Source organism: Nelumbo nucifera, chromosome 4 (assembly GCF_055504915.1).
Source record: "Nelumbo nucifera cultivar China Antique chromosome 4, China Antique-T2T, whole genome shotgun sequence".
Lineage (NCBI taxonomy): Eukaryota > Viridiplantae > Streptophyta > Magnoliopsida > Proteales > Nelumbonaceae > Nelumbo > Nelumbo nucifera.
In genome coordinates, this window is record NC_142652.1 from 19,818,334 (window position 1) to 19,890,422 (window position 72,089).

Below are 72,089 nucleotides of genomic sequence, written 5' to 3' on the forward strand. Positions count from 1 at the left end.
CTTGCCTAGGTGACAAAAATGACAAGGTGGGCACTTTTTATAATATTATTTATATTGTTGTGTCTTATTAATGTATGTGTTAATACATTTTGTTATATGCTATATATCAATTATATTTTGTTTTAATGTTTTACTATTGAAATTTAAAAGACCAAAGGGTTTTGCGAAGAGAAAAAGAAAGAAAGAAAGGGGAAAGAAACAATAAAATAATAAAGTTAATTTTTTCTTTTCTCTCTAATTAAATAAAGCAGAAACTCCATCCTTTTTTTTCTATTTTACTTTCCATCTCGAATATTTATCGTATAAAGTTAATAACATTCTTTAGCTGATAATTAATATGAATTTGCTCTATTAAATACTTATTATAGTAGTATTATTTTTAAAAATAATGAAATTAATACATGTAAAAGATTTTTATCTTTTAGATGTGATGATTTACCACATTTTTAGAAGAAATTTATTGTTCTTAATAAAGAGAATTGTTATTTTTCAATTAACATATATAAAACTAGGAAATTAGCCAAAAGTCAGCTTTTGGCAGCAACGAGCTGCAGCTCATGTCCCTGTTGGCAACAACGAGCTGCAGCTCCAGGAAATGTCAAATCCGACGTTGCTCCAAGCCATGCCTTCCCGAGTTCTAAAGCGTAGCTTTGAGCACTGTTTTTTTTTTTTTTTATGAAAAAATGATTCCAAACAAATAGACGTTTACACACACTCACTCTTACAGCTCGTCTGAAATGATATATTGCAATCAACACACACAGGACATAAACCATTTGTAATTTACATCTGCATGCGCATTAACCCACTACAAAAAGTTAATATTCAAAATTAAATAATTTTGCATTACGCCTCCCAGCCCAAAAAAGGTTACGAATTTGAATATTGCCTATGGGATATAGTCATATGCTAGGCTTAGATCTCACATCTACATAACTTTCTCCAGAAATTAGGGTTACTTGCTTTCCAGTATTAATTGCTTAGAAGTTGTAAACAAAATGCAAATCCGATAGAACTTTTTTTTTTTTGCTATTTTCACTTTTCAGTAAACGTCCATTAGTTCCCCAACCTGCACAAGCAGCACAGTCATACACCCAGCGACATGTCCCGCTTTCACCCTCTAGTCTCTGTTGCTTGGACAAATATAAACCAAAGGTCCACATACACTGACAAACACCAACGTTTGTTGGTATACTCATCGTAGATTGGGAAATGGATCACATGGCTACTACAGTGGCTCTGCTATCCACTGCTGGTCTACAATCTAGATTAGCCCCATTAGCATCATTTCTTGATATGACAAAAATAGGATAGGATAGCTACTTAGGCAATTAGGCTACAGAACGATCTGAAGTGACGCATTTGGAAAACCTAAGTAGCCAATGCTAGAGAAGCCTAACTGTCCGAAGTGACCAAAAAATCCTAACAGCAAAACTTTTCTTCCTTTTTTTTTTTTCTTATTTTCATTTTTCTTTACTTTGATTGCTAAGAGGATAATATATTAATATTATGATTCCCATGTATAATGCAGAGTTGCAAAAAATGAAGCAGTTATCACTTAAATTATTTGCTTTACAAAAAAATGTTATGTTTATAGATACAACCCAACAGCCTAAAATTGCATTTTTCTGAAGTGTGAAGGATGCACTCCGGGAGATTCATGCCATTTCTCATATACATACCTGTGAACAACAGGCAAATCAAATAACAACCATTTACATTGACAACTGTGTGAATAAAGTCGTTCTAATCAGACTAAAAATAAAAAAATAAAAACACATGGAATCTGAATAATGCAGCTAGTCCCCTGATAGGGAAGCCTGAGAAAAGCTGCCAAAGGACCAACATCATGCCTCACGTTCAAACAGCCTTATCCATCACCTTCCTGTCAAAAGAAAGGAAAGGACAAATTGAACAAACTTCAATGAGAATTTATTGAAGATGATTTAAACCATACCATGCATTTGCTACACATGCTAAAATGTCCAGTGCCACTTCAATGAGAATTTATTAGATCCATGTACTAACATGAAAAGAATGCAGCATCTCAGAAGATCACAAGTCCAATATGGTCAGCTTCACAGATTCAATATTGCACTTCCTAACCAGCAATATGGAGTTGAAGTTGACAAACAAGAAAGCACAAAAGCAAGTGCTACAGATTTATACTTTGAGAAAGAGGACTAATTTCTGTGATCTCTCAAATCAGGAGTGCTTGAACTAACAATATTTTGTACCATATCACGTTTTCACATATTGCATTTGTTTGAAGGACACTTTGTGCAAAGTCTACTTAAATATTCAATAAACTAGTAGTCTTAAATATAATTAGTATTTGATGAGGAAGAAGGGTTGATAAAGACCTGGACTTTCCCACATTATCATTGATGCACCTCCTCACTTACTATGTAATAGCATCAACTAATCAATCAATGGATGCACAGGCTGAGCCTTCTTTTAATCAGTAAAACAGTCAAAGAGACAATTGCAAAATTAAATGAAAAAGAGAGATATACCCTCTTCATCTTTGTTTAAAGATAGGTGAGGGAAACACAGTGACAACCACTGACAGCAAAAGCTGAATCTTGACATAACAGACTTTCAAGAGCAGATCAATTGGCCATATCTAAGCACTGGATATGTGGATATTTCTCCTGATTGTTAACTTTGATTTTATTTAGTCATGCTATCATTGCTCTGGAGGTATCCTATCAACCAAAAGGTCTGAATTGGTAAGAAGAGTCACCTTGATTTGTGGCATCAGTACTGAATGAAGTGTTCAGACTGATATATCCAGCATATCATGGCATGGGGACACTACCATAAATCATTATTAGATTACATAATTAAACTAGGAATATTTGTGAAAATATAAAATAAGAAAAACTCAGAATATGAGCATATCAGCATGGAACCCTGTCTAATAGTTCAAATTGTGTATGTTTTTGTATTGACTCCACTTAGAGCATATCAGCATGCTCAAGTATTGTACAAAGCACCAACATGAGGTTCAAGTGTCAAAAAAGCTAGGCCAACTAATTTTGAGGTATCCTAATTATACATCCCTCAAACAGCAGTGGCAACACAAGGCACATGTTCCAAGGAAAAATGAAAGACTAACTTGGTTTCAACTGGACAGACTCAAGATATTGGTGGGTTAAATTATCTCTGTCTGTATTTTAAGATGGAAGCCACTTTAAAGCAATATATATCTGATATAATATGGTCTGAATATAGGTCCTGCCATGTATGCATGTTTCTATAGGATCTGATCCATAATCTGGCCTAGATGTGCAAATGGGACTGAATCTGGATTCACCCTTGAAGAGTGAACCAAGATCACCAAAATCCATAAGCATATTCCCCATTTGGATGTGAGCCTAGATTTCTCTGGATCCACTCCAGATTTTTCATGCTCTCGTCTCTCGTCTACAACTTATGAAACACATGTGTTTATACATCTGTTAACCTTTTATGGCATAAGCACCAACTTGCCTTGTAGGCCAAGATGCATAAGCATCACCCAGCTACTTTAGCTTCACAATTTAGCCCTAGTGAACTATTTTAAAATGGAAGCTCACCCTAGAATTTCCACCTTGTGCTTTAGCTTCACATTTGCCCACATCAATACATATTTCCCATAATGTTCTTCACCTTATTAAGTCTTCTTGTAATACAACTGTTCATTTTGTCATCCATATTCTTCTATCAATAGACTTGGTTTATTCTTGTCTAGAATACCTTAACAAGTTAAGACTAATAATTCAGAGTTTTAGCAGGATAGTGACAAACACTTGGAAGAAAAAAAAAATCTTGGACGAAATCTCCAACTTCCAGTTCAGGGATATGCAGTAAGGTTTTTGAAATATAATAACTCCCTCAACCATCCGTTCCAATCTAAAGCACCAGTGACTCCTGATAGGATATCTGATTTGGATATTCAGGAAATGTCATAGGAAGATCAGTTTTCAGAGGTATGGGATAAGGTTTTTTAACAATTTTTTTATTATATATTGAAGCCTATAGTGGTTGTTATTAGATTCTCTCTATTTGTGTGTATTCTACATTTTCTTCCTTCTGCCTGTCTGCTATTATATGGTGGCTGCATGCGGACCATTATAAATTGAGCTTTTCTCTTTGTAGGAAAATGTTTTCCATACAGTTCCTCCTAGTGCAGTGGAAAACTACAGAAAATTTGTTGAATCTTATTAGGCTCAATATGAGGTATGCTTGCCAATATATTCTCTACATATATTTTCTATTTATTGGAAAAGTAACTTTTTTTCTACATGTTTTTTCTTCACAAAAATATATTGGCTATAGAAGCTGAAAAGAAAGAGAAGAAAATTCACACACATACACAAAGCATTCATTCAACTATAGGAATATTGAGATGGAAGGCAATCTCAGAATGATAGTAGACTGGTTTCAAATTGATAGCTAAAGCACATGTCATTACAGATTCATAATAAGGGAGGTGAAGCAATTGGCTATGCAAGTAAGAATGGCATATATCTGAGTGCAGATATCAACAAGTAGGCTTTGCTGATGCATTGAGTTGACAAGGAGTGCAGAGAAAGCAATTTTTTTTGGTAACTTCTCTTTCTGTGATTGTTTCTAAATATGTAAATGAAGAAACATATAATTCATCAAAAAAAAAATGAACATATAATGAGTTAGGTAGTGGGGCTGGTTCAAATGTTCTTTTTAGGGGTTCTGGGAACACATTTGACAAGTGTTCCTTTGAGGATAGTTTCAGTTGTTGAAAGCATTGTTCCACAAACAATTGGTTGGTTCACAAGATGAATAGCATGTGTTTTTGGGAATTATATGCTTAATGACTTTGTAAGATGGGTCTGTTCTCATACATTTAAAATTGGTATTTCTTTTATTTGTATGCTATATATATATATGTATATATATCTTTCATATATTAGTTGGTTCATTCCAGCAAAGATCAGGATTCGAATCCCGCTATCACAACTTTTATTATTCTTCTTCCTTATAGTTTGTAGAGAACACTGATGTGGGCCCCACAGCTATGGTCCCACTGTGTTCGTAGGGTAGAATGTGTTCTAGTCATCCTAGGGTTATCTGGTGGTCAGTCGGTTATTTCAGTTGTTATTTATTTCAGTTTTATTTTGTTCTATTTGTTCTGTAAATACTAAGGGCAGATCTGTCCTTTCCATGTAATGAGCATAACCTATAAATACTAAATAGAAGTGGCGGCGGCAGAACATTCAGAGCAAGGTTAGGGTTCAAGGCTGATAGCAGTCTTGAACTTCTACTTGGTATCAGAGCAAGGTTAGGGTTTCTCATGTGAGTCTAGTCCAACCGACCACATGAGAACCATCTAGGGCTGGAAGCTGAGAAAGTAGAGTTCGTTGACTGATTCTTGGAGATCGCCAGAGGGTTTAGCAGCTGTTGAAGACTTGCCACGGTTGCAAAGTGTTGGTGATTAGGAAGAATCAGAGAAGGCTAGGGTTCGGGTAACCTTGGAAGGCAGCAAACAGCATTCTCTTGTAAGTTATTTTATTTTCTAAGAGAAGTACCATCAGAGAAGTTAGGTTGGACCTATCTAGAAAGGGCGGCCGAACCATTCTAGGGTTTTCTTCTTTCTATTCTCTAGGGCTTGGTATTGATCTTGCGGCAAACCCTACTAATCTTGCTGCAAACCCTATTGCTGGGCCAAGCCTTGTGATCTACCTGTGAAGCTCTTCTTAAGTTTTTTTTCTCAGCATTGATCAGTTTTAGGGTTTCATATTAACCCTACTACAAGTCTTATATGTACGGTACTGCTTGGAATGTGCGGCTGAGAATTTTTTTTAAGGACTGATTAAAACCCTAATTCTGGTTCAGCATATCAGAGCTTTTAAGGGGTGAAAACTGTACGGACTGTTGCTGTTGTGTTTGCTAATTGGTTTCCGATCAGACTTATACTGGTTTCATGCACATATATCGTGAATACAGATTAGTTCTATACTGATTTTTTGATTGTGATTGATAGTCCAAGTGCTGTTCTTCGACTGTAGTAACCCTAATTTTTGATACTACTGGTTCTTGAACGAAATGGAGTTTAAAAATCAGGCAGAAGGCAATTTTGGGAACAGCAGTTCTGGTAGTGTTTCTGAGACAGGTTTTCAGATTGCAACCCTAAGATTTGATGGATCAAACTATTTGGAATGGGCCCAATCAGCCATGATGGCTATTGGGAGAAGGGGTAAATTAGGGTATCTCTTGGGAGATGTGAAAGAACCTTCCAAGGGAGACCCCATGTATACCAAGTGGGTCCAAGCAAACTACTTGGTTATGACATGGCTGTGTAATTCTATGCAGCCTCATATCAGCCGAAATTACCTGTGGGCAAAGACACCCAAGGAGATATGGGATGTTATGAAAGAAACTTATTCCCAACCCCTTAATGTTGCCAGAGCTTATGAATTGAAATGTAAAGTGAACACTCTTAAACAAGGAGAGAAATCGGTTTTGGTCTACTTCTCTACCTTGAAGTCCCTGTGGCATGAGATTGATCACTTAGAGACTCTTGAATGGGAGAGTCCCAAAGATGCACAGACCCATAGAAAGCAAGTCGAGAAAAACAGGGTGTTTTGAGTTTCTGGCAGGTCTGAATTCAGAGTATGATATTGTGCGGCAACAGATATTGACCAGAGATAGTGTGACTCTCTCCCAGGCATACTCCTTAGTGCATAGTGAAGAGACCAGGAGGAAAGTCATGACGCAACCTCAGCCTCTTACACCAGCCCTTGTAGCTGTTAAACCCAAATCAGGAGGTGATTCAGAAAGGGACAGGAAGAAGGAAGATAAAAGAGATGTGGTATGTGAGCATTGTAAGAAACCCAAACACACAAAAGAAACATGTTGGAAACTGCATCCTCATTTGGTCCCGACAAAGTTGAGAAGCAAGAAGGGTAATGCTTATGTGGCCGTGAACACTGATTCAGCATCCTCGTCTGGCACAAGAGGCACACCTTTAGAGACCTTAGCTGCAGTTCGGGCTGCTTTAATACAGTTGGAAAAGGAAGTTGGGAACTCAGCTCAGCCACCGCAGTCACCATCAGCCCCTGCCACATCTGCTTTCGCACATTCAAGTACTCAAGCCTCAGCCTACCATGCCTCAGCTCTAGGTACTACTGAACCCCGTTGGGTAATAGATTCAGGTGCATCCGACCATATGACTAGCTTGCCTTCATTGTTTACCACTTATCATTTGTCTTCTGGTAGGGATAAAGTATCTATTGTTGATGGTTCTCTTGTCCCCATTTCTGGCAAGGGTGACATCAAGCTATCGGATACTATCTCCTTGTCCTCTGTCTTGCATGTTCCTAAGCTTGATACTAACCTTCTTTCAGTCAGTAGTATTACCAAACATATGAACTACTCAGTAACTTTCTTCCCTGACCGATGTGTTTTTCAGGACTTGGAGACGAAGAAGGTGATTGGGACTGGCCGTGAGACGAATGGGATCTATCTGCTCGGGGAGAGTTCTCGTCGGGAAGAGTCAGTGGATAAGAAGTCACTTGTTTCTCAGATTGTGAGTCCGGTTATGCTTTGGCATAACCGATTGGGTCATTTGTCTTTCCGGTCCTTAAAGAGTTTGTTTCCTACTTTGTTTGAGTCTGTTGAGTTGTCCCAGTTGAAATGTGAAAGTTGTGAGTTTGCTAAGCATTGTAGAAAATCTTATTCATTGAGTAATAAAAGGAGTAATAGTTCTTTTGATATTGTGCATACTGATGTTTGGGGGCCATATCACATCCCTTCTATGGGTGGGTATAGGTATTTTTTGTTATTTGTTGATGACCATACTCGGTTTTCTTGGGTTTATCTTATGCATTCACGAGATGAGGTTCCCGCCCTGACCCAAAACTTCCACCAAATGATCCTAACCCAGTTTGATGCCAAGATCAAAGTTCTTAGATCTGATAATGCAAAGGAATACTTTGCTAAGCCATTGGCATCTTACCTTCTTAATCATGGGGTTATCCACCAGAGCACTTTCCCTCATACACCTCAGCAGAATGGGGTTGCAGAAAGGAAGAATAGGCACATCTTGGAGGTGGCTAGAAGTATTATGTTTACCTCCAATGTCCCTATCCGCTTCTGGGGTGATGCTATCCTCACGGCAGTATATCTTATTAATAGGGTTCCTTCTCGGGTTCTTGATATGAAATCTCCTTTTTCCCTTCTATACCCAAATGAGGAGTTGTTTACTGTTCCCCTTAAAACATTTGGTTATACTTGTTTTGTTCAGCTTCTCGGACCCCATCACTCCAAGTTCGAACCAAGGGCCTCCAAATGCATCTTTCTTGGTTATGCACAAACTCAAAAGGGTTATTGCTGCTATGATCCTGTCTCAGGGAAGAAGTTTGTCTCTATGGATGTCACTTTCTTTGAGGAGACACCCTATTATTCTCGGGTTTCTCCTCAGGGGGAGAGCAATGAGAGTGGGGATTTGGGTCCTTTTCTTCAGGGGGAGCGCAGTGAGGGTAGGGTTAATACTTTTGGGGCCGTTCCCTTACCTATTCCACTGGGTGATGAGGGCTGCAATAGTAAGGGTGGTTAGAGGGATTAGGAGTTGAGAGTCTATCACAGGCGATGCAGGCAGGTTGATCCCGGTCATTAGCAGTCTAGGCCAGCTCCAACCTCTTATGCGGCTCCAAGTCCAGGTATTACAGTCCCAAGGCCCACAGAGACTCCTTCCACTGTTGCCACTTCACCTCCTGCAGACGACCTTGACCTTCCCATTGTCGTCCGTAAAGGGAAACGACATTGCACCACATCTACAGCCCACTCCATTTCCCAGTTTTTATCCTATGATCGCCTATCTCCCTCCTACAGGTCCTATCTTACTTCCGTTGCCAATATCCCTATTCCAAGAACAGTGCAAGAAGCCCTATCAATCCCAGAGTGAAAAGGTGCAATGCAAGTTGAAATGAATGCCCTGTTGAAAAATAATACATGGAAACTAGTTGATCTGCCCAAAGGAAAGAAACCAGTTGGATGCAGATGGGTATTTACTGTGAAGCACAATGTGGGTGGCTCCATTGAGAGGTACAAAGCTCGGCTAGTTGCAAAAGGGTTCACCCAGACTTATGGTATAGATTACTTGGAGACCTTTGCCCCGGTAGCCAAGATGACCACCATTCGAGTTCTATTATCTCTTGCAGCAAGCCACACTTGGCCTTTGTACCAAATGGACGTTAAAAATGCTTTTCTGAATGGAGACCTGCAGGAAGAGGTTTACATGCGGTTGTCTCCTGGATTCTATGATACAAAGATAGGTAAGAAGGTCTGCCGGCTCAATAAGGCATTGTATGGTTTGAAGCAGTCACCTAGAGCTTGGTTTGATAGATTCAGACTAGCCCTTGGGAAGTTCGGTTATGTACAAGCCCAGTCAGATCATACATTGTTCATCAAGAGGGTGGAGTCCTCTCTGACACTACTTGCAGTATATGTTGATGATATTGTGGTGACAGAAAATGATAGCCATGAGATTGAGTCCCTCAAACAGCTCCTTCATCAAGAGTTTGAGGTGAAAGATCTTGGTGCACTATGGTATTTTTTGGGTATTGAGGTTGCTAGATATAAACAAGGGATCTTTGTCTCTTAGAGGAAATATGTTCTAGATCTGTTGGCGAAAACTGGAAAGTTAGGTGTCAAGCCTGCGGATACACCCATTGAACAGAACCACAGGATTAGTGCAGAGAGTGGGGAGCCTCTTGAAGAAAAAGTTATGTTCCAGCGATTAGTGGGAAAGCTCCTATATCTCTGCCTCACTCGGCCAGATATCAGTTATACAGTTAGTGTTGTCAGCCAGTACATGCATTCTCCTAGAACCACGCATCTTCTTGCAGCAGAAAGAATATTAGCATACTTGAAGAGATGCCCGGGTAGAGGTATACTGTTCAAGAACAATGACCACATGAAGGTGGAGGTCTATACGGATGCCGATTGGGCTGGGAGTGTTGATGACAGAAGGTCTACCTCTGGATATTGTGCCCTTGTGGGAAGTAACCTTGTCTCTTGGAGGAATAAAAAACAAAGTGTTGTCTCCCGATCTAGTGCTGAAGCTGAATACAGGTCAATGGTTAACAGAGTGGCTGAAATTCTATGGCTGAGATCACTACTTGAGGTGTTGGGTATTGAGTATGAGAAGCCCCTGATGATGTATTGTGATAATCAAGCGGCTATTAATATAGCACACAATCCGGTGCAGCATGACAGAACTAAACATATTGAAGTTGATCGGCATTTTGTACGAGAGAGCGTCTCATCACAAGAAGTGTGTCTCCCGTACATCACATCCAACATGCAGCTAGTAGATAGCCTCACCAAAGTTGTACCGAGGAAGAAGCTAGAGGCGGATCTATCCAAGTTGGGAATGATAAACATTTATTCCCAACTTGAGGGGGAGTGTAGAGAACACTGATGTGGGCCCCACAGCTATGGTCCCACTGTGTTTGTAGGGTAGAATGTGTTCTAGTCATCCTAGGGTTAGCTGGTGGTCAGTCGGTTATTTCAGTTGTTATTTATTTCAGTTTTATTTTGTTCTATTTGTTATGTAAATACTAAGGGCAGATCTGTCCTTTCCATGTAATGAGCATAACCTATAAATACTAAATAGAAGTGGCGGCGGCAGAACATTCAGATTCGGTCCCTCCTTTCAACCCTTTGTGTTCTACAGTTCTCTCTTCTCTTTCTCTTCTCTTCTCTACATTTTCCTTCTATTTTCGAACCTGAAATCTATTAGGGTTCAAGGCTGATAGCAGTCTTGAACTTCTACTTAGTTCACTGTCCCATTTACTCGGTATTACTTGCCCGTGCTGAACATGGGTGTCCCTCGCTAGTACATGTATTACATAACAAACAATTGAAATAAAAAAATGATGACAACTTATGTTTCCTCTAACTAATAAAACTTGTCACATGTGTCAAACAAGTGAAAATGGAGCACTCGCGATATATACTTGTATAAGTAAATAGGAACATGGAAAAATTGGCCATAGCAAATACTAAAACTTGAAAATCAACCCAGTATCAAGATATTCCTAGTCCTGGCCACCCCTGGCCTTCATTAAGACCAAGTCAGGCTTTCAATATCCAATAGAAGGACTACCATCACTTATAAAATACATTCCTGCTTTGAAAATTGAAACACCTCTGTAGGTGTAGAACTTACAGAGAATATTAGAGCATTTCTTTCACAAATCAACACCCTCATCAAGGCCCTTTGAACTGATCATCACATTTGAATCAATCTGCTTATCAAACTTCTTTTTTCTCCGTGCTTCAAACTCCCGGAAACCTTCCATCTTCACAAGAGTCAATACAAGATACTTATCATGAGAAATATGTAAGACCCTGATAATAGTGCTAAAGACTCAAGAGATGTTTCAAGCAATTCAACAGGGAAATGCCACTTGCCTGTTGGAACTGGTCCATTGAAATGGGATTATCATGTAGAGAGATATTCTGCAAAGCTTTGCAATCCTTCAATAAATTGTGAGGTATCTATCCAAAGAGACACTGAACTATTAAATTACAGCTTATGGTAGCAACATAATATGGTATATATGGAAAACATTGTTTTTACCAAAAAAATATGGAAGACATGTTCATCCACAAAAGCATAAGGTATGGAATAATACATTAAAAGTATAGATAACTTAACTATGAAACTTTGCAGCAATTTGTGTAACATGGAAACTCAAGACATAATCACTTATTTGACAAATCATAATTTTTAATGATTTGAACCATATTAATATCATCATCATTATCATCATCATCCATGCCTTATCCCAACTAATGGGGTCGGGTACATGAATCCTGTTTCACCAATCCATTCTATTTAAAGCCATATCCACTGTTAAAGTATTAGTGCTTAAATCATTTCTTACTACTTCTACCCATGTCCTTTTTGGTCTGCCCCAAGCTCTTCTAGCCCCTTCAATGTGCAACAAATCACTTCTTACTAGCACAGTTGGTGGTCTTCTATGCACATGCCCAAACAACCTTAGTCTATTCTCTCCCATTTTATCACCTATTGGAGCTACTCCTAGGTTCCTACAGATAACTCCGTTCCTAAGCTTATCCTTTGTAGTTTTTGCACTCATCCATCTTAGAATTCGCATTTCTGCCATATTCATTTTCTGGACATGTTTCTTGTCTGCCCAACACTTTGCTCCATACAACATAGCTGGCCTCACAATTGTTTTATAGAATTTTCCTTTTAGCCAAAGTGGTATTTGCCTATTACATAAAAATCTAGATGCACCCCTCCATTTTGCCCATCCTGCTCTAATTCTTTGGGTAACATCCTCCTCTCTCCCTTAATCCCTTGTTATGAATTACTGAACCAAGGTACTGGAAATGGTCAAATTGAGTTTTCTCTTGGTCTCCAATTCTAAGTGTACCTTTATTTAGACTCCTATTATTACTAAATTTACAAGTCATATACTCTGTTTTAGTCCTATTTATTTTAAAACCTCTTGTTTCTAAGGCATATTTGAAATATATTAATATATTGCTTGAAAAAATCAAAGGTCAAACAGAAAAAGATAATGAGTAAGGGTGCAAGGAATATAAGACTTAAAAGGGTAAAGAGAAACGTTTTTGACCAATCTGCAGATATGATGATTAGTTCAAGATATTCCTATCTGAGAACTTCCTTGGGTCATGTAGCATTTCCCTTAACTAGCCTTCCCACCAGAAGAGGGGACACTAGAGGATCATCATCACCAACATCCACATTTACCCCAACTATATTGAACCACCTATATGAAAACCATACAACCTCCCAGTCTACCCACATTTTTTCCCTTGTCCTTTTAGACCCTTCAATTTGCACCAACTTGATTGTTTTACAAGTAACATAAAAAATTTTACAAGTCTTCATCACATATAACTAAATTCTTTTAACTTGATTGTTGCTTCATTCTATTATTCTTTGAATGCATCCATTAATTTCACCCTTCATAACATCACTCATATATCTAAATTCCTCAACTCAGCAATCATCATATTGTCTATTAATTGTCTAATATCAGTCTTTGCGAAGCAAGATTAGTCTTACAGGTCAATAGTTCCTTATGAATTTCATATTTAGCTTATTTAGAATCAGTGTTTTAAAAGGTGTGGGAGGCATATGCCTAGAGGCATGCCTCCAGGCGAGGTGCCCCCAAGACAACTTAAGGCATATCCCAGAGGCATTGATATCTCTGAGGCGTACACCTCAGGTGCAAGAGGCATGCACCTCAAATTCCTTTTTCTTGAGGTATCTTAGAGGCATACACCTCATGTGCCTCACACACACCTCATACAAAAATATAGGAAAAAAAGAAAGGAAAAAGAAAAGAAAGGAAAGGAAAAAATGGAAGGGAAAGAAAAAGAAAGAGAAGAAAAAAACAGAAAAAGAAAAGAAAAGAAAAGAAAAGGGAACAGAAGGGAAGGAAAAAGAAGGGGAAAGAAAGTTTGAGCCCCGAGGCCCCCAACCCCTTTTCAATGCAGCCCAAGGAGGATCCCTTTTTTCTTTGACAGGACCCCATCCCCATCCCCCCTTTCAGCTAGTATTATGCATATTTGCTCTTCTTAATATAAAAGATTTCTATTAAAAAAAAAGAACAAAGAGATCCTCCTTCCCCTCTTCCTTTCTCCTCATCCCCCTCCTCTTAAGGAGGCTTACGCCTCTTACGGTCTGAACTACTCCTCACGCCTCCAAGTAGTGGAATGCCTCATGTCACGCCTCCGCATTTTAAAACATTGATTAGAATGTGAGGACTGCAGAGCAGTTCAGAAGCATCCTCCTCTATCCACCCTCTCCCCCCCCCCTCTTTATCATGGATAAGACAAATAACACAAATAGTTGTAAATTGGGTGTTCTAGCATCAGTCTTAGTCTTAACTGATGTTACATCCCCAGGCAATGTATTAATGTCTTTACAATGGTGTCTCATGTGGCAAGATTATCGGCGAGATGGCAATTTGCATTGTAGAGTCGGATACCCATCCTAGGGGCAGTGAAGCTGAATTTTGAATGGCTGCTCCTTGGGAAACTTGGGACCATCCGATGGAGGAGGAGATCCTTCAGATGGCTCAAAGGGAGATCTGAGAGACCCTGGTATTTCGGACATTTACGCAGAGAAAGAAGAAAGAGCTCTGACATCCAGGGTAAGAATCGAACTTAAATGGGTCTAGATGTCAGCAAATCCTTTTCTTTTTTTGGATAGTTTAGCTAGATAAGGAGCAGAGGGCTAAGTTGTACAGAGTACAGTAACCTCCATAGAGTTTCTTACTTTTTCTTATGTACCACTTTTTGGTCTGCCTTCAATTATGAGAATCTCTGATTTGACCTTGTCCCACCCTCTTGGGTAGGCTTGAAAAAAGTTTCTTTTGTCAATCCAAAAAACAAATGCAATGGGTATGCACTGTCTTTTGGAGCATGTATTGGAAATTAAATTTTTAGAATACCACTCTGTTCACAGCTCATGAAACTACTTTACTGACAAATTATATTACTTAATAAAGAAAGAAAAACAAAATATATATAAGGAGGGGAACTGAAGAGAGAGAGAGAGAGAGAGAGAGAGAGTTCTTTAACAGGACAATTCAACAGTTATCAACTTTTTCAGCAGTTCCTGGGGAAACGACAGTTCAAGTGCTTGCTGAATCATAGAGATGTGAGAACTTTCCAGTCCAAATGGTCTAACATCTAATCCAGTCTAGTCAATTTTTAAAAGTGTTAGCGACTCTTAAAACCAGCATGGCATGCCTAACATACAAGGATGGATAATAATCAAATCAAAGTGAGCAAGTAGAGAAGCACAATGAAATAAAGCAAATCCTTAATGTTTCTATTCATGGTTCAAACTTCAAAGTATCAAAATAAATTGCAAAAGCAGATAGTGGGAAGAAAAAAGTATTTACTTGGACCAAATTGCCCTTGGTTTAAAAGCCCGCCATTCTTCTCACTTTTCCTCATCCCTCTCTTCTCACTATTTCCTACACCTTTCTCCCCCAATCTCCAATCTATCTCTCCCATAAGCAAACTTACTTCATGCCTCTATTGGCATCTCAATCTAAAAGAACGAAAGCAAAAGGGGAGTCTGTGCCATTTTTCCATGCCTTTGTTGGTTCTTAGCTCGCCTCTGTATGCTCGAAGGACCATTTTCTTTGAAATAACATGTTCCGCTGTTGAGGGCATTCTCTCTTTCTATTTGTGCGCTTGTTGGTTCTAACCTCTTAATGGAATATAAATCCCATACCACCTTGTATTGACAGAGGTCCCATCTAACATGAATCCATTGGTAAAGACAAAGTATTCATTGCTGATGGATTCCTTGTTCCTAATTCTGGCAAAGGAGACATCAAGTTGTCTGATGCAATTTCCCTATCCTTCGTCCTGCATGTTCCTAAGCTTAATACTAACTTGCTCTCAGTTAGTAGTATTACAAAAAAGCAGAATTGTTCAATAACATTTTTTCCTGATCAATGTATTTTTCAGGATCTGGAACAAGGAAGGTGATTGGGACTGGCCGTGAGACAAATGGAATCTACCTACTTGGAGGAAGTGCTCATAAGGAGGATAGTGAAACTAAGAAATCCTTTGTTTCTCAGTCTGTTGATCAGGTGATGCTTTGGCATAATAGGATGGGCCATTTATCTTTTCAGGCTTTGAAAAGTTTGTTTCCTAGTATATTTGAATCTGTTCAGGTGACAAGTTTGAAATGTGAAAGTTGTGAACTTGCAAAACATTGTAGGACTACCTATCCATTAAGTAATAACAGAAGCAATATTCCTTTTGAAATTGTGCATATTGATGTTTGGGGACCCATCATACCACTGCCATGGGGGGATACAGATATTTCCTATTATTTGTTAATGATTATACTCGGTTCTCTTGGGTTTATCTTATGCGTTCTCGAGATGAGGTTCCAGCATTAATCCGGATCTTTCGTCAAATGATTTTAAACCAATTTGGGATCAAAATTAAAATTTTTAGATCCGACAATGCAAAAGAATATTTTTCAAACCCATTAGCCTCCTACATGCTTGATCATGGGATATCCATCAGAGTACCTGCCCACATACACCACAGCAGAATGGGGTTGCTGAAAGAAAGAATAGACACATATTGGAGGTAGCCAGAGGTATTATGTTTACCTCGAATGTGCCTGTACGTTTCTGAGGGGATGTCATTCTTACAGCAGTTTATCTTATCAATCGAATTCCCTCACGAGTTCTTGACATGAAAACCCCATTCAACCTTTTATACCGTGATAAAGAATTGTTTACCATTCCCCTCAAAACCTTTGGGTGCACTTGCTTCGTTCAAATCCTTGGCCCTCATCGTTCCAAATTTGATCCTAAGGCCTCCAAATGCATTTTCCTTGGTTATGCCCAAACTCAAAAGGGATATTGTTGTTATGAACCGACTTCTGGAAAAAGATTTGTCTCAATGGATGTCACCTTCTTTGAGGATAAACCATATTATCCAAGGGTTTCTCCTCAAGGGGAGAATAGTGAAGCCGGGAGTAGCTCATCGGAAGTTCCTTTTCCAATCCCATTAAGTGAAGAAGGATGTAATGGGGAAGGATGTCAAAGGTGCAAGGATGTGAGAGTCTATCACAGACGATGGAAACAGGTCGATTTTGGACATCAACAGTACAGGCCAGTTCCAGTCCCCTTTGCAGATCCAGATCCCGGTACCACAGTAGCCCTAGTTCCTTCTGCAGATTCAGATCCAGGTACCACAGTAGCCCCAGTTCCTTCTGCAGATCCAGATCCAGGTACCACAAATACTACAGATGAGAGACATCCAACCATGGAGCCTTCACCTTCATTCAGTGACCTTGATCTCCCCATAGCAGTTCATAAAGGCAAACGTTGTTGCACCACAACTCACTACATTTCTCAGTTCCTATCCTATGATCATTTGTCTCCCTCCTACAAGTCATTTCTTGCATCCATTGCTGAAATTCCCATTCCCAAAACAATACAGGAAGCATTGGAAGTACCAGAGTGGAAAGATGCGATAAAAGTAGAAATGGATGCCCTCATCAGAAACAATAACTGGGAGATAGTTGATCAACCTAAAGGAAAGAAACCGGTTGGATGTAGATGGGTATTCACTATGAAACATAATGTTGATGGTTCTATTGAAAGGTATAAGGCTCGATTAGTTGCAAAAGGATTTACTCAGACATATGGTATTGACTACTTAGAAACTTTTGCGCCAGTAGCAAAGATGACCACTATCAGAGTACTATTATCTCTTGCAGCTAGTTACCCTTGACCATTGAATCAGATGGATGTTAAAAATGCCTTTCTCAATGGACACTTGCAAGAAGAAGTTTACATGCAGTTGCCTCCAAGATTTTATGGTACGGAGACAGGAAAGGTTTGTTGGTTGAACAAAGCTCTATATGGACTAAAACAGTCCCCTAGAGCATGGTTTGACAGATTCAGACGAGCCCTTGATAGGTTCGGATATGTGCAGGCTCAGTCAAACCACACCTTGTTTATCAAGAGAGTGGGTTCCTCCATAACCTTGTTTGTCGTGTATGTGGACAACATTGTAGTAACCGGGAGTGATACTAGTGAGATTGAGTCTCTTAAGCAACTCCTTCATCAAGAGTTTGAGGTAAAAAATCCGGGGGAACTACGATACTTCTTGGGCATTGAGGTAGCTAAATCCAAGTATGGGATTTTTGTTTCTCAATGAAAGTATGTTCTTGATCTACTAGAAGAAACAAGAAAGTTGGGAGTTAAGCCTGCCGACAGACCTATTGAACAGAACCACAGGATTAGTGCAGAGGGTGGAGAGCCTATTGAAGATAAAGCTATGTTTCAACAGTTAGTTGGAAAACTTCTCTATCTTTGCCTCACATGACCTGACATCAATTATGTAGTCAATGTAGTTAGTCAGTATATGCACTCTCCTAGAACTACTCATCTCCTTGTGGTTGAAAGGATATTAGCATATTTGAAGAGGTCCCTAGGCAGAGGCATTTTGTTCAAGAAAAATGACCACATGAAGATAGAAGTCTACACAGATGCTGATTGGGCCGGTTGTGTTGATGACCGAAGATCTACCTCTGGATATTGTGCCTTTGTAGGAGGTAATCTGGTCTCTTGGAAGAGTAAGAAACAAAGTGTTGTTTCTCGTTCAAGTGCTGAAGTTGAATATAGGTCCATGGCAAATGGTGTGGCTGAGATTCTATAGTTGAGATCATTATTTGAGGAATTGGGTATTGTTTATGAGAAACCCCTAATGTTGTACTGTGATAATCAGGCTGCCATAATATAGCCCATAATTCAGTACAGCACGACAAAACTAAGCATATCGAAGTGGACCGGCATTTTATCAGAGAAAGGGTTACATCTCAAGAAGTATGCCTTCCCAACATCACCTCTGACATGCATCTTGCAGACCTACTCATCTAGGCTGTTTCAAGAAAGAAGTTAGAAGAAGATCTATGCAAGTTGGGAATGACAAATATCTACTACCCAACTTGAGGGGGAGTGTAGGAAATTGTGGACCCCACATTAAGTGTATTTGTGTGACGCCTAGAGATGTACTTAGATTTAAACTGACTAGGATCAGCTTTCTTAGTAGGATTAGTTTTATTCTTTCTTATCTAGGATTAGTTTTATTTTAATCTTATCTTTTATTGCCAATGAAACATTAAAGTTCTTTTATAATTAGGAAACTATGTATATAAATTAAGGAGTGAGGCAGTTGTTTTAAACACACCAACCACTCTCTTCTTTCTAATACCTCTCCACGAGTTCTCCCTCTTCATCTCTCTTCTTTTTCTTCTCATTTTCACTCTTCCTTTCTTTATTTTCTGTTCAAAACCTAAGAGATATTTGTAGTCTTGTTCGACTACTTTGTTCAACTGCATTATTTACATTTCAGTAGTTAATCTGTCATTGAGGTTCCGATAGCAGTTCTCCAACTTCTTGAATCTCAAGTTGATTATTCTTGTAGCGTCCTTTTCTAAGCTTCTTACTTGTAGCTGGTCCTTCTCTCAGCTACTTGCTTGTAGCTGGTCCTTAGTCTCTAGCTAAAATTTCGGCACACACATTTTGTACAACTGCCATTTTACATTTCAATTATTTACATTTTAGCTGCCTTTATTATGTAGTTACATTGAGTTTATTGTTCATTCTTTCATTTAACTGCAACTCCACAACTCCACTAACAATCCTCAGCAGTTACTTTACCTTATTGTTTCATTTATTTCAGCTGCCATTTACTTTTTTTTTATCAATAACATAATCATATTCATTAAATAAAGTAGAAAGGTATACAACAAAGAAGGGAGAGAGAAACTCTCTTAACTCTCCCGAGAGATGTACAAATTACAAACATGCCCAAGATAAGAGAGTTCTTCCCACCCCTTTTTTTGCCAAAGAATTAGCATCACTTTTCACCCATTGTAGAATAACCTCCATTCCTTGTAGCGGGCCTTCTCTTCTCATGAATATATTCCCACCATCCCCCATCCCCTTCCTTTTGCAACCATCTAATCACCAACTTTGAGTCTTCCTCAATTCAAAGCTTGTGAATATTCAAGTCCTTCACTTTCTAAATTCCTTCCATGACAGCCAGTACTTCAGCTGCCATTTACTTTCAACAGTTACATTTTATTATTGTTCTATCTTTATTTAACTGCTGGCCCCTGAGTCATTGTGATTATATTGTTTATTTGTTTGAAGCTGCAGCTCATACTTTAGCAATGAGTTGATCACCTTGATCATTCATTTGTCTCCACTACTGAATAATCTAAGCCTCTATTCTGCTGCAATTTTTATTAAAGGCTTAACTTCAGATTTTGGGGAAGGTTTCTAACTTGAACTATTCAAAGTTTTAAGCTATACCCAATTCACCCCCCCCCTCTTGGGTAAGGCCATTGATCCCAACATTTGCAATTCCCTGAACCGAAATGGAACCAATACCACTGGTTAACCAATTGACTTGTTTCGGTTTTTGACCTATATTAATAGCCGAACAGAGGAGAAGAGAGGTAGGAGAAGAGAAAAGAGAGATTTGGAGTCTACTACAGTGCTGGCAGCGCCAACTTATATTAATATATATAGGGCAACCATAATTAGAAGGGAAAGGACCCTTATGCCCCTATTTAAGTTATAGCATCAAAAACAAAAGAAAAAAACTGCTTTAATTTGTCCAAACGGACCCTAACTCAGCAGAATACAAACATAATAAATAAAGTTAACATTACAACACTCCCCCTCAAGTTGGGACATGGATGTCAATCATGCCCAACTTGTCACACAAATTATTATGTCGCACGTGTTGAAGGCCCTTGGTAAAGATGTCTGCAAGTTGTTCCTCTGAATTAACATAAGGAGTGCACACTTCTCCCCACTCACAAGTTTTTCTCTAATAAAATGCTTGTCCACTTCAATATGTTTTATTCTATCATGGAGGACTGGGTTAGCAGCAATGTTGATAGCACCCTTGTTGTCACAGTAGAGTGACATAGGTTTGTTAACTGCAAAACCCAACTCTCCTAACAAATTTTTTATCTACATCATTTCAGCAATTCCATGAGACATGGCTCTGTATTCTGCCTCAACACTGAATCTAGCCACCACACTTTGCTTCTTACTTCTCCAGGTGACTAGGTTTCCTCCCACAAAGGTACAATACCCACTGGTAGATTTTTTGTCATCGATTGCCCCTACCCAATCAGCATTTGTATACACCTCCACTTTCAAATGCCCATGTTTCTAGAAATGCAAACCAGCTCCTGGGAACTTCTTGAGGTATCTAAGGATTCTTTCTGTAGCTTCAAAGTGAGTTGTCTTAGGATTACGCATGAACTGACTAAGAACACCCATTGCATAGGCAATATCAGGTCTGGTCATAGACAAATATAAGAGTCTCCCTATAAGTCTCTGGAACTTCTTTACATCTTTCAAACACTCCCCCTAACTGTCTCCTAGCTGATGGTTAGGTTCAATGGGTGAATCAATTGGTTTCACTCCCAACTTGCCTGTATCCTCTAATAGGTCTAGTACATATTTTCTTTGGGAAATAAAGATGCCCCTTTTTGAGTGGGCAACTTCAATTCCAAGAAAATAACGTAAGGGGCCTAGATCTTTCACCTCAAATTGAGTGGCTAGGAATTTCTTCAGCTTCTGTATTTCAGTCTTCCAGTTTCCTGTGATTACTATGTCATCAACATAGACAATTAAAGCTGCAATTTTCCCTTCACCTTTTTTCACAAATAAATTATTGATCTGACTGGCATTGTTTGAATCCCTTTTGTTGCACTGCTAAATGAAACCTACTAAACCAGGCCCAAGGTGATTATTTCAATCCATATAAAGATTTTTTTTAACTTGCACACCTTCTGCTCACTACCTTTGGCACAAAAACCTGGAGGTTGAGTCATGTAAACCTCTTCCTCTAGGTCACCATTCAAGAATGCATTCTTGATATCCAACTGATGAAGTTCAATCAAGGTTAGCTGCCAGTGGGATGAGGATTCTGATTGAATTCATCTTGGCTATTGGAGCAAAGGTCTCTACAGAGTCTACTCCATACACTTGTGTAAACCCTTTGGCCACCAATCTAGCTTTGTATTTTTCTACTGAACCATCAGCTCTATGCTTTACTGTGAATACCCACTTGCAACCCACTGGTTCCTTCCGTTCAGGAAGATTCACTAACTCCCAGGTGCCATTTTTGTGTAAGGCATTAATTTATTCCTCCATTGCATCTGTCCATTCAAGTTTGGATAAAGCTTCTGCCACATTCTTAGGAACAGAGACACTATCAATAGAGGAAAGGAAGGCATGGTATGAAGGTGAAATATGATCATAGGACACAAAGTGAGAGATAGGATGATTAGTAGTACAAGACCTAACACCCTTTCTCTTAGCAATAGGAACATCAAGATCATTAACAACAAGAGGATCAATGTTAAGAGATTCAAGCATATCAATGGGAACAAGTGTACCTGGCTGATGAGGCGGATCTACCTCTGGAGAGTCCGATGATATTGGTTGCATAGTTTCAGGTTCCACGGCTCTTAAACTCTACTGGCTCTTATGGCGGCAAAGAAAGACCCGAAATGGAGAAGGGTCAAGAAGAGGAGGTAGTTGAACTTGAGTGTGTTTCTCCTCAACCCTACTCTCCCCCTGAGGAGAAATCGAGAAAAATGGTTGACTCTCAAAGAATGATACATCCATGGAGACATAGTACTTGCTTGAATTAGGATCATAGCAGCGGTAACCTTTTGAGATAATGGATAACTAAGAAAAACACAAGGAGTGGCACGGGAATCGAGTTTACTGCGAGTAAGATACAAGTCATGAACAAAGCAACGACACCCAAAGACATGCATTGGAATAGGGGACAACGGAGCTGTAGGAAACAAGAGTTGATGTGGGGCCTTATACTCTAGTAATCGAGATGGCATACGGTTGATATATGTAGCGCACGTAACAACATCCATCCAAAAACGTTTCGGAACATTCATATGAAGTAATAAACCACGAGCTACCTCAAGTAGATGACGGTTTTTCCTTTCAGCAACACCGTTTTGTTGAGGTGTCCTGGCACAAGAGCTTCAATGAAGAGATCCACACGAAGCAAAGAACTCTGTGAGATCACTATGGAAGTACTCTTTTGCATTGTCCGACTGAAAAATGTGAATTTCAATTTGAAATTGAGTGAAAACCATTCGTTGAAAGTTTTTCACAATCTTTGGCACTTCATCTCTAGATCGCATAGGATACACTCGCGTATATCTAGAGTAGTCATCGATCAAATTAATGAAATATTTATATCCAGTCTCAGTAGGTAGAGAAATAGGTCCCCAAACATCATAATAGACAATATGAAAAGGAAATTCAGATATTTTATTTCTTAAAGGAAAAGGAATTTCTTCAATGTTTGCTCAATTGGCATGTATGACACTGCAATTTACTAACAAAGACTTAAACAACTCAGGAAACATAAGTTTTAAAGACTCAAACGAAAGGTGACCAAGACGATTATGCCACAAGTAGGCATGACTCTCACTAGAAGAACTTAAAGACTCTGTAGCCACAAGACCAACTTTATTCTCCAACACGTAGAAGCCATCCACCATACTTCCTCTACCAATCGTCTTCCCCGAGGTCAAATCCTGAAATACACATGAAGAAAAAAAGGTCACTGAACAATTAAAGGAATGAGTAATACTACTAATGGAAAGTAAATTGATAGGTAATTTAAGAACATGCAACACATTAGGGAGGGTAAGACTAAGAGGAAGGGAAATGGTTCCTTGACCGGCTATGGTGGAATAAGACCCATCAACCAGTCTCACCTTATCTCTCCCAAATAGGAGGTTCTATGCCTGAATAAATTTGACTTACCAGTCATGTGGTTTGAGGCTCTAGAGTCAATTATCCAAGGGGAATCAGATGTATGAGATGACACATGGAATGCAGTGGCAGTGTCACCTAATGTAGACGCAAAGGAGGTAGAAGGAGTAGGGCCAGAATCCATCTGGCGAAGTGTCCTACCATATAATTCCAAGTGATCACGAAAGGAGTTGATGATCTTTTCCTTGGGGTCAGAACCAGAGTGTCGCTCTTGGGGTACCATGGGACTAGTCTCTTGAGATGCCACATTTGCTAAGTTATATTTCTTCTGACTCCGTTGGGTTGGCTTCTTACTCGGATTAGACTTCTTACTCAATTCCTGAGTCCATTTCAGCTTGTCATGAAGATCCCAACACGTCTCTAGTGTGCCTGGACTTTTGAAAGTGAGTGCACCAAAGTTTGTCTTTGTCATCCACTCTCTTCTGTGAATCTCCCTTTTAAAAGAACCTCCAACATTTGAACTTGTACCCCCTCGAATAGCTAGTGCAATCGGTTCCCCTTCTGTACAATTCATCACACTTCTTCTGCTCTCTTCAAACTAAACTAGGGCATAAACTTCTTGGACTGAAGGTAGGTTCTTACTTCCTAAGATTTGTACCCTCATGGATTCATATGTAGGATTCAGCCCCAAAAGAAAGGCAAATACCCGTTGCTGGGAAACAAGTGATTTGTAGGCCTTTGCATCCTCATCGCACTTCCAATTCACATTTTGATAATGATCCAGTTCCTTCCAAATTGATGTCAAGTCTGAATAGTACACCGAGAGACTCCTCTCCCCTTGCTTGCAAGTGGAGGATTATGCTTATAATTAATATATCTTTGCATAGTGTCTCTGTTTTGAATAGGTAGACTTTGCTTGTTCCCATATTTCACAAGCTGTTTCAATCCACATAAAGGTCTTCCTTACTTGTGGCAGCATGGAAACCAAGAGTCATGGCATCACCATGCTATTTTCTTGGTCCCATCTGTCATGTTCAGCACTACCAATCTTTGGTTCCTTGATTTTACCATTAATATACCTAGTTTTTCCTCTAGCAGTAATATAAAGTTTAATTCCCCTACACCATTCAAGATAGTTCAGTCCATCAAAGGGGATTACAACCATGGGGAAACTCATATCCATCCCCCCACTCATTCCATTTTGACCTCCTGAAATTCCTGAAGTTGCAGAATTCTCAGAGGACATAATTCAAACACCTTTCAGACCTTACACACATCTTATGATCCCTCCTATCGCTAATCTGGACAGAATCCGACCACAAACTAGCCTAGATTGTTCAAAAAAGGCAAGATTTTAGGGTGATCTCAGAGCTGATCTGACCTAGCAGTCACACTCCACCAACTTCCAGACACCCCAAACACATCAACTGCTAGGAGGGGTCATAAACCAGTATGGTTACACCACAAGGGTTAAAAGATCAGGTCATCCACGACCTACAGATCTGAATTCTCAGACATGGGATCACACAATCCATAAAAAAAAGAGGTTCGAACCTCACAGCTTCTCAGAAAACATTCAGCAGTCTGGAGTCATATAGTTTCTTCTTGGTACACAACCAAGGAAAAGGAAAAAAACACTAAAAAAAATCTGTATCAGTCGTAGGTCTGCACTTTTTTTATCTCAGTTGAAGAAGACAGCAGGTTGAAGCTTGTTCAATCTGCTCACAGGCCTAGCAGAACAGCTCTGATACCATATTAACAGCCGAACAGAGGAGAAGAGAGGTAGGAGAAGAGAAGAGAGAGATTTGGAGTCTACTACAGTGCTGGCGGCGCCAGCTTATATTAATATATATAGGGCGACCATAATTAGAAGGGAAAGGACCCTTATGCCCCTACTTAAGTTCCATCATAAAAAACAAAAAAAATGCTTTAATTTGTCCAAACAGACCCTAACTCAGCAGAATAAAACATAATAAATAAAGTTAACATTCCAACAACCTATTCGATTTTTTTATATTTATAATGTATATATTATAAATATATATACATAATGCATATAAATATATAATATAGAATTATAGATAATATATGATATATATTAAAATATATAATATACATAAAAATATATATACTAGTCAGTTCGGTTAACTGTCGATTTTTTCTAGGTTAACCGAAAACTGAACCGGTCCTTCGGTTTTCAAAAATACTGAACCGATCAGTTCGGTTTTCCAGTTTTTTAGTTTTTATGAGCACCCCTAGATTTAATCATAAAGTTGTGAAAACAAACACATACATATCCAAAGAATGGAAAGGAAAACTACTCAGTTTAACCGATGTCTAAATTTCAAATCCTAGATGTTCAATTCCCTTCAGTTCTTAAACACTTCTTGCTATTTAAGTCATGTGCTTTTGAAGGCACATATGCTCTAGGCCTGTCAATGATACACAAAAATCCAAGGCCCTCCGACATCCGATCCGATTATCTTGGATTCGGATGTTACAATCAACATTGGATTAATAATCGAATTCGGATTTGGATTTGACCCCATCCGATCCTATTAAAATCTGAATCCGATTACATTACAATATTTATTTATTTAATATATAATTTGTATATAATTATATTTAAAATTATAAAATATATTTTATATAATATATTAAATATGAATTTATATATATAATAAATTCAGTGTGTTATACTTATATTAATTTATTATATATAAAAGTTGAAAAGTAATTAAATCTTTTATTTTTGGTATTTTAAGAAATTAAAGCGGAGTTGAATTAAATCCGAATCTGGTCCAAGTCCGTTAGGATTTGAATTCAAATCCAATCAAATCAGATTTGAATCCGATTTTGCTGAATCCAATCCGAATCTGATCCAATTACAGCCCTAATATGCTCTCTAAATCTAGAAAAACTACTAGGTTTCATGATTGCCTAAACCTCATACTTTACAAGTTTAACTCCCTCGTAGTTCTTTTTTTTCTGTTTTTTGAACAGTAAAGGAAATTCTATTTAGTTAAATCATGAACATTACAACCAAATGTTGGAAGAACTTCCAACAACTATTATGTAATACAGAATGTGTCAATTACAACTTTTCCCAAAACAATTGCTGCTCATAAACCTAACTCCCTCATAGTTCTTAAAAATTTAAGGCTACTTAGTCATGTTTTTCTAGAATCATTCTCAAGTGTTTATTTGAAAAGAGTTTTAACATTTTATCAGTACTGTAGGTGCACTTCTAATAGTTACTTTTTGAAGGTAAATATATCCTTTAGAGGTTTTAGAAAGGTTAGGTATGATACACTCTCTTGATAGCAAAATTTGGAATGAGAATACAAGACGCTCTATTTTTTTTCTTACCTTTCCTTATTTTAACAAAACAATAAGCTCTCTATTATCATAGACTTGGCAAAGTTATAAAAGAATCAAGTTTTGTGATCACAATTACATTTTCACTTCTTTATTGAACCTCAGTTGAATTAAACATAAGTTCTGCTCAGTGAATAAGTTACATGTGCATACCAACAGGGCAATTAAAGGAAAATCTACGAACATGCAGTCTTACAAAACTCGAGTTTTCACCAATAGCCAATGTTCATTAAGGGCACTGCCTTACATGAAATAGTTCAGAGATTTTTTAGAAAAAAAAGTGCTCTCTATCTATTCAAAAGTTAGCAATCAAGAGATGAGAACAAGTAAATGCATTATATACATATACCTATAAATTTTTTGAAGAAAGGTAAAGTATAATGAATTAATAGCAAATGAAGTTTCACTAGGTTTTGAAGTTCATACCTGATACACATTATTGTTGTCTAAGCAGAGGGACTTTAAGTATACGAGATTGCAAATTGATGACGGAAGATCATCAATTAAATTGCCTGCAAGCACAATTCAGAATCTTGAAGTTGAGGATAAAAAAAGAGGGCAAAAATATTAAAAGTCACAAGCATAACACCTACAGAAAACATCTGAAACCACTTATACCAGCAAGAGTTAATAGAACATTAGTTAAGTTAAAATACAATGATTCCATTGAAGCATTTCTTTTTCAAATACGATATGGTTCAATGAGAAAATGTAGACCAGGATTGGTATTTTAGGGGCTGTTTAGTTCCATAGCCATTTATCAGAAAAACGTTTTGTACGATTTTTCCCTTGAAAATCGGGACAAAATGTTTTTTATTGCTTTATGACAGCTAGGCACCATTAGGAGCCACATAAGCTGAATAGGAAAAAACGCCTACCATTGAACATAAAAAATGATGTTTCCTCCAATGATGGCTCTCACACAACCCAAGAAAAACATTTTCTCAATAAATGAATTAACCAAACAAAATTTCAAACTTCATTGGGAGAAACACCTATGTGGCACTGAGTTGGTGCCAATTATCTGATAAACAGTAATGGAACCAAACACCATCTTAAAAATCTGATCAAACTGAATGATCAACCAGGTGAGGTTGTTAAGAGACATAATTATCAATCCAATCCATTAATTAAACTGTCCTTACATCAAAATCGGACAGAACCATTTGAACCATTTTCCATCTATGAAAATTTGGGAACAGCTCAGGTTTTTTTTCCACCAGTTCAGCACAACAGCTTAAAAGATGAGATGCAAGAAAAAATAAGAAGGTTTTTGTCACTTCTTTGTTTTCTCTCTTATGATCCATTAACTTCCTTTTTGAAGTGTGCATGCCATTTTCTATACAAAGAAGGGTATAGAAGACAAGAACAAGGGTATACAAAGGAAGGTGGAGGGTTTTTCCTTGATATCAAAGGGGAAGAGATGATGCATGAGAGACAAAGACAAGAACAAGTTGGAGGGTTTTTCCTTGAGAAAGATGATAACAAGGTGGTGATCATTTCAAGTGTAAGTGAGAATGCAAGCATGTGCACATGCACGTGTGTGTGTGTGTGTGTGTGTGAGAGAGAGAGAGAGAGAGAGAGAGAGAGAGAGAGAGAACTAGCTTCTAAGAGATCCAGCAGCCTGCAGTGGACATGGTAGGCATTTAGCCTTTGATTGGTTGTGCAGAATTAAAGAAAAGGAGGTAATTTGCAAGAAAGAATTTACAAGAAGATAACTAAGAAGAAATTATAAGGTGCTGCAATGGTGGTTTTGTTGGAGGGTTGTAAGGTGCTTCTTTGGTGGGTCTGCGGGAAGATCTTTTAAAAGGAACTATAAGGTGTTGCACAAGTGAACGAACACATGCTTATGATGTATTGACTATCATTTAGATAAGACTGAGCTGGATTGGTCAAACCATTTAGAAATAAAATGATCCAGTGCTCAGTTTGGTTTTTAAAACATTGGCTGGGACAACTTAAAAGTCAAAACCAAATTTAATTCTCCAAATGCTGTACCAGTCAGCTGTCACACCAACAAATGCAATTAAAAAAGGCAAAAGCAAAGAATCCAGCCACTATAAGTCTCTCTCTCAGACACACACAAGCATGCAATTCTACAGAAGAACCCAAGCTATTTTAGAAAAACATATGCATATATTGTAGATTAATTAGGTTAACTTAGTAAATATTTCAACAAATGAAATTCTAAATGAACAAGAACAATCAAAATAATCAATTGTTTTTCATTATGTCCACGTGCATCATGCATGCTATCTGAGAGCATAATGATATATGGAAGCTGAAAATACCATTGGCTTGTAATTCTTCTAAAGAGAAGCAACTCCCAATTGATTCTGGTAGGGACTTTAACTTGTTATTTGACACATTTAATAACAATAACTGCATTGTCAAAGAATCCACATTAGGTCCTGCAACATCATATTGAAAGCTAAAGTTCATAGAAACTCAAAGAACGTGAATGACAGTATAGTTTGTCTCCTCTGTACACATGGCATCAAAATTAAAAAAATGGAACTGAACCAGGATTGAGAAGGAAGAAATGTTACCCAAAGTATACAATTGGAAAAATAAATAATGTAAAATGACAGTTAAAAACTCCTTCAAGACACATTCACTATGACTATACAATTGTACCCCAATTTTCTACTAAAAAACAATATATCAAGCAATGCTATTGTGGTGATCATAAACGTAAGTTTATTCATGCTGCCACCTTAGTTTCATGTGTCTACCCAACGCAAACCTCTTCCACAGTTTTCAGTTCCTCCTCCAATTATGCAGTCAATCAAAATATTAAGGCTCGTTCAAATGGATGCCTAGAACAGCTAACACCTTAGTTGCTTCCCTTGCAAGTAATGGAGTAACCAGGGACCAACTTCGTTGGGTAACACCAGTTACCAGGACCAGGTATTGATGTAATTCTCATTTGTACAGTCTTCTCTTTATCCTATCTGGAGATTGATTAGTCTATTTTAACATCAAGGTCAACCTCCTCCCTTTAGGGACATTCCAGTTACATATTTATCAATAAATATTTTTTCTTTTATTAGAATAGTTATAGTTTGAATTTTCTTCTTATGACTTTATTGTTTCCATTAGAATTGTAACTTAAACCATAGCTAGATCCTAGCAATTTATTCATTATCTTATCCCATTGACAATATTTAGACTAGTACTAAAACTCAGTCTGGTTTGATGTGCACATACAAGTAAATAAATATCAAAGTTATCAAAGAGAAGCTAAATATTCCAATCCAAAACAGTACAAATCATGCATATTATCAACGCATATTTCACAAGACCCAATTCACAAAAACATCAAAGCTACAAATATCCTCCAACTTTTAGTCCATTTTATGTCTCACTATAGGAAAAGGTAATGTGAGAAAGGTCATCCAGTGCAATTCACCAAGTGATCAACCTGGTCATTTGCATCAACTAAGCAATCCTGCATTATCAATTTAAGTGCATTGCCACCTCAGATACTGCATAGGTATTATCATGCTAGGGATTGACCCAGAGCCTTCTGGTATAATATGTTCCATCTCATTGACCACACTAAAATACAAGTTTAACATAAATAAAAAGTTCTAGAAGTTTCATTCATATGCCTTATTATGTGTTAGAATGGTATCATGAAATCTTAAACTAATAAAAGAGACTCCACAACCAATAAACACATTTAGAAAAAGACCTAAACTAACAAAGGATCTTCTAGTTTTTGTTCAGTGGAGAAGTTAAATTGTTGAAAGTCAAACAGAACAAGGAAATATTATTGGAAATGTTTTTAAAGGTGCTTGAGGTATACACATGGAGGCACACCCTGAGACGTATTCTGGAGGCATGGGTGCCTCTGAGCCATATACCATTTGCCCATGCAGAGAGGAAGAAAGAAAAAAAAGAAAGGAAAAGAAAAGAAAAGGAGAACTCCTTCCTTCTCTTCCTCCTCCTCTTGAGGAGGCTTAGGCCTCCTTGTAACAGGAGGCTAACACTTCTTGCATTCTGTACTACACCTCATACCTCCAGATAGTGAAACACCTCACATCATGCCTCCATATTTTCAAACATTGATTATTAGTTAATGATTTATTCTAAACTAGAAACATAGACCAAAACAATTTAGGCAAATTCAAGTAAACAACCATCTGAGATGAATGTAGCCTCAATGACAAAGAGTGCAGAGCAATTGGACATAACTTGTGGCTGACTAAACAATATATACTCACATTGCGCAAGCTACCTATGGTTTCAGGCAAGCAAGTTAGCAAATTCCCAGAGACAGATAATTGCTCAAGCCTCACCAGCAACCCTACTGGACAAAGGAAATTCATATATGGTCAGAAATAACAGCAATATCATAAATCATAAGAAGTAAAGGCCCTATTGAATAAGACTAGTTGTCAACTAGGAGGGAAGAAATGACCATATAAAACTGTCTTCATGAAAATATGCATTGAATGCACCAAATTACATTATACATGACAGCATAGTACTTATTTAGGGCAGAAAATTACACTCATCAGGCAATGTGGTAATTCGATTCTCATCAATAATGAGAAATTTTAGGTACTGGAGTTTCCCCAGGTTCTCTGGAAGTCGTTCAATAAGATTATCTGCTAATATCTGAAAACAAAGAGTTTTCTGTCAGGTTTTCAGGCCCCTTGTTTCATAATCCTGTCAAAAAATTCTGTGACAGAAATCCAGATCTTTCTTAAAGGGTCCAATACAGGTGTATCATATGCAAATGAATGAGCACATACAACAGGAGGGTATAAGAGATAGAAGTCCTATTTGGCCCCTGAGCCCACAATATGGCACAATCATGGGATGGGACATTGGGCCAACAAGCTAATAGTTGAAAGCAATGAAATTTCGGATTCAAAAAAGTTGAGCTCCAGTGATGTTCCTAGTGGTATTTATTTATCCTTTGGACATTAAAAAAAAAAAGTGAAGCAAAGTGAAAGTCAACCATGGAGAACTCTATTAGTCAGACATCTAGTGAACTTAAGATAAACTTTGGACCTCAAACTCCCTTTGATAAATCCATCAAAAAGAAGAATCCAAGACTCCCACCCCTACACCACTTGACATGAATACTTTTTTATTGTATTTTACACATAAACATGAAATTGCTTGATTCTTACCAAGCGCTGCATGTTGGTTAATTTGAAGATCGCCACAGGAATGTCAACTGCAGAAGTAAAACATCAGTTGCACTAGAAATAAGTCTTAGAAAAGCAAGATCACTCAAAAAAAAGTATTTAATGTCAATCTCTATACTCTAATCATAGCATTGGGACCTATTTAATCTTGTAATGAGCCATCTATGTGAGTTACAAAACTATCATATATGGAACTTTGGGCAAAGAATAGCATTATCTATCTGCCTATATGGGTGTCTAAAAATGTATCTGCATAAACTCTCTTTGTAGAAATAACTTAATCAATTTATTTTTGAATTATTTCTTGAGAATGCTTCAGTGCTCCACTAAATTTGATATGATGGTTGCATGCAAAACAACCACAGACACTAGATAAAAGTATACTTGGGAATATATTAATGGACCATTTAAGTGTTTCTCAAAAGTGTTTCCACAAACTTTGCACCTTTTACCTGGAAGGATCAAAATTACAAAAATAGAAAATACAGAGAAACAGAAATTTCATGCATTTAAGGTTTGCATAAGTAAATGCTCCAGACCAATCATTGCATGTTATGTACTGTTCTGTGGAAGATAGCCTGGCCAGCTAAAGCAAGAAACAAATGAAAGCAAGGGAAAGGACAAGAAAGTAAAAGAGAGATAAATAGATAAGAATATAATTTTACCTATTTTATTGTGTGTTACATCAAGAGTACGTACAGATTTCTCCAAGTCAAAAATTTCATTTGGTACTATCTGTACAATCGGAGGTTTCATGGTCAGTTTACCAATAAATGGATGGGAAAAGGGGAAAAGAAGTAGAAATGATTATCATCTTCGTGGTTCCCTTAACTGACAACCAACCCAATTGTTCTAATATTTTTCATCACCATAACAAACAATTAAAAAAAAGTTTCTGTTAGTGTGTCCAGAACAATGAGGCAAAACCAACCATAAAATATATTCTAAATCCTAAGGAGATTAATTTCACCCACAACACTGAGATAGACCTAATTAATTAAAATCTGAATACAGTACTCATAATACAGATGGTGTCATTTCTCCTCAGGCTTAGTTTGGTAAGAGTACAAATACAAATATGTACGGTGCAAAACCTTGTAATATTATATTTCTAAACCTTGTATTTGCACTGTACATATTTGTATTTATACTCTTCCCAAACTGAACCTCAGATATTAACAATTTTTACTACTAGCAACCCAAAATTTATTATAACATTTTTTCAGTTTAGTAAAATATAACATTATGCAAATGCTTTCACCAGAAAACAGCAAAGTACAATTTCTCTGAGAATAGAAGCAAGGTGGTTCAACTGAGAAGCAAAGCCAGAGAATCTGATATTAGCATGCCAACTACCTTTAAATGTGGCACACCAAAACATTTCAACAATGAGGCAGCAAACATTAAAGTTCTTCACTTGATCTCCAATAACCAACAGAACCACTTCCCCATCAACTGGAGAAAGAAAACTAATATTGAGTTGTGACAGCTTTATGTGAAAAGGGCCTCAAAACCAATAAATTGCACATCATTTTGAATCAATAGATTTGAGCATGTAATCGATCAAACTATTTTTCTCCATCTTGTTGATCTCTCCCATTACCCATACTATAGCTAAATGCAACTGAACTCGACGAGCTATCCTCATTCGAGACACTGCCAAGGCAGCACCAAAACCAAGAGCTAAACGCAAGTAATCTAATCCATGTGGTTTCTCTTGAGACATAGTGCAACTAAACTTAACCCAAGATTTACACGCCAGTAACATAACTACAATTCCATATTTTGTCCTAAGTAACGGGAATTGCAACACTTTCTGTCAAAAACGAAAATAAGCAAAAACATTGAAACCAAGCGCTTCTGTTTGCAATACTGCGCTAGAAAGTTGGAGTATGGGTGTGACTGCTTCTTAGGGGAGGATAGAAAGGAGAGGGAGATGCAAGCTCAAAGACCATAAACACGATTAAATATAAAATGGACAATAAACACTAAGTTTTAAATTCAGCTCATAAATTAAACAGAAAACTGAAACCATAAGGGGATGACAATTATATTAGTGGATAAAAATAGTGAACCAAAATTTACAATGGAGAAACAAGACGGTCACTGCAATTGAAATTCAAGTATTACCAGATAGAAATTGTAGTCCAAAGTTCCAACAGTCTGGTCTTCACGATGAGGATGAGATAAGTAATAAAGTTCTCTAAAACACTAATTCATCAAATGCAACAAGCAAAACATAGAGAATGAAATAAACTAAACGAAAAAATTAACCGACAAACAGCTCGTATCAACCGATTTCTTTTCTTAATCCAAAACAAGTTCAAATCTAAATTAAAAAAAAAAAACAGTAAAAGTATGAGATACGAAACGAACAGAAATAAATCCGATAAAAAGGGTAGGTAAAGGCTACCTTCAATTTGGAATCTCTTAGAGCGACAATGCCCGTCGACCGCCATCTAGCGATCCTATTGGCAGTCGACTCCCCGCCTTTGCTGTTACAGCATCCCATCTTTCGAATTTTGATAGAAATAGAGGAATATTCAAATAAATAGTTTCGTTGATCGCTCAGAATCCTGAATCTCGCATAATCGAACCGGAGAGGAGGAATTCAAAATGGAATTGTTTGAAAGAGTCGTCGTCTTTGAAGACTCGCAGGCCGCAGGGGTAGCGCGTTGGATTCGATTTGCTGTGTGTTGTAGACTTTGAAATTCAGGCGAATAGCTCAGACAGAGAAACACCTTCGTGTTCGATTTAGGTGGTTTGGTACGTGTGAAGGAGCAGATCCCAATTCCGTGTAAAGTAGTAGTGTAGACCGTAGTACACGCCAGCAGACCAGCACCTAGACCTGCTAACGGGCCAGGGTCGGGCGAATCCGGATCCGGATTCGGAAACCGCACATCTCTATGGTCCCACTTTTATGGTGGTAGGGGTGGATTCAAGCCAAGCCAAGCCCGAGCTCAACTCGCCAAGGTTGTATAAGGCTCGAGCTCGAGCTTGAGCTCGGTTCGAGCTAGAATATTGAGTTCAAGCTCAACTCGAGTCAAAAATTCATAAGTTCGAGCTCGGCTCGGTTTGAGCTTGATTTGAGGAAAAATATTTTATAAAAATAAAAAATGATATATAAAAAATATTTTTTATTTGATATTAAAAAATTAAGAATTATAATAATTTTATTATATATATTATTTTTTATAATTTTATAATACAAATAAATAATATATATATATATATATATATATTCCAGCTCAGCTCGTTTATTAATCGAGCCTATAAATTGGGCTCGAGCACAATTGAAACTGAGCCGAGGTCGAACAGCTCATGAAAAGCTCGACTCGTTGCCACTCCTAATGGTGGGTTCTGGACTAATGATGAGACATGCAATGTTAGATGATGTTGGAAGGGTGTTGAAACAAACTATGTTGGTGGGAATCGAAAACATCTCCTTGCACCAACCTCACAGCCCCATCCCACTATATATAGGGAACATCTCAAAACACAAAATACGGAAGATGTTCCCAATGTGCGGCTGAAACCATTGTAACGTTAGTGTGAGAAACACTCTATGGGGAGCAGATCCAAACTCTCTTGGTGTTGGCAAGACTGTATATGCTCCTCACACATGACGCCTCACACCAACCTCACAAACACATCTGATGATGGCAGATTTGGCCCTCCAGTGAAATCACAACACGTGGCACCTCGTGACAACTAGGCAAGCCCCCAGGCAACAACTTACCAAGTTGGGCCCCCCCGGGCACCGGCGCGCGACCTGCGCGGCCTGGCGCGGCTTGCGCGAACCGCGCGCGGCCTGCGCGACCTGGCCGGATCAGCCTGCCACTTGCGCCGACCTGGCAACCTGGCCCGGACACAGGCGCCGACCTGGCAATCTGACCCGGACACAGGCGCCGACCTGATGACCTGACCCGGACACAGGCGTCGATCTAATGACTTGACCCGGACACAGGCGCCGACCTGACAACTTGGCCGGACACCGACCCGCCGACTGACACAGGCACCGACCTGGCAACCTGGCCCGGACACCGACCCGCCGACTGACACAGGCGCCGACCTGGCAACCTGGCCCGGACACCGACCCGTCGACTGACAGGCGCCGACCTGACAACCTGGCCCAGGCGCCAACCTGGCCGCCTGGCACAAGCGCCAGCCTGACAACCTCGAGGAGTTCATCACCGTACCCCGGTTCTGACGGGATATGACGTCTTACCATTTGAAGGCTTTTTACCCACTAACCCGCGAGGGCACCACTATATAAGGACTCCGACCCCCAAAGCCAAGGGGAAAAGAAAGGAGGAAAAAGAGTATGGTAACCCCCGCTCTCTAGCTCTCTCATTTCTCTCCAAGCCCTCTGTAATCAGAATGCTATCTTAGGCATCGGAGAGTCCCCGCCGGGAAAATACCCCCGGGTCCTCTGATTCAGTTCCCGCAAGTCCCTCAGCTCCCGCCGTCTACAAAGGAGAGAAAATCACCTCACGCGGGGGGTAATCGGGTAGCGCTGCACCAGGGAGCTCCACCATCCTCTGAGTTACAGACCGCCTAGGAGCAAGTCAAGTGACGAGTTCGCCATCAGGAAGCACTACCAGGTAGTTCGCCACCAGGCAGTTCGCCATCAGGCAATTCGCCACCAGGGAGCACTGCCGGGCAGTTCGCCATCAGGCAGTTCGTCACCAGGCAGTTCGTCACCAGGCAGTTCGCCATCAGGCAGTTCGCCACCAGGCAGTTCGCCATCAGGCAGTTCGTCACCAGGCGGTTCGCCACCAGGCAGTTCGCCACCGGGCAGTTCGCCACCGGGCAGTTCGCCACCAGGCAGTTCGCCACTAGGCAGTTCGCCACCAGGGAGCATCACCAGGTAGTTCTCCCCCGGGAAGTTCGCCACCAAGTAGCTCATCACCAAGGCACGTCACCACCAGGTCAAACACGAGGTACTTAGCCAAAAAATTTTACACATCCCAAAAAATGGTACGTGACCAAAAACGGTTACATCAACATCCGACTATGCATTGGGAATATCTTCCATACTTATATATTATTATTTATAGGAAATATTTCCAATACATGGTGAGGTGTACTTGTGAGACGCCTTCTGTGAGGAGCAGATCTCTCTCTTGGCGGGAGATCCCAACTCAAGTCAAGTGGGTTTTGCTGCGTCAGAATTCATGCAAGTAAAATCGCTGCACACACCTGTGGGGGGTCTAACTGAATATATCTCTATAAATTTAACAGACATGTAAAGGAAATATTCTCAATGTATAATTGGATGTCATATAATCCAGACTCATGTGAGAATTGAGAAGAATACAAATACAAAAAGGTTGAATATAAATGCAAATATATGCTAGTTTTTGTATGATAATTTCATACTATTTCCAAACGAATTTTACGTTGATTAACTTTTATAATGATAATTCCAAGATTGGAACCCATCTTTGATGAAATTTGAGTGCAAAAGTTTTCTCCAATTTTGAATATAAATGTTTTGGAATCTGTATTTGCTGTGATTTTCAATACATAGATTCATTATTATCAAACGCCTACAAAATTAAACCAACACTTGCACTCTTTCCATATAAAGCCTTACTAAAAACACAATATTTAAAATATAAATTTTAAGTATACTAGCATAAGAACACGGCAATGCACATGTTTAACTGATGTTTCCAACCTGCGATTCGGTCGTTCTGTCACCTGGCTAGGATTTTAGGTACAATTCAATCAAGACCTATCAGATATTAAAAACTTGTTGACTTTGTCAAGAACCGTTTGATTTAGTTAATTTGACCATTAACTCATTCGACTCAGTGACCAGGTTATAGATTGTACATCGAATACATGTAAACTTTTTGAGATCTATGTGCCCTAAGCTGTCATTTTATATATATCTAAACCGTTCGACCCAGTCAATTGAACCAATGACCCACAACCCAAAGACAAAAACAATTCAGCCTCTAGATCAGTTTTTAAAATATTGTGTTTAATGATATATATAGTATTTCAACTTAACTTTTACAACTTGTATAAAATCAAAAGCAAAAAATATGTGCTTTATATAGTATATAGAGATACACATTTAAATGAAATTTAAGCAGATTATATGGGATTGGATAAGGGTGGATTCATATCTGTTGTAATTATAAATAAATTGAATTCGGATCATCCTCAATAGGACAAATCTAAAATAGAATCCGGATAAATAGATATGTTTTACAGCCCTACTACTTTCCTAGTGGGTGGGTCTCCACTAATCCATTCTGTTTACCAAAAACATAACAGGTTTCTGACCCATACCTGGTTCTAAACTCTACCTTAAGTGCACTTTTCTTTCTTTTATTTTGATGTATTTCCAAAGTACATGTTTGAACAAAGTCTGAATTATGATCTGTTTCTCACAGTGTGCTCTTTATACTGACCTTACAGCATGTCTCAATTGCACATCAGGAATATTTCTCATACTTTAATTTTATTATTCATAGGAGATATTCCTAATACACAACGGTATGTGTCTATCGGTGTGAGGTGCGCTATGCAAGGAACAAATCCTAATTCGTTTGAACGGCCACTTAATAGATCCTGGATCTGCAACTCTATTTGGTAGTGTTCAAGATGGCACAGCCCGTTTACATAGAATCTGGATTAGCTGCACTTGATGACTGTGTTAAGGGTTGTTTAACAAATCCCACCTCACCTAGGGGTGATCATTTTCAGTCCAACCCAGAAATTTCAAGTTTGGGTCTACGTTTTGTATTCATGCATGGCCCACAAATATATATATATATATATATATATATATATATAATATTTATGTATATTTATACATGTATTTTATGTTAAATTGTATGTTGTATATATAAATATTAATATATTATAATATGACACAATTAATTCATATTTTATATAACATTTTGTATTATATAATGTATACAAGAATTTTTCTACACATATTATATATATAATATAAAATATTATATATTTAATGTATGTATATTAAAATTATAGGGCGAGCAAAACCAAGCTAGCTGCAAGGCTGTTGAAATCTAAACACCTAAAAACTTTATGAGAATGATGGATATACTAGTGAAGATTGGCATAGGGCTGCAAATGGATCAGATATTATCCGATTTGAATTTCAATCCAATTCATTTAAATTGGATTTGAATATCTGTTTAGCCATAAATAGATTGAATCTGACATGAAATTATTCAAATTGGAATATTAATTGATCCGATCTATTATAATCTGATCCAATCTATTGAATACATAAACACAAAAGAATATTTTTTAATACTAAAGTTTTTCAGAATTAAATAAGATTTAGATATATAGATTTTTCTCTTTATAACACATTTATTGCTTTACACTTTATTTTGTAAATTTATGTTGATTTTGTACAGATTTATCATGTTCTGATTTAAACAAATTTAAATTTATTACCTAAGGGGGTGTTCCACAACATGGTCGGTTTTGTTTTTGAAAACAAAACAATTGCCGCATCAACAAAAACAATGCAATTTTGTCAATGTGGAAGTTGTCTTTGTGAGGCTCACGAGCTGAGCTTGAATATATATATATTATAATTATAAAAAATAATATATAATAAAAATATTATAATTCTTAATTTTTTAAATATCAAATAAAAAATATTTTTATAAAACATTTTTTCTCAAATTGAGCTCAAGCCGAACTGAGCTCAAACTTATGATTTTTTGACTCGAGCCGAGTATACTACCTTGGTGAACTGAACTCAAACCTCACACTATTTGGTTCGGCTCGGCTCGAATCCACCCCTACTTCTAATGTGTGTTTACTTTAATATGAGAGCCCCTTTTTATAATTGGAGTTGCCTGAGAAGAAGAATAATTGAAAATAGATAGCGGCATTGGTGGTGGTTGATGATGGGTGGTTAGGATACGTCCAGTCGATGCCACGTATTAAGATCTACAAATCGGCCAAATACTCCTACATCAAACACATCTAAAATGGAATTGAATTCATATCCCCAGAGGTCAATTTCGAGAAGGAACCAAGAAAAGACATTGAATGGCTGACGTCAATGAGGATAGCCATCATACTTGTATTATGTAACATCCATTCTTTGTATTACCCAAAAAATCTAAAGCCTGTGTTGCAGTCAACAGAGGACTCACACACAGAAAAGGGCTCCTTAGTGCCGTTCAAAAATTCTGAAATAAAGAGCCATTCGGAATGCTGGATCACCCCGTAAGCGACTTCTAAGAACCATCCAAATTCGATGATTGTGTTGAGGGCTAGGTGCTATACAGTAAAGCAGGCCTAGTCAATGGGTTAGTGGGTAAAGTGATAGGGCGCATAACACACCAGTAATAATTCCTTTTTTCAAAGTCAGTGGTTGTAGAAATCGAATCTATGTTTATGCTGGAGCAAATTGCGTTTGTTCGGCATTGTTGCCATTGCTCTAGAAAACGGTGATATATCAGCATTACGTCAAAAAAAATTGGTGTTTCAAGAAATGCTTATTTGTTTAGAACCGTTTTTTTATAGAAAACGGTGTTGCAAGTTATGCCTTAGAAATCAAAAAGGTGTGGTTTAGAGAAATGTCGAATTTGACATTTCCTAGAGCTCTTTAATTGTAAGAAACAGTATCCACGAGAGAAAGAGATCATATGTTGAACTGAAAGTAGCTAGGCTCTTAGAATAGAATGCATATTTCTTGGTAATGACAAATTTGTTAATTATTCACTTCCTAGAGGAGGGGAAATTCAATTTACAAATTTTGCAATATCCATTTCAAACTGCAACACAAATTTTTCATTGAACTAGCAATGGAAGAAAGAGGTTGTACTGAATTTCATAATGGAAGAATCAGGTGGTTGGGAGCCGGACTAGCGAGTTGGTCTGTGTGAACATTCCATGGATTTGATCACCTCAGCCTACCCAATGTGTTGAATTCCATACTAATATTCAGGATGCTGTTTCCAACCCAAACCCAAACCCAAACCAATCAATGATATCAGATTGATTATGTTGAGTACGATTGGGAGCAGTGACCAAATTAACAAACACATGCCAACTGGCTTGCTAGTAAAGTCTTTGACTGGTTATGACAGACCCTTTTGATGGAGTCTCACCTTCACCAGGATTAGGGTTTAGGGGTGATTAATAATCCATTTTGTGTAGACAATATTCATGTAAACGTATTTTGTAGGGGTGTAATATGGGTGGGTTAAAGCATTTTTCAAATTTGAATGGGCCTTGACGCAAACCCTAGCGGGATGTAATTGAAATTCTTCAACTACTCCCACAACCACCTGAGTTGCACTCCTATTATTTTACAGTAATATATCAACATCATCATCATCTAAATCACATAAATGTTCTGTTCAGTACCATATTCATTATTAAATCATATGGTACTTAAATAATTTCTTATAACTTTCATATAAACATATATATATATATATTATATAATAATACTTTACAGTTTTATTTTTTTAGGGCAAAGATACATCATCCTTTCTATTTTCTCTCTTCCATTTACTCGTAAGAAATAAGTATAAACAGCTACATACATATAATCTTCCATATATGCAGATATCTAGATAGAAAACTACACATATAACAAATAAGAAATATCATTTGGGTCGGATCTGGTTAGCCTAGGCCCCAACCGAATGTTTTGAATCTAACTTCTCACTATGATATGATCATGTGGGTCCTAATTACTATGGTTTTCTTAATTTTTAGTTACAACTAATACTAACATGTTAGATAGCATATTTAAACAGGTTTTATCTCATAAAAATATGTAAAAGTTTGATTTTCAATTCACATAATGACATGTGCCCCTCTTCTTTTTTGAGTTATAGGGATCTACGATTTAGGTAGAATGATGATGATGATGCATTATACCATATATTACAAGGAAAAACACAACTTCCATTGGCATATGCCACATAGGACAAAGATGAATCTCCTGAAAGCAAAATGTGTGTGAAGAGCATGAGAGTATGGCATCCAATTACACATAGGATCATTTTTCTATGAATTTAACATATTAATATAGGAGATATTTTCGATATCCAGGTAGATATTGTATTCTCAGCGTGTTTGTATGCTGTTATTTATTTATTTTTTTCTTTTCAAGCAAGCCAGGCTCCACGGGACAAATAGATGGATTTATTCCTAGGGGTGTAAGTTGTGCAAGCTGGACCAAATTTAATGTCAACCCAGGCTCAACCCTAAGCATTGAGCTTAAGGCCTGAGCTTGGACCAAGCCGGAGGTCAAGCTTGATATGTCCAACCCATGTTGGCCTATTAGGCTCAATGTATTCAAAAATTGCATGCACTTATTTAATATTGATAATTTATACCTTTTGATGGTGCACGATCTGGCTATTCCTATTTAGATGGCGATCCAAATTTCAATTGGGCGGCGGACTGGATCGATCTGCAAAACAGTGGATCAGAGAACCCGAGGTAGCTAACCCGGCGAGGTTGTTCCGATGCTTAAGTCATTACTTATGCTGTGAATGTGAACTGAATGCTTGAGAGCTTGAGTGTTAGTGAGTAGAGTAATCACGCATACTTTTGCCTTGAGTTTTCATGTCTTTATATACTGGAGTAGTTGTGGGCCTTACGAAAGAGCTCTGGGATCTTTGGATTGTGGAGATAAGGTTTGTTCCGTTTCTGAAGGAGAGTAATGGGTTGATAAGATTTATCGTTTACCTTCGATTCAGGCGGAGCCGAGACAAGTTCTCATCGTGATCTCGAGAAATTCGGAATCTGTTGGCTCATCGTGATCTCGAGAAATTTGAGATCTGTTGGGGAGGCCTTTGGAGTTGGTTATTTGGCGTTTTGGCTTATTAGCTCCGACTTGGCACTTCGATTCATTAGTCCCGAACTGTATTGGGTGTCGAGGTGCCTCTACATCGAGGTGGTTTTCTAGGCTGAGGTGGCTGAATACCCGAGCTCCGGATGTTGCGAACTAGACTTATTTGACTGAGTTGTCACCCCTCAATCAAATCGCGCCTATGTGTCCCCTTCTTTCTAGGTCGTGTCAAATCACCCTTCAACAGTAAATTTATATATTTTGCATATATATGAATACATACATGTGTGCATATAGCTATTCATAGTGTATATAAGTATGAAGTGTATAGCTAGGTTGGGATAAGGTCAGACTTGAACTACCTAAAGACTAGAAGCCCAACCTGAAAAACAGGAAAGCCTAGGATTTTGGGCCCATGCCTAATTGAAGAAATAAAAATCCAAGCACAGACGTCCAAAATTGCAGTATGGGTCTATCCGGGCTCGAGTTGGACCCACCCAAATTGCACATGTAGGTGGATGGTCTGTGGTACTGAGGGGTGTCTTCCTGAAAGATGGTAGATGGTGGTGGGGTTGTTCTCTGTGTGGCAAAAACCAGGGAGCAAGGGAGTGGGAGAAAGCTAAGGTTTCAGGGTAACAAGAGTACAAGACTTACATAGGGCTTCAGTGATGCATGTTTGAGGAGCTTCTTCGGAAAAAGATGGAAGATCTCCCTCTTTGGAAAGGCAATCCCAAACTCATTGGGTCCTAAAACTAGTAAGTGGATTAAAGTTTTGCCACGTGTTCATGCCGATAAACCAATATCAAAGAACTCTTTTCTCTTGAAATCTGCAAGTGAGCACGAGTATAGCTACTCTCCTTCTAGAAGCTTAATTTCAGGCTGGTTGCTCATGGAGACTCCCCCGAGGGCCTCTGAGCCTCTCATTGCAAGTGGGCTGGTGCACAATTCCATGTACTTACAACACCCATATAGGCTCCCCAATGTTTGCAACATGTCTCAAGAGTCAACACCCTCCATCTGAGAAGCCATATCTCATAGATCAGCTAGGTCAAAATTTTGTTTGCGGAAAAAGATTAGAAATCCTATGGTTTATCTGGATTTTTTTGAACAAGGGAAGTCAGAATAAAGATCTAAAATTCATTTCGAAATGATATGGTTAACAGTTAATCACTCGTGTGATTGTACGGACCTTTGGCAATCAATGTGGAGCCATCAAATGGTAGCCCTAAGTCCTTGAAGCATGTGACAGGTGGCAAGTTATGTGATCCCCATATCCATCCAGGGTCCTGTGTCCCTTGACCCAAGAGCTCAGACTTTGTGCGCGGGTTGTCCTCTTGAAATTTTTATGATTTGATACAACTATTATTTTAAAAAAGGCTTAATCCTTGAGCTGTGAGGTATACAATGTACACGGATTTTTATTCAAGGCTTAAGCCTTACATAAAAAAGCCTCATAAGTTCATTATTATTATTATTATTATTGATGCAATCGGTTCTGGTCACGTACTGTTTTTTTTTTAAGTATCTTGTTATTTGACCTGCTCCCAGGAGAGGATGGTGGAACTCCCTGGTGGCAAATTGTCTGGGGGAGGGCTATGTCGAGTTCCCTGATGGCGAACTGCCTGGGGGAGAGCTATGCCGAGCTCCCTGATGGCAAACTGCCTGGGGGAGAGCTATGTCGAGCTCCCTGATGGCGAACTACCTGGGGGAGAGCTATGTCGAGCTCCCTGATGGCGAACTGCCTGGGTGGACTCGTCATTTGCCCTGCTCCTAGGCGGCCTGTGACTCAGAGAATGGTGGAGCTCCTTGGTGGTGAGTTACCTTGGTGAACTCGTCATTTGCCTTGCTCCTAGGCGACCTGTGACTTAGAGAATGGTGGAGCTCCCTGGTGTAGCGCAACCCGACTGCCCTCTGCATGAGATGATCTTCTCTCCTTTGTAGGCGGCGGGAGCAGAGGGACCTGCGAGAACTTCATCTTTTCCTCCTCTTTGTAGGCAGTGGGAGATGAGGGACCTGCGAGAACTCCATCTTTTCCTCCTCTTTGTAGGCGGTGGGAGATGAGGGACCTGCGAGAACTCCATCTTTTCCTCCTCTTTGTAGGCGGCGAGAGCTGAGGGACCTGCGAGAACTGAAGCAGGGGACCTGGGGGTATTTACCCGGCGGGGACTCTCCGACATTTAAATTAGCACTCCGATTGTAGAGAACTTGAAGATGATATTAAAGAAATGAGAGAGCTTGGGAGCAGGGATTACCTCCATTTTTCTTTTTCTTTTTTTGTCTTTGGGGGTCGGAGTCCTTATATAGTGGTGTCCTGTCAAATCAGGCGTAACAGCCTCTATCAAGTCAAGCATAACCGCCTCTCTCTCTGCCGTAGCCGTTACTGCTAGAGCTGAAGTGGCAGGTGCAGGCAGCTGTTGCAGAGTACGGCTCTCCAAGGCAAGGGACAGCTCTCAGGGCTGGCAGGCACGACGCCGCCTAGCAAGAGACATGGGTGCAGGTCTCTGGATCTGTCAAGTACGGTTGTCAGACAGGAGATCTTCCTGCGATATGCCGAACTGCTCTTCCGTACCGAGCTACCCTGCAAGTGGCGAGCTGCCTGGGGGGGGGGAGGGGAGCTATGTCGAGCTCCTTAAGCTATGTCGAGCTTTGTCGAGTTGCCTGTGGTGAGCTATGTCGAGCTGTGGCAAGCTTTGTCGAACTGCCTGTGGCGAGCTATGCCGAGCTGCCCGAGCTGCCCAGTTGTCAAGAGGCTGCACTTGGCTTGCATGAGGTGCCAGGTGTCACAATTTCACTGGAGGGCCAAATCCGCCCTCATCGATTATTATTATTATTATTATTATTATTATTATTATTATTATTATTATTATTATTATAGATTAAATCAATTAAGTTGTTTCCTTTTTTCTAAATTAGTTTTTTACATAAAATGTAAAATGTTTATAATTGTTAATTGATCTTTTTTTCAGTATTTGGTGATACTCATCACTAATAACCCCCCTACCCAAAGTCGGTGATTTGTGGGAATAGAATCTGTGTTAATGCTGAAACCAACCAGCTAACATACCAATTGAGTCACCCCACGGTTGGTAATTGTTAATTGATTAGTTATTATTTCATTTAATATTTAAATACCAAAACTTTTCGCTTATAAACTTCTAGTTTATATATACGTATACTTTTTCTATCATTTTAATTTAATATATCATATATTATTTTCATCAATTTATAAACTTTAATTAATTTTTTCTTAAACTTTGGCTTAAGCCTTGCAATGCCTTCAAATTTACACCTCACCTTTTTTAAGCCATTACACCTCAACCAAACCTTTAACCTTTTAAAACCTTGAATACTAAGCCATTACCCCTCAACAAAGCCTTTATCCTTTTAAAACCTTTGAATACAGCAAATTGTCTAGGGTGGTAACTTTGAGGGTAGATGAGATTATGAGAAAACGGACTTCTCAATGAGGGAAGATAACATTATAGACAGGAATAAAAGAATCATTAGAAAGAATGTCTTTTGTCTATTCCACTCACTACTATACTACGCGCAGTCGGTGCCAGACCATCACCTGCTTGGATTGTTTGGAGACCCAGTTTGGTTTCCGTGGGCGTGGCCCCATGGATTTCAGTTCAACTTTTAATGCGACTATCAATGACGCGGTTGGAGCAGCAGAAAGGCTTTTCTTAGTGGTTTCCTGGGGCTGTCGTCCTCTTCCGTCCGTATTACGATTGGGTCAAGACCTAAAATCACCAAACTCATTCCCAGTCCTTGTTGCAGTCCAAAAGTTTGGTCCCAGTGATGTTGAAATCTGAAACCGCCATCACTTATTTTGTCTTTGAGCCTAACTCTGGTGAATTGAGTCGAGCCCAACAAAACTGAGTCAAAGTCTGGCAGCTAATGGGAAGATGCCGGTTATCTTTACTTCGGCCTAACCTAACACAAACGGCAAGGCAAATTGGCTGGGCTAATGTCATGGTCAAGGAGCAGGACTCCAGTCCCAGGCTGGCTAAGCGACGTGAATTGATGGTGAATTTAATCCTTTGGTGTTTTCTTACCGACTCAGCTAGATGAACAGACTAATCAACCACTGGTGGAAATTTCGTCATACAATGAGCAGTGGGAATTTGTCGGTGCAAACTGCAAAGCCAAGGGACTATATTTCTTAATATATTCTCGTCCAAGTGTAAGTGGAACAAAACCAGAGAAACCATAGAAGAACAACACATTGCCCCATTGCTCCATATGGTAAGACTCACATTTTTGGGAGCAGCAGTTTTTCTTAATGCTTTCATGGTTTTATGCATGGCACATTGGAAGCTTGAACATGGGGGAATCATTGGTCAGTGATGGAAACAGCTGGAATGTTTGCGCTTTGGGCCAAACCTGCTAAAATATTGAAAAATTGAATGTATCCCTTCTCTAAAGTCTTCACTGTCAACTGTCAAGAAGAGAATCCACAGCAACATGAGCTGCCAACTCTTTCTTAGAAATTAAAAAGGGAAAAAAGTTGTAAGCTTAAAAAGAAACAATTCTGCTTAAGATGGGTTAAAGAGAACAAATAAACAACAATAGATGACAGATAGACAAATGATTTCTATTTTCTAAAGCCTCAATGAATTTATCTGTAACAGTTTATTATGACAAGTACACATTGACTCTAGTCATCCAGTAATGGCCAAGTAAAGCACTATCACATCATGGAATACATTGTAAGGCAAAACAGAAAGATTCTTTAGCTTCCTCGGGATGGAAGAATTAGTAACTTCTAGTTGACTAGTGTTCACAAGTAAGAAACAACATAAACCATGACTAATAGCAATAAGCAGAAAACTAAAAAAAAAAGAAAAATTTTAAAGAATCAAACTGTCTTCCTCAGTTTCAGTTTTAACAAAGAGCCGGCATGCGAAGCCCCATTTACGCTTCTCTTCTATGCCATAGCAGGCATGTCCTTGAGCCATGGATCCAAAGGCTTACCAATCGAATACACAATGAAACCGATCTCCCTCAACTTTTTGACATTCACAATGTTCCTTCCATCAAACACAAATGCAGGTTTTCTCATGTTATCATATATCCTCTGGTAATCAAGAGTCTTGAACTCATCCCACTCTGTCAGAATGCATATACCATGGGCATCCTTGGTTGCCACATATGCATCCCAAACCACACTCACTTGCTTCACAGCAGTGGGGCTCATAGGCTGAAGGTGAAGTGGGTGGTCCCAGTCAAACTTGTTCATTGAAAGGTCCCTCTGGATCTGATCCTCACTGACCTGAGGGTCATAGATGCTCACACGGGCTCCATCCCCCAACAGCCCTTTACACACATCGATGGCAGGGGTCTCCCTTGTGTCACCTGTATCCTTCTTGAATGCAAATCCAAGAGCAGCAATCTTCTTTCCTGAGACTGTATTGAACATGGAAGAGACAACCCGGTTCACAAAACGGTTCTTCTGGTAGTCATTCACCTTGATGACCTGTTTCCAGTAGTTTGCTACCTCAGGGAGGCCGTTGCATTCACAGATGTAAATCAGGTTGAGGATGTCTTTCTGGAAGCAGGACCCGCCAAAGCCAACACTGGCATTAAGGAACTTGGGCCCAATCCTAGAGTCCTTACCAACAGCATGGGATACCTGGGAAACATCAGCACCAGTTGCCTCGCAGAGTGCAGACATGGCATTGACAGATGAGATCCTCTGGGCCAGGAAGGCATTGGCGGCAAGTTTTGAAAGCTCAGCGGACCACAGGTTAGTAGCTATTATGCGGTCTTCAGGTACCCATTGGGCATACACATCCTTCAATGCCTGGATTGCTTTTCGGCCTCCAGGAGTCTCCCGGCCTCCAATGAGCACACGGTCAGGCTTGAGAAGGTCTTGGATTGCAGTCCCCTCAGCAAGGAACTCTGGGTTTGAAAGAATTTGGAAGTGGATCCCCTTGCTGTTGTGAGTCAGAATCTTTTCAATTGCCTCAGCTGTTTTTACTGGGACTGTTGATTTCTCAACTACAATTTTGTTGGACTTTGAGACATCGGCTATCATGCGTGCTGCACTCTCCCAGTAGGTCAGATCAGCAGCTTTGCCTGCTCCAAGGCCCCTTGTCTTGGTTGGGGTGTTGACTGAAACAAAAATGATATCTGCCTCGCTTACATGTTTTTCTACATCAGTGCTGAAGAAAAGATTCTTTCCTCTGCACTGCTTCACCACATCTTCGAGGCCTGGCTCGTAGATGGGGAGCTGGTCACTGTTCCAGGCATTGATACGAGGTACAGAGATGTCCACAACAGCCACTTCAATTGAGGGGCACTTGAGTGCTATTACAGCCATGGTAGGTCCACCGACATACCCAGCTCCGATACAACAGATCTTCACCATTTTCAGTTGTAACTAATAATCTGCAAAGATAGAAATGCACACATATCATGACAGGAAAGAAACATCTGAAAGGTCATGACTTCAAGATCTATATATATGCCGGTGAGGGAGAAAAGCACAGAACCCCTGAAGTGTGTGGCAAGATGCAGAGATAACATGTCAATTTTCTCCTATAGAAGTAATGTATAGTAAAAGAAGAATGTCGCTGACTCATTAAATAAAAACACAAATTGCTCAAAAAAAAGTGTAATTTTTTTTTCAGAACAGTGTCTGTAATTTAAAACATCATCCGTCAATATTTTTCGTAAACAGCAGAAATCAGAACTATATTTCAAACCAGAAAATAGAAATGAAAACCTGTCTCGAGCAGGAGAGTGGACCGGAATGGCAAGAGGATGAGCCTTGGTGTATGATTTAGTTCATAGAAATAAATAGAAACTTGACAAAATGAGAATTGAGAAACAATAACAATTCTGAAGTACAGGTAACGGATGGAACCGACAGACAAATACAAATAGCAAGAGTAACTTAAATAAAGGACCTGAACCAGTATATCCAGAATATGAAGAAACTGTTAAATTTGACAAAACATTTAGTTTCCTTGCATGAATTTCCAGCCAATCCTTCAAAAAATTGACTTGATTCCTAGTTCGTATTCAGTAAATGAATGCCAACGGATAAATATGAGAACTGAGAAGCTTGAGTCAGTCCTAGCTATAGGATCCAACAAAGTGTAGATCTGTGCATTGTGAGGATATTCATTCCAACATACAAGAGATCTTCATTTTCAAATCATAAAAGACCCAATAGAAAGTGGGAAAACAGCAAGGAAATCTCTCAGAGGTCAATTCAGAACAAACGAAGCCAGAAATACAAATCAGGAAGAAGAGAACAGAACCCACTAAACCACCGAAAAATTCAAACAGATTATGAGATCAACATTTAGCTAGAATTCATTTATATGTTTTCCTTCAAGTTTGATGTTCAGATCAACATTACCTTCTTGCTCCCTCTGCTTCCTTCCAAAAGATCTAAAAAGAGATAAAAAATGAGAGGAATAGATAGATGGAAACAGTAGATCTCTAACGAGGAAGAGAGACTACGACTTCTCTTACAGGGAGACAAGAAGAGCGGGAGCTTCTTAAATACCCAAAACCCATCAAAGATTTTCACAAACCCAGCAAAAAAAAAGTCAGATTTAACAGTTGAACCAGTATGTTCAACACGCTTTCAAGCACACCTCATAGGCTTACTAGCAAACAAGAGGGAAAATAAAAAAAGGTAATACTTTTTAACAGAAATCCATATTTTACATAAATTTTGCTTTTCAATAAAACCAATATGATAATTAATCGAAAAAAAAGCATTTTGCCGAAAAAAGGAAAAAGAGAGGAAATTAAAATCCATTTTCTGAGTCCGACAAAACCCAGATCGCAAAAACAAATGGCTGACTTAACGCGTTTGAAACTCAAGTCAAGCATGCACCACAAACAATAAATACAACAAAAAAATATTTTAAAGCTCCTAACATTCCAGTTTCTAAAGAAAATTAAAGTCAATCCCAATATAATTAGCAAAATTTTTCGCCTAAAATGAAAAAAAGAAAAAGAAGTAAATACACAAAACTAACAGATGAAGCATCAATTTTAGAGTAAGAAACAAGAATGCATTTCTTAATACATTCAAAAGAAAGAGAAAACAAAATTCAACCAGATAAGCGAAAATCCGGAATCCGGAACTATACTGTTAAAAGTACACATTTGCAGAGAATGCCAAAAAATATATAATTTTCCGATGAAGGAAATCGAAAGAATCGCATCCAAGGAGCGGACTTCATGTGCATTAGGGTTTTAACCACGCAAAAGATTTTTACCATTTCCGGTAAAAATCAATGCTAATTAAACGAATTAAAGCAAAACTTGAGAAAGCAGAAAGAGCGTGATTGATGATGGCCAGTAGAGAGGCGTCGAGTGGGATTAAAGCAAATAAAAGTAGAAATGGTTAGAACACTAACTTTGAAGAAACAAAGCATGAAGATCAACGTGATTATGCCACCCAAATTTAATCAACCAGTGAAGACTGAAGAGTAAGCAAATGAAACATACGTGAAGATTACTACAGAAGTTCTTGCTTTTCCTTAAAATAATTAGTAGAAAAACGATACACAGAGATCACCTATTCACCGAGGACCCACTAATCCAGGCTATCCAGCTCTCTCCCGCGAATGTTGTTGATTCCTAGGGTTTATCTTAACTTCTCTCTTTCCAAGGACAACACTCTGCGCTGCGAGGTTAAAAAAAGCAATTAATTAATCCGTTTTCTGTGAAAGCTTTGCTCCGATGGTGATTAACGTGTAACGTAATTATCATTAATGTCCTTGACATTTTGTTAATGACTGCAGGGTACCTTGAAATTCGAATGGATGTTCTGAGTTCTGATCTGACCATCTGCAGGCTGGACTCTGCAGTGTGGGGGACGGGGGTGGTTTTGGACTTTGGGGCATGGGCCCACCTCAATTTTTAATAAATGGGCCACTAGTAGCTCAGTAAAAGACAAAAGAGCTCTCTTAAATTTTGATCGGGTCACATGAAGTGGGCCCTTTGAATTGGGCCAACGGGTTTAAGGCGGTCAGGTCAAAAGGATTTTCGGGTCCAAAATTGTGCCGATAAGAAAGGTGGGACTGGGACCCATTAAGGCCCAAATACGTGTGCCACATAACTGTAGTTATTGTACCATTGTTGTCTTTCGAAGAAGATAATAGTTTTTGACCATCCGAAAACAATGCGTGCCCAAATCAGTGAATCGGCTTCCTCGGTGATTTGGAAAGTGGAAACTAGGAAAAAAAAATGGTAAAATAATATCTGGGCAAGGGTATTTTGGTCATAAACCAAGTTGAATACCTTGAACTTGAAAGATGATATGTGATGGCAGTTTGGTAATTGGTCAGAGAACTTTGAATTAAATACTGAATTCAGACATTATTGGTATATATCATATATGGATACCTATGTGCAAGTGTTGCTACAGATGAATGTCAACGCGTATACTTAACCTATATGGCGTAGGTTAGGACTTTACCGAATATATTTTAGTGATGTCAGAATATAGGTATTCATTCATTGAATATAATTGCCACAAATCGAAAGCAATTAATGGTTCATATATTTACTTTTGGTACTCAGAAAAGATAGGGTTAGGTGTATTATTAGAAGTAAGCATGTGCAGATGCACATGTAGTTAGTTTAATGAGGAAGAAGGAATGTCTATGGGCTGGGCGGATTAATTGGGTCACTCAACCCTCTCCTCATCCCTTTCCCTTATGGGGATGGATTTGTTATGCCCTTGATTGAGTTAGGTTTAGGTTTTCTGTTTTCCTTTCTTTTTTATGGGTACAATGGATTAAGGGGGTGGGTGATTGACAAGGGTGCAGGTCCATTAACCATATTAGAGAGAGCCTATAGTTACATGAGTTAGATCCAATGTCTCCATATTCGGAAGGATGTTGAGTGATCACCTCAGCTATCATTCATGGTTAGGGTTCATGTTGTAAAATTGTTAGCTCCTATGGCTGGGTTTGTTTGCAATGTAAACACTGGACTGGTGTAAGATTATACTCCGGTCTGATTTTACAGTCATTTGGATAGAGTGTAATTAAATATCGCAAATTGATGTAAAGCTCACATATGTCAAGTTTTACATCGATAATTGAAAGAAAAAAAAAACTCTCCGGTCTAGTTAACGTCTCTATCTCCTTCCCAACACTTCTTTACACCTTTAACACCATGAGCCTACCCTCTGTCGCAGCCTGCAATCCCATTAATTTTTGCTTCCTTTTCCTATGTTGCTCTTTCTATGAGCTGAATCAAGACTCCTAAATGAGCAGACAAAAAATCAACAGATGTTCACCTGTAAATGTAAATGGCAGCAAGCAAAAACAATCAGACTAAACTTTCGACGAGTTTTCTTTTCTTTGGAGATCAGTTGCAGATTGCCATCCTGAAACATGCTGTTTGTAGCACTGAAAGCATTCTCTATGAATTCTCAAGCAAGCTCTTCAAGAATAATGAAGAACAATCTATTTGTTCAATTACTTAAGAGAAAGCTGTAAAGTAAAGCGAGAAGAATCAATAACACAGTTACTTAAAGGAAGTTGGTGATAGGGATTTTTTAGTAAGAACTGAGAGCTTGAGCTGCTTCAATGCTTGGTGCCCTACTACCCTTCATGATCTCAATATTGGGCTTTCTTAGGGATTCTAATTTCTCCACTAGGGCTTTCAGTCACCACCAAACCATCTTCGTCTTCTTCGTACTCGCCTCTTTCCTGTGACTCCGAACAATGCCTCCACCAGTTTGTCACCTTGTCGAAACATGTCTTCCTCCACCAGGTTACGTATGGAGATGGGTCTTACACCGTTGATGACTTTGTGATAGAAACCATAATGTTCAGCAACTCGAGGGCATTAACAACATCACTCTTGATGGATCTGTTCATCACTGCTGCTGGTTTGCTTGGTCTCAATAGGGGGCCAGGTAACGTTTGATTTATCGCTTCTACCAAATGTGAAGAGTGTAAATGGGCCCAACAATTTGGTTCCTATTTACACTCTAGGAAACCGATTGGTGTATTCTTAGGAAATTTGGACACTATGATTATAAACCGGTTAAACCACTCTTGATTGTAGTATTCACTTAAGGAAACATGTAGAAGAACCAGTTTTACAAAAGGACTATGCAAGTATAATTGGATTTGTATCTTAATGAACTGTAAAAGACTAGACATAGCTATAGCTATGGGAAAATTAAGTTAGCATACTCATAATCCTGGAAATGAACATTGGGAAGCTCTAGTAAGATTATTAAAATATTTAAAAGAAACCATAAATTTTAGTTTAGATTACTCAAGTTTCCTCCTATTTTAGAAGGTTTTATTGATGCAAATTGGATTTCAGATTCAAATGATAGTACTTCCACCAGTGGATATGTGCTTACTCTAGGTGGAGGAGCAGTATCATGGAAATCGGTAAATCAGTCATGCAATACAAGTTCGACAATGGAAGCAGAGTTCATTGCACTAGAATTGGTGGGGTCCGAGGTAGAGTGGCTAAGGAACTTGCTCGCAGATATACCACTTTGGCCACGACTGGTTCCGTCCATATCTCTCCATTGTGATAGCCAAGCTGCAATAGCTAGAGCCAAGAACTAGACATACAATGGTAAAAGAAGGCACATTCGCTTAAGGCATAACTTGGTAAGACAATACGTCAACGAAGGTATAATCGCTCTGGATTTTGTAAGGTCTGAAAAGAACCTTGCAAATTCGTTAACCAAACCATGGACTTCTAAGGTGGTTTATGAGGCATCAGTGGGAATGGGGCTGAAGCCCATTACATAAGTCATTGGTGATGGATACCCAACCTATGTGAAAGGAGATCTCTGAAATTAGGTTGAATGGGTAAAAACGAGTCACTGGATGACTTGGGAAAGCACTATTGTTTGTGTCCCATTTCAGATGTCGAGGCAAGATAGTGCTCACTACAGTTTGAGGAGGTTGAGCACAAGGCACTTAATCAATTAGGAATAGTATGTGCAGTGCACACTAATAATTGACCTTAGTGAGTGTGAAGTGTGGTTGCTTCTAAGAGAGATCTAGGGCTGACTCTCTAAAATACTCATGATTCCAAGAAGGGAACAAGGCCGAAATGTTCCAAAAGAAAATAACCACTAAAGAACTGGTGAATTGAGTTGGTTGGCCAGTTAGTTAGTTATGACAAAGAGGAAAGGTTGAAGGAATCTGACTCCACCCGTACTCTATAACATAGCTTGTCATACCTAAGTGTTGATTGAAGTCCCAAAGATATCACCATGAATACTTTTCTCACTACGATGCTCAAATTGTTTGATCTTCTTGTAATTTTGAATCTTATGGGGGATTGTTGGAGGGAGATTCAAAATTTCAAGAATCTCTCTTCCCTCTCTTGTTTTTGTCTTTTCCTCTTCCCACCCTTGAGTGCATGGGAAGACTCCTTGTCCCACATTGCTTGGGAAAGGAGTGGAAGTAGAGTATATGTGTAGTTTGCTCTCTCTCTATGGGTAGGGACCCATAGGAGGAGAGCACTATAGATATTTCATGCGTGGGAGAAAGGGGGGGGTGCTTTTCACACACATGCGCCAAGCCGGGCCAGGATGGGGCGTGGGCACGTGTGCATGTACGTGTACGCGCGATGCACCGAATTAGTGTTTTGTTTTAACCGAATTAAACCTTTTCAATTTAAAACGTGTCTCTTCGAAGTTGGTCAACCCAATCTTTACACACATCAATCTTTGATAGTCTTCTTCCCTGTCTTCTCTGTAAACTTCTAAGCATCATCTTTTGCGGTTCGTGGAGGTCTGGTAAGCGAATGCACGCCTACAAGTGACTTGTGGGCTGTTTTATCTTGCCAACCGATTTACGATCACCCGACTACACCATAGAGGACAAATGCGGTTTTAAGGAGAATGACCCAGTGGCACGACTCAACCCTCATTTTCCTTGCAATTCCCAGTTTCAAGATTTTGCAACATCAAACTCTTACAAGTTCCAATTTAGATAGCGATTACCGATAACTTGCATTCTACTTTCTTTATATTCTTACAACAGAGTATATTTATACCGCTTCCAAACACAGCTAAGGCTCAATTTGGAAGGAGTGCAAATACAAATGTTTAGGGTGCAAAACCTTATATTTTGTATGCATTTGTACTATACAATACTCTTTCCAAATTAAGCTTAATGAATTTGAATTTATTGATACATATAGAGAATATTTATGACATATAATGAGGAAGGATATGATACATTAGAATGGTAATTCGTGTGGATATCTCCAAACCCTAACCTTGGTGGAAGCATTAGATCTTTTCTTTTCTTTTTTTTTTTTTTTTACACAACAGGAATAACCCGTCCCTCAAACCTATAAACCACCCCTTCATTTCAAGCAGGAGATCTTACCAACCAGCAGTGCTTGGCAATTTGCATTAGAGCATTAGTCCAGTGTTGTGATGACATCTGCCCCATTATCTGCTTTAAAGCATGCATCACTTTATTTGGAACTATATTACAGGACCAAGGTCAAAGTATCAGATCCTTCATTAGGCCAATTCACTCGGTGTCAATTTGGTGGTAAGAAATCCACTGTTTTGAGGAAGCACGGGTGGTTCATACTGTAAAAAGTAATGGACCCTAACTACTAATTAGCTAGGTGTAGCGTACAGCACCTGACCCCTATGGGATAAAACTGCATCACCAGCACCAAAATTAAAAAAAAAAATGTTCAAAGTAATAATATCGAAAAGAATATCTAAAAGCATATTCCAAGATAATTATCAGGACGCATGGATGCAATTAGGAAACACATGAATACATTGAAATGATTTTAGGATTTTTTTTTGATAAATAAAATGATTATTGATTAATACACATATGGACATGCAAGGAAAATTCATATAAATCAAAAATAACTATAAGGCTCGTTGGGTTTTTGGTAAATTACTTATCCGGGTATATATTTTGTAGGTAAATTAATCAATGATCATAAAAATCTATTATTAAAAGGAGCATTTTATTCCAAGTGTTGGTAACTTTTCCCTAAGTAAAAAAATTATTTATCCATTTGAGAGACTAGGTATTACTAAGTGATGCTCAAGAAAATAAATTTTCCCTAATCTCTACATTAATCTGAAGAAAGAACATATTCTTCTTATTGATTAATAGAATCCACACTCTCAAAATCCAGAAAAACAAACACCCCCTAAATAAAATATAAATATATAAAACATATTTCAAATAGTTTAGGTAAAGACTAGGAAATGCTTTATTAGATATTGGAAATGGTAAAAGAATCTAATAAATACAATTTAAATGTTAAAACATAATTCATATCATGCAAGTCATGTGGTTGAGATGTGACAAAGAGTTGATACAACCCCAAACACCAATAACAAGCCATTTCAGTTATTAATGTATTGGACGTAGGGTGGGGACTGGGGACCTCTTCCTATAATATTCATGGTTGTGTTTGGTGATGACCTGGTGGGGTGGGTACGAATCTACTGATGGGTATTGGTTAACTTGAGAAATGGGAAATGCATCGCTTCTGGTAGAAAAAAAAAAAGGATTAAAAAATTGGATTTAGTTGACTCACCAAATTGTAACTATCATGTATCATCGTTTAAAGTTGGTTTGTTTAATTGCCCTTCTGTCTAATCAAATTCATTAATTTATTTTAATGTCCTCCCATGTCTAGCAAACCGCAACTTTGTTTTTTAACTGCCTTGGAACTTTTAATTCCTTCTGTATCCTTTTGAATTTGACAATTATTTTCTTTTTTTAACATTATTAAAATTTATTTATCTTAATAAAATTGTTTTGATAGAGAAAGAAGAAATAGTACAAAAACACAAGCATGTTCCAACTACTCTAGGGTTGCAAACAGTTTCTATTTGTCTAAATTCAAATTCTAATCAAGGGCAATTCAAATTCAATCCATTCATAACTAGATCAAGAAAAAATTTGTGATGTTGGAAAGATATAATATCAGAAATTTTTATCATCAAAACGTCTCATGAATTTTGATGCAAACCCATCTGATTGGTTACTATTTTTATGATGCCAGTTGATTGGTTATTTTCAATTCATTTTGTTCATGACATACAAAGTTCTTTTCATTTTAATTTATTAATAATATGTAACATTTTGATAATTTAACAATGCTCCATTTACAATCCAGATTCAATTCGTATACTATATAAATTCAGATAAATTTCGATTCAAATCCAAATATAAACGAATCAAATTTGGATCTACTAATACCTGATTCCATCCGATCCCTTTGTAGCCCTTGTGGGGTATACATAGTTCAAGTTTAACTATCTCATAGGCTTGTTTATCACATGTACAAAATTCATATCGACTTAGTTTTCTTTTAATTTAATGTGTCAAAAAGCTACGTGGCAAACTTTTTTGGAATTCAAAGAGATGGTGATGATAATGATACGAGATCCCTGATAGAGTTCACTTCTGTTGGGATCATGGTTCAAAGTTTCGATACGATATGCCCAATACAGGATGTATCGTATCGTATTTTTTGAAAAAGATACGGTCTGAACCCTCATTTTTTTTTAATAATAAAAAACATGTTAAAATCTTTCCATAAAACCAAAATATAAAAATAATTAAAAAAAATAAAATTTTAACCATTTCTAACTACCGATACATCGTATCAATACTTTAAACCTTGGTTGTGATCATGGTTATGGGACCTTATAAAATATGGCCAAGATACACTTTTGTTCTAGATTCAAAACTGGTCTTGACTTGTTGCTGATGTGTTCATGATTTTTTAGCAAATGGGCAAAGGAGTCTCTTCATGAATATCTCTTCATGCATTACTTTGGTTCGTGGCTGAGGCTTCTTGCTCGAGAGTTGAGAGAACTAGGTTTTCAGATATAGGCATTTACTTTAAATAGCCAACTGCTACCATGGTTTTAAAAAACGACCCGAAAGTGGAACCATTCTGACCACCAGTTTTTGGATTGACGGTTTGATCGTCCAGTTCGAATGGATGGTCCGTTTTGATAAAAAATGGCCAAAAATTGTTAAATGGATCAATGGATTGACGATTTGACCACCTGAATTAATAGGTCATTGACTGATTCAACGGTTTTTGGCCAGGGACCGGGTTTAGGTAAAACGAAACTGGTTGCCTAGACGGTTCTCAGGCCAAACTATCCAAACATCCAGGTCAACGGCGGTTCCGAAACCATGCCTACTACCATTAAATAATGATATGTTGGGGAGGGCTAAGTTGAGCATGTAGTTAAGCTTCTTCAGCAGCTTTTAAACCCTCGGAACGTTATTCAAAGAGACTGAACCTGATAGCCCTTCAAAAGATTGATTGACTGTTTGTGTTGGGCCCACCTTAAGAAGCCCAAAGCCGCTGTGCTTCAGTGCATGGTTTTTAAAAACGAATCGGTGACCGAACCGGTCAGGGGTCTGGTTACTGGTTCGAACGGTCCGATCGTTCGACTCGAACAGCTAGCCCGTTCTAACAAAAAAAATAAAAAAAAATGGAAAATGGTCAAAACCGTTCGAACGGTTAACTAGCTAGTTCAGCGGTTTGCTGATCAAAATCAACGGTTTGGGGGGAAAAAGCGGTTTGGAGGAAAATGAAACCGATCATGTGATCGGTTCCCAGTTTTTTTGGTCTGACCATCCGGTCCGGTCCGATTTTGAAAACAGTGCTTCAGTGTAATCTGGATTTGCTCCTTACATAGTGCTCCTCACACCACACACACCATTTTTACCCGTGCACTGAAAACATCTCCTGTATTTAATGTTGCCATGGAAAGAGGTTGGCGTGAGGCGTGTCCTATGAGGAATAAACCCGATTTTTCTTTGGTCCTCCCAAACAGACACTAAAAAGTAAGGCTTTTTTCTGATGTGGAAAATAGGCTATTGAGTTGGTTGTGGTTCAACATACTTTATGCATTTATGGAACCTTAGGATACTGGACCAATCATAATATGCCATGTCAGCATAATAAGCTAGCCATGTGTGCAGAAATGATGTGATCTACCAGAGTTCAAATCAACCCCCCACAAGATTGCCCCCAACAACGTCTCACAGCACATCCCCGCTGTGTATTGGGAATATCTCCCGATGTTAATACCAGAAATGATAATATCATCATCGGAAGATGTTCCCAATACACGGCGGGGATGTGCTGTAGGACGTTGTGGGGGGCTGATTTGATCTCTATCTACCAAGGCATCATGGTTGGTGGTTGGCCCAATATTACAAGAAAAATTTGTTGGATCTAAAATAAATAAATAAATATATGTAAATGATTTGAAGGTGATTGGTCCAATATGCAGATGAAGGAATAATCCGCATGCCCTTAAGTATATGGTAAGGAATGTGGGACCATTGGGTCATGAGTTAACTTAAATGGGCAGTTTGACAAATCTTTTTAAGTAGATCTTTTGACAAATCAGTAGACAAGAAGACACACTAAACTTTTGGGGTTTTGTCTTTAAAGATCAAGATTGTTTTGTAGCATGGTCCATTGGGCTGTTAAAAATAGTTGCAAAAGCTATTTTCGGCAATGGAAAGACCAAAAGCTTCGTTTGAAACTTCTTGATTTTTGGCTTTTCCGGTCTTTCTGCACACCACCTTAAATTTTTGGATTATCTGGTTGTCATTCAACTTACTTTAAATAAAATATATGAAAAAAATATAAACCATCTTTTAATTCTATCCTACATTAAAATAGAAATTAACTCCCTTTTTTTAACAAAGGCTTTATTGATGAAAAAAATAATGATGGTCATGAAACCTAACCCTCAAAAGTAAGGGTCTCTTTGGTTCGCAGTTGGAATCAAAACCGGAATTCAAATGAAAATGGTCTATTCCCATAATCTGTTTGTTTCAGATAGGAATGGAAATGGGAATTGAAATCAGTAGGAATGTAATTTCGTTCCGCTCAATCAAACAGTTGGAATCCAATTCTAGACCTCTAAACGGGCCTAAATGAGGAACAAATTGCTCTAAATAATAGCAAATAATAGGCTTAGTTTGGAAAAAAGTATAAATATAAATATGTACTGTACAAATACATACAAAATACAAGATTTTGCACTTTACATATATTTCTATTTGTAGTCCTTCCAAACCGAGCCTTAATAACAAAAATTTAAGAATAATATCACGGGTGAAAACCTTTGTTTTTTCTTCTTGATCTTCGATTTTAAACAGTATTTTGGGCATTCTTAGATTTACGGTTCTTTTTCGTTTTTTCTATTGTCATCTACTACTCAATTTTTTTTCCCTTTTGAAGCATCATTTCACAACTACTTTATTTATTGTTTGATTCATGCACATCTGGGGAATTCCCTACCCTAGATTGGCGTGATATACCAAAGAGGTATTCCAATAAGTTATATTACATAAAATCTCATCAGACCCTATCTTGTATATATGTAATATGAACAGCTATAATATAAAGCTTTGGATTATAACTATCAATTACATTGTTTGTTGATCAAAAGAAGCTTCGACTGTAACTAAATAAATCTAACAAAGTAGAAAAGCAATAGCTAGAATTAATGCTAATTTTCTCTACTGATGGTGGCTCAGTCGGTAGGTTATTTGATTCATCGGAGTAGAGACCTGGGATCAAATCCTACTGTCACCAGGGGTTGGGGGGTTAAGGGGAAGGGGATAGGCTACCCCCTGTTGTGTAGCTCCATGAAGTGAAAAAAAAAACTGACAAGACAGGGAGGAACAGTGGCTGTAAAGATGTGGGCAAGAATCTGGTAAGTGGCTTGAATTGGATGAACAGCGTCCCAGAAGACGAATTTGGTGCATGCCTGGAACACCGGGTGTGCAGCTAGGTGTGTAGCACCCATATTGTCGCACCAAGCAACTAGAGGTGATGTGGATGAAAAACCCATATATGCAAGGAGGGACTGGATTCATATGAAAAACCCAGATTTACAAAATAGATTTTGTAAATCCATTTTGTTCCGATTAAATTCATACTAGGATGGTACGAAACAAGATTCCAAGTGTTATTGTCCATGAAGGCATGGTATTCCTGTTGCATAGAGTGTTGCCAGTGTTGATGCTTGGCCGCACTAGAATAAGTGGCCGGTTCACATTGCTTCGGTGTGATGTCAGCAAGAAGGGCAGCCAGAATAGGATACCTGGTGGTAGCCATCGCAAGGGATGCTGTGGAGCTCATCGATCTGGTGACCATGGTATGAGTTTTCTATGGAGGTGGAGGTGCAGCAGGAGTGGTATCAATAAGCTCTTGAATCAGTCTGGTTCAGCAAGGCGGCTCAAAGGCAGATGATGGATCACCGCTGGGAGCAAACTCAGCTGATAGAGTAGGAGCAGCAGGGGTCACCGACGACACCAAGGGTTGTCATTGGAGATCTGATGAAGGAGAGGAGATGTTTCCTGATGAGCAGCAGGGGTCACCGATGCCAACTGATGGTGAAGCTGCTACTCGCAGGTTCAGTGGACCTATAATTGGTCCAATGGGGGTACCTAAAGGAGAAGTGGTACGATCAGTACTGGAGCGGTTAATTGGGAAGAGTTGCATATCCAGAAACCGTGATTCATCAAATATGACATGGACTGATGTATTCACATCCATTGGCAAGATGCCAACACCTATAACCCTTATGAGCTGCTATATCCTAGAAAAATACACTGTTGTGACTGAAATTCAAATTTGTGGCGATTATACAGTCGTAGAATAGGATAACAGGTACAACCAAAAATTTTGAAAAATGTGTAATCTGGGGTTCTTTGAAATAGTAACTCATATGGGGAGCAACCGCAAAGTGTCTGAGCGGGAAGCCGCTTGATCAGATATACTGCCATATGTGTGGTGTCAGTCCAGAAGGAAAATAGGAGAGACGTGGAAGCCAGTAGAGATAATGCGGACTCAACAATGTGTTGGCGCTTCCTTTCAACTGTACCATTTTGTTCATGAGTGTGTGGGTACGCCAGACGGTGATGAATTCCTTTAGAGTTGAGGTACCAGGAGAAAGAGCGAAATTCCCCTCCCCACTCAAATTGAAGGATTTTTATTTTTGTGGACAACAAACATTCCACATGCCGTTTGAAGCTTAGAAAAGCATCAATGACTTCAGATTTCTTTGTGAGTGGGTACAACCAAGTGAATTTTGAAAAAACAGCCACAAAAATAACATAATATCTGAAACATTTATTAGAAATAGTTGGGGCTAGTGCCCATACATCAGAATAAACAACTTATAATGGATGTGTTGCAGTAAATTGTGAAACTGGCAAGCAAATGTTGTCTATGACTCTTACCCATCTGGAACGACTCATACACAATACTACTAGTACGACTTTGACAAGGTAAACCAAATTGTGAGATAATCTGACTCACTACTCTGAACGCAACCAACGAAGGCAGTTGCTTTATTGTTGACTTGAGTCCCTTCAGGAAATTGATAAAGTCCATTTTTACTCGTTCCTCTGATGAGAACTCTCCCCATATAATCCTTCACAAGAAAGAAATCACGATGGAATTCAAGGTAAACATCATTGTCTTTGGTAAATTTGCTCACAGAAAGCAGATTCTTGGTGATGTGAGGAACATGATAAATGGAGTTGAGAGCAAATGTATGATTATTATGTGTCAATGACGAAGATTCGAAATGTAAAATTCACAAACCTGATCCGAACCCATGTACTCGGACCGATTCTACAGATTGTCTACATCTGGAGTTAAATGATAAGTGGCGCCCGAATCTAGATGCCATGTGGGATCAACCTCATTCCCAACACTTGTGTGATATGCAACAGTGTCTGAAGGAGTTTGTTGTTCTCCCTGATATGATAAATCATAGCGCCTCCTACAGGTAAGAGCACCATGGTTTGGTTTGTTGCAAACCTGGCAGATGATTTGGGAAAATTTTCCTTTCCCACAGCCCCCATCGTTATTTTTGTTGCCATTATGTTGGTTAGGATAACCTCTACAGTTGTAGCCACCGCCGTGACCTCTGCCATTGCTGGGAGCAAAACTAACCCCTCGGTTTGTATTTTTGGAGTTCCAATTATTTTTATTTTTGCCATATGCGACAAAATTTGCAGAAGGGGGGTTATCAGCGATGGGCTGGTTGTGTTGTTCCAACCATGCCTCATGATTTAAGATAAGTCCCAGTATATCATTAATAGTAAGAAAATCAAAATCAGTCCTATTGGTGATTATAATGACTATGGACTCATACCGGTCCCCAGTCCAGAAAGAATAGAGAGAATAAGATTTTCTTTGCGTACCGGTTCAGAAATAGCTACTAGGTTGTCAGCAATTACCTTGGATCTCTTGACATACTCGGTTATTGATTCTGACCCTTTCTTGATGCTCTACAACTATCACTTTAGATGAAGAGCTCTTGACCTTGAGATGGCGGAGTAGGTTGCAAATAGGGCCTTCCAGACTTTGGCTGATGTGGTCAAACCGATCACTTCTCTCACCACACTCTCAGTGAGAGAAGAAATGATCCACCCGAGAACAAGTTAATCCAACTGCACCCAGTTATCATACTCTGGGTTCATCACTCTCTGTCCATCAAGACCATCGATGTGGGTTGGAGGATCTTGCATGGTTCCTTCTACGAGACCAAGCAATTTGTGAGTTCTGAGGACTGGAATCATCTGCGCCCTCCAAGGTAAGTAGTTGTCGTGACTCAGATTGATGGGAAGCGAATGGGAGATGTTGGGGACGTTGATCACTGATGTTCCCAACACAGAACTCAAGAACTAATTGGAGCTTTCTGTGTTTGAGCTTGCTGCCGAGTGCACACCATAGTGAGCCATGGTTCCGATACCAAGTCAAAGAACCATTCAACCTAAAAGCTTAAGCTGTTAGGTGAGGTCCTTGAATAGGTTGATATCATTCATTTTCAGTCAAGACAGTAGCTCTTAACAGCACTCACCATATTTCCTAGGGTTGGTGATCATGTCCAGTAATGGATTGTAGATGTCGACGTACGCGAACCGAGAACTAGGGAGCGTATCTTGCAACTTCAACACAAGAGCCTGTAGCTTGGCATTATACATTTGGGAGTCCTTATTTTCTTCAGCATTACAAGCCCTCCGCAGTAGATGGCCCCCTGGCATCGGCGGTATGCTTCCCACCGTATGTTGCACCGATAGACACCAGATCGGCGACAACCCTAATATTGAGAACCTTCGTGCTCCCATGCTATAAAGTATCTGCATTAACACAAGTATCTTGTCACTTACCATAACGAATGTATCTTGTCACTTACCATAACGAAGGACTCCAAGTTTTGGAGTAGAAAATCATGGTACGCCGGAAGAGAGAACTGACCCCTTCTCGTGGGTAGATCGTACAAGTTAAATATCATGTCATTAGTTCCGGCACTGATAGCAAACAAAGCGTCTTCCACTATAAGATTGGCAGCCTCCCTCCCAATGGTACTCTGCATCCAAGCCAAGCATTGCTTGAAGTAGCACAACTGGGTCGACATGTGAGCCACATTGAAGATGGTCGCTGTCAAGTCGTCTATCCCTATGCCAGTTGATGCAAAGCTAATGCCGGTGAGCAAGTCAAGATTGGTCACCCGGGGATCTAAGTAGGCCGGTAAGAGGTCCTTGATTCCTATTAGAGTTCGGCCTGCCTGTTAGATTGATAACAGTCAAGGAAAAGAGAGGAGAAAAAGAAGAAGAGTAGAAGAGAGGACAAGGAGGAAAAGGTCTGGTTCAAATGAGAGAAAAATCAACCCTCCCATTTGGCCAGATCTGTTTTATATTACTGAAAATAATATGGAAAAACCACATGTGCCCCTACTTAAGTTAGGGACATTAGATCTAACATAAACTTACAGATCAACACCTAACCATAAGCACAAAGTCAAAAGTACCCCTACATACTCAACACTAACACTCCCCCTCAAGCTGGAGAGTATATATTAGGGGTGTCCACGGTTCGGTTAACCGAACCATGGCCCCATTTTGTAAACCGAACCGATGGTACCAGTTTTTTCATTTCGCCAAACCAAAATCGAACCGATACAGGTTAACTCTTACTTGAAGCTTCGAGTTGGAGTTGAATAGCCTGGAAATTCAAGTTCTGTGGAAACCCCATCGTATCCTAAGTAATAATCCTGGCTTTGAGATGATAAGGGCAGCTTGCGCTTGGCTACAACCACAACTTGTGCTAATCTCGAACCACTATGGCCGAGAGGAACAGAAAACTGAGGAAAGTGGGAAGATAAAAGGGGAGGAGAGAAAGGGAAAGGGAAAGGGAAAGGGGAAGAAGAGAAATCGGGTGGGGGGGGGGGGGGGAGAGAGAGAGAGAGAGAGAGAGAGAGAGAGAGAGAGAGAGAGAGAAATGTGAAGGAATCTGAGGTAGAAGGGATTATCGTCGCTGCAGTTCGTGTATCGTGAGGCCGATGAAGATGAACAGTGTTTTTCTCCCATTGTCCTTATTACAAAGGTATTATGAGAGGATTAAAAAAAAGGATAAATCTCTTAAACTATCCTTACTATTCACAAAATTAACAAACTATACCCTTATTGTTTGGATATTGTCTTGCCGTACCCTTAAGTTTTCTGACAAAAAAATAAAATGTCGAATTTACCTTTCACTATTCATCAAAATTTCAAAATAAAACCCAACTGACCGTAGGTGGATTCATACCCAATTTCTGGTGTTAAATCCCATCCAGATGCCACAGTTGCTGTTCTTCCACACCGTAGGTTCTTTACAAAAAATTGTATAGACCTCGGCTCTCAGCTTTGTGCAAAGTACCCATCCTCTCCCACCGCCACCAGCTTTCACATTCATCTCCTCTGCCATGACAAATAGCAGCTTTCACAAAAATTTGTACAGACGTCGGCTCTCAGCTTTGTGCAAAGTACCCATACCAGCTTTCACATTCATCGCCTCTGCCATGACAAATAGCAGCTTTCACATTCGTGCTCTCTCTCTCTTTGGAAAGCTTCTACTCTTATATTGTCTGAAACGATTCTTTATCAACCATCATCCATCTTCATATTTTTTTCTACTTCTTTTTAACTGACTCAAGAAGCAATATGCTTCAGAGCTCTCTTACCAATCCGCTCCAGAGCTCACACGCCCTGTGTGAGGAGCAGATCCCACCTCGTTCATGGACCAGGCTCGGGCTTGGCCTTTGGAAAAATTTGAATGGAAGTCAGACCCAAACCCGGCCTGTGATGAGGTCCTTGTGCAGCTGGATTATGGTATAATGCTGTAGTCCCGTCTGCTCTCCCGCCGGTTTCTCCCCTAACAACTCTTCGCCTCTTCTATTCCCCTTCCTTTACCCTCTTCTCTCCCCACCGGTCACCGTCAACCTCTACCACCATTAGCCTGCATTGTCGTCTTCCAAAACGAGCTACGCCCAAGTCGTCCTTGCAACCAACTAGCGCCTCTCTCTCTCTCTCTCGTTATCTCCTGTTTTGCTGGTTTTCTTCTGCAACAACCCCACCATCAGAGAGAAGCCGTACAGAAGATATCTTAGCCAAGTTTCCGATACCTCAGCTTTCTCTTTATGTTATTTGACAAGTTTCCCTTAGCTTGAGCCACATTAATTGCAACCCAATGTCTTTTCTCCCACTCTTCTAACCAAATACAGCTGCTTTTGATTCTACATTACGTCAGAAAGTAGATATTACAGGGTTTGAGATTTTGCTTTAAGAAAGGAAATCGACAAGACTAGTTGGACCTAATTCAATTCATTTACATCTCCACACTCCAGTACTCCACCCACAGCCTCTTCACGAAGAAGAAAGATGCCAGGCTTCACCAAAATGTTGATTCAGCAGCGGCATGTGCGTCACCTATCAAACGTCGTCTCGTATATAGTTTCTCTCTAATGTCGGCCCTGGCTTCATACTTTCTCTCTGATGTTGGGACACAGAATCAGGAAAGGAACTGAAAGCAAGTTCTTCATCCCTTCCGTTCGCTCTCCCCTGTTTCGTCCATAGTTTCTCTCTGATGTCGGCCCTGCTTCATATTCTCATTAAATAAGTAAAAAACGTATATATTCAAATCACAGATGTTCTTCCACTTCTCTGATTGATCGGGTCAATAAAGTGGAGCTTTATGATGCAGATCATGCGACAATGATACCAAAATCACTGCCACCGCTGCAACTTCCAACAGTGCCCTAAATAATAAGGGTATTTTAAGAATTTGAAAATAATTATCGCTTATATGATATCACATGTGAATGTGAATGGAGTGTAACTGAAAATAAATTATCTGTAAGGGAGGTTTTAGACAATTGTCAGAAACTTAAATATACGACGATTAATGCTTACATGCAACAACCGTGAAGTGTCACAGATTTTATGGAATGGAAGAATCCTAAACTGACAGGACTCCGGATCTGCTACAAATTAAGCGTGTACAATGGGCTACATAAACCCAATCACGATCAAACACATTAGCCATCCATAACATTACCTTAGCACTGGCAACTTGCTCCATTGCTTGTTTTCTCATGATTGGGTGGCGTAACCCTTAGTACGTACACAGTTTGCATTGCATGACCAATAAACAGTATACAATAGCCTACGAAATCCACTCAGAAGTGAACGCATATGTAAGCTTGCTGATGTGTCCATTTCTGAATGGGTTTTTTCATGGTTTTTAAAATTGGATCGGAAAAACCGAGAACCGGTCAGGTGACTGGTTTTGTTTTCCCTTAAAATTAGATTTTTCCCAAAAACCATTGATTTTGATCAATAAACTGTTGATCCGGGCGATTAACCGTTCAAACCGTTTGAATGGTTTTGACTGTTTTTTATTTTTAAATTTTTTTTTTATTTTTTATTAGAACGGGTCGAATGATTCGATTCGAGAAACAGACCCCTAACCGGTTCATTCTCCAGGTCGGTTTTAAAAACCTTGGGTTTCCTAACCTATTTTACAAAGATCAGATTTGCTCTTCCTCACAGCACTTGGAGTTACGTACACATTTGGAATATTTCCCAATGCATAACTGCATCTGCTGTGAGGTATGCTCTTCTATAAAGAGGAAATCCAAAATTCAGTTATCTTGTCATCATCAGATGGACCCATCAAGATCTTGTGAAAGAGTTCAAATCTGCTACCAACACATTGGAAACATCTCATGAATGACAAGGGAATTTCCAATGTACAGTTAGAATGACCTATTGGGACAGTGTTGGAAGCATTGTGTTGGTAAGATATCCCTATGCCTTGTGGAAACCATTTGATTTCAATTTTATATCAGTGTCAAGAGAATATATATTAGGTCAGACAATTAGAGTATATGTGGGGCAGATTAGGTCGATGGTAACACAATCAACCCCAAAAGCTTCATATTGGTTTGGGCTAAGGTTGGTCCAATTTCTCTAATCTTTTTTGTCAAACATTCTTATTTCATCGACTCAAGGATTGGGGTAAATTTAATTTTAACATTATTATATGTAAAAATACATGGGTATGATGTTTTTGAAAAATTATCTTTAAATATAAAATTTGTTGTCATACATATAAATATATACATACTAATATGTATATAAAATTATTATTATTAAAGGTGGGGCGTAGCTCATCTCCCAAACCCTTAATCCTACCAATTCGGATTCAGGCAGAAGGAGACCTTGCTGCTTGGCAAACTTCAACCCTCAGCCGAACTTGAACCTAACCCATAGCTGAACAAGTCAATTCGCATTGGTAATCAGAATGATTTGCAAGGTTGGTGATCTTTAACCTAACTCTCTCAATCGAATATGCGAAGCAGTCCATTCAAATAAAACTTGCAAGATATATAATTTGGCTAATCTAGCCTTCGAAAGAAGTGCGTTGGTTCCGGCTATTTCTTTCTTTCTTTTTTAATATCTTGTGAAGGGCTATGCAACGGGGTAGCCCATCCCCCCACCCATACGGTTGAACCGGTGAACTAATTAATCGAGTAATCTTTCTGAGTCCTGCTTCTTTTTATGGTTTTTACTACTTGAACCAAGGTTTTTAACCGAATCAGTCAGGCGTCTTGTTTTTGGGTCAAACCGTCTAACCGTTCGAACCAAACAGACAGTCCATTCTGACAAAAAAATTAAAAAATTTAAAAAATTTAAAAAATTTAAAAAACCGGCCAAACAGTTAAACAGTTCAACCACCTAGGTCAGCGGTTTGCTGACCAAATCAACGGTTTTTGGGAAAATAATAGTTTTAGGGTAAAACAGAACCAATTACCTGACCAATTCCCGGTTTTATGGTCCGACCATCCGGTCATATTTTTGTTGCCATCCACATCCAGGTCCGACAAGTTTCCTTTTTCATTTTTCATTCCACGACCACGTATGGTGATCTGCTTCATGTGCTATTGGCCACAAACAGTTCAAACAGTTCAACCACCTAGGTCAGCGGTTTGCTGACCAAATCAACGGTTTTTGGGGAAATAATAGTTTTAGGGTAAAACAGAACCAATTACTTGACCAATTCCCAGTTTTCTGGTCCGACCATCCGGTCATATTTTTGTTGCCATCCACATCCAGGTCCGACAAGTTTCCTTTTTCATTTTTCATTCCACGACCACGTATGGTGATCTGCTTCATGTGCTATTGGCCACAAACAAAACCATAACAGATTCTTTTCCCTTCTTTTGTGCTCTTTTCTACCTCCTAAAACAGTCTTCCTCAGTTCCCCTCACCCTCACGTTTGATGTTCTATTTTTCTTTCTGAGGAAACTAGGGCTGCAATGAGTTAAACTTAAATCCGATTCAATCCAACTCGTTTAAGTCATAGTTAGACATGGATCACAGGATCAGATCTGAAAGTATGATCCATTTATTTATTAATTGGATCGGATTCAGATTTTGTTTGATCCAATCTGGGGTCTCATCCTATACATCATCATTCAAGCCTTATCCAACATACATACAGGTGCAAAGTATCATTTATTTATTAAAATTCTTTTGAATCAAGTAGTAATTGGGGTTTATATAAACTAGTTTTTCTGCTTATAGCATATGATTTTTGTTTTATATTACATATCCCTAGATATCCGTGTTAGGATTATGCGCTGAATTAGGATTCCGTTCACTGTATATATTTTTTGTATAATATTTTCTTATCCTTTCCTTATCATGTATAGTTCAGATAGGAAAGATATGTTTGAGTCCCTATAAACTTAGGAATTTTATTTGCCATAAGCTTAGGAGATTCGATGGGTATATAACCATGTATATTTTTTGAATTATGATGATTGCTAGTTGATCGAGTCAATTGCGCTTGCTCTCAGTCTTGGGTCTTATTCGATTCTCACCACACCAACGGCTGAAAGTTGCAAGAGAGAGAAGGTATTGGTCATCAAAAGGAACCACTTGGGAACCAAAGGCTTGTCGTTGTCCAAGAAGTTGCTGAGAATGGTTCCCTCTGCTTGATTGCTGAACGCCCAGTAGCCGGAGATGCCAGCGCTGAAGAAGGTGACGATCACCATTGCGTAGCAGACAGACAGTCCCTTGAACATCTTGCCCTTCACCGGAGGTGCCAACAGGAGCGAGAGGTCTGTGTTCCAAGACCTCTGGAGATCAGTGGCAGCAACGACGTTGTTCGGCGCCGACAAAAGACAAACTTGGCACTCCAGATTCAATTCGGCACTCCGTTTTTCGCAGAGTTCTTTGGTCCTCTTCTCCTTCTACAGAAATTCCGTTTGGCCGAAACTGAACGGTTCTTCTTGTGCGAGTAACAGAGAACTCGGGGGCTCATTCTCGATCAGAACGTTTTGATTTCTTCTCCGACGAGTCAACGTTCTACGGCAGGGAGATCCAGAGATCGGTCCTTTGTCTTTTGTGGCGATTCTACCACCGATTGCGGGCTTTCAGACACAATAGTCGGCATGGCTGAAATCAGAGAAAAAGGAGCAGGGGCAGGAGGAAAAGGTCGTGGCGGCTAAGTCAAGGCCAATACAGCCAAAGTCTCTGCGCAAGGCAATGTGTCTCAAAGAGAATCAATTGATGCAACCAAGACTGGGTTAAATGGATTGAGTAGTGAGTAGTGGAACATGTTACTCAACCTTTTGAACACACAGAAAGAGGGGAGTCAACGACTAAGTGGTAAGCAAAAATTGTCATAGTGGATAATAGACACATGGGCCTCTCATCATATGACAGGAAGCCTTGCGTCGATGACAGATATAAAGAATGTCATTCCATGCTCTGCCGGGCTACCAGATGGGAAAGCGACAATAGCAGAGAAAGAAGGCACAATTGCACTGGACGATCATCTGAAACTGACTAGTGTTTTATATGTGTCTACTTTGAATTGCAATTTACTTTCTGTATCGCAATTGATTGAGGAATCGAATTGTATTGTCCAGTTCACTAATAGATTCTGTGTGATACAGGACCGCACTACGAGGATGCTGATTGGAGCGGGTGAGCAGCGAGAGGG

At 39.0% G+C, this 72,089-nt stretch overlaps 2 protein-coding genes and 1 pseudogene across 6 annotated transcripts; all 3 read right to left on the bottom strand.

Moving 5' to 3' along the window:
• Window positions 1-1,535: 1,535 nt before the first annotated feature.
• Window positions 1,536-34,685, bottom strand: LOC104597983 (Leucine-rich repeat (LRR) family protein). 3 transcript variants are annotated; one of them, XR_016085772.1, is made up of 11 exons: window positions 34,320-34,685; window positions 32,572-32,641; window positions 31,889-31,935; window positions 31,259-31,367; window positions 30,971-31,056; window positions 29,033-29,123; window positions 27,168-27,253; window positions 23,077-23,182; window positions 11,443-11,529; window positions 11,198-11,330; window positions 1,536-1,885 (listed from the first exon to the last, which is right to left on the bottom strand). XR_016085772.1 is itself a non-coding variant. In XM_010259814.3 (10 exons), exons 1-9 carry the CDS (start codon window positions 34,416-34,418, stop codon window positions 11,220-11,222), a joined length of 786 nt encoding a protein of 261 aa, XP_010258116.1. In that variant the 5' UTR covers window positions 34,419-34,682; the 3' UTR covers window positions 1,536-1,885; window positions 11,198-11,219. The 3 variants fall into 3 exon arrangements, 2 of the variants coding, with proteins under 2 accessions (XP_010258116.1, XP_010258117.1); XM_010259814.3 differs by lacking the exon at window positions 23,077-23,182 and having other exon boundaries at window positions 34,320-34,682; XM_010259815.3 differs by lacking the exons at window positions 23,077-23,182; window positions 32,572-32,641 and having other exon boundaries at window positions 34,320-34,684.
• Window positions 34,686-47,322: 12,637 nt separating this feature from the next.
• LOC104597982 (UDP-glucose 6-dehydrogenase 3-like) lies at window positions 47,323-51,385 on the bottom strand. Of its 3 annotated transcripts, none has more exons than XM_010259813.2 (2): window positions 51,277-51,385; window positions 47,323-49,121 (listed from the first exon to the last, which is right to left on the bottom strand). In XM_010259813.2, the coding sequence occupies exon 2, from the start codon at window positions 49,099-49,101 to the stop codon at window positions 47,659-47,661; it is 1,443 nt and encodes a 480-aa protein (XP_010258115.1). In that variant the 5' UTR covers window positions 49,102-49,121; window positions 51,277-51,385; the 3' UTR covers window positions 47,323-47,658. The 3 variants fall into 3 exon arrangements, with proteins under 3 accessions (XP_010258115.1, XP_088759733.1, XP_010258114.1); XM_088903607.1 differs by having other exon boundaries at window positions 51,207-51,316; XM_010259812.3 differs by lacking the exon at window positions 51,277-51,385 and adding an exon at window positions 50,101-51,129.
• Window positions 51,386-64,471: 13,086 nt separating this feature from the next.
• Window positions 64,472-71,136, bottom strand: LOC104598176 (GDSL esterase/lipase At2g40250 pseudogene; annotated as a pseudogene).
• Between the last annotated feature and the right edge of the window lie 953 nt (window positions 71,137-72,089).

What these genes read in the sequence shown, in the direction of transcription:
- LOC104597983 (XM_010259814.3), bottom strand. Translation starts at nt 34,418, where the DNA reads ATGGGATGCTGTAACAGCAAAGGCGGGGAGTCGACTGCCAATAGGATC. An exon ending in TAAGAGATTCCAAATTGAAG is followed by an intron (nt 32,642 to 34,319) that starts GTAGCCTTTACC and finishes CCGATTGTACAG; the next exon opens with ATAGTACCAAATGAAATTTT. An exon ending in TACCACATTGCCTGATGAGT is followed by an intron (nt 31,057 to 31,258) that starts GTAATTTTCTGC and finishes TCCTTTGTCCAG; the next exon opens with TAGGGTTGCTGGTGAGGCTT.
- LOC104597982 (XM_010259813.2), bottom strand. Translation starts at nt 49,101, where the DNA reads ATGGTGAAGATCTGTTGTATCGGAGCTGGGTATGTCGGTGGACCTACC.